Raw genomic sequence first — 72,089 nt, 5'->3', positions numbered from 1 at the left:
TTATCAGTGAAAGTGGGTAGGTGTGCACTGCTTGCATGTAAGAGGCCATTATCCCATAGCGTCTTGGTAGTTGTACTTCGCAGGACTGCGGGATCTGCACTTGGGCAACACCCGATAGTAAGCGGCAGGCGTGGCCGACATTAGTGGGCGGCCGCTGTGAGTGCAAGCCCCTGGCAGTTTTGCGGAGGTGGCCCAAATAGGTTGGGTGCAGCCTGCAAAACCCATCTTGTGTGCCCCGCTTACCCCCACAGCCTCACCCTCAGCTCCCCTCCTCCCCTTCTACAACCATATGTAAACACACCAAACAGCACACCCAGTTCTACCTAGGCCTGGGTGGTAAATTCCGTTCCGCTCGCGGAATTTGCGGAATTTCGATAATTTCGCGTTCCGCTGAGAACGCGAAATTGGCCAAAATTTGCTTTCCACAACTTCGCGACATTTTTTCCTGTTCGCTTTCTCAAAATGCGTGTTCGCGAGATATTTCTCCCCGAGCACGCAACAGCAACTGTGAACAGGAAAAAAGCATCGCGAACAAGCAATTCTGCGTGTTTGCGGAATTTCTGCATGTTCGCAGAGATTTTTTACCGTTTCGCGGAGATTTGCGTAACGCGATTACGCAAATTCCGCCCACCCCTAGTTCTACCAGTTTAACCCTCCTGGCAACAGCGCATCAGGCACAACAGCACACAGGTAAAGGGGAGCGGAAGGGTGACAATGGACCAGAGTTCAAGTGCCAAAGGGCTTAAAGGGAGTCAGGAAAAAAGACTAAAGAGGATAAGGGGTATATCCAAATAGGAATAAGGAAAAATAAAATATAGAAGAAACACAGAACCTTCCGGTAGCCCCTCCTTGCTCTTTGTCCAACCTCACCTTCAGCTCTGCCAGCCTTCCCAAGGGGTGCAGCAGTAACCAACGAGGCTGGTTCCAGGCAAGTTCCAGGCAAGGTTCCAGCAAGCATCCACGCTTCAAGCCGGACCCGGATTGGCCCAAAGCACACCCACCATGAGATCAGGTAATTCTGGAAATGTAAAAAAAAAAGCACAAGCAAGGCCCAAGAGGGAAAATGGGCGGGCCACAAGGCATGCAACTCACCAACAAATCACCTGGGTCAGAGTCTGTGACCCACCCAGACACAGATAAATCCAAGATGGCAAGCCATCTACAACCATTGTGCATTGTGTAAGCATGCAGGACTTAGAGTCGAAGATCACCCCATACACAGACATTGTCAAAGTCGAAGAAGGAGCCAAAGAAGGAGAGCTGACCACAATTTCTGCACGCTGCACAGGTGCCAAAGCCAGCAAGCAGGCACTGATCAAAGACTTTCTTAAAGTCTGCCACAGGCTTTTGCCCGAGAGCCATAAGGACCCCATGGACCACAAGGACGCTAATGGGCAACAACAATATTGACACTCAAAGTGAAGTAACCAAGGTTCCCTTCCACAGCAGTTGAAACAACAAATAAAAAGATATTCATCGCATGGAACAAAGGAACCTTCTCTTCCCCATCGGAGAAGACTCAAGCATGCAACTATCCAAGCAATACATTCCAATATATAAAGACTTAAATTCACTCACCGACTTTCAAGGGTGCCATCTTCAGCTCGTAGAGGCTCTAGTCCACACCCAGCCAGACTCAAGCTGGGATATACTAACCAGCCAAGTGACCCACTCAGTCCAATAGCAACCTCAACTTCAACCCGAAAAACCAAGGACAACTCAGTGCACTGGCAAGACAATATCTTAGGCCCATTTGCTCCATCCTATTTTCCCTTTTCACTGGCAGCCCCACAACCAATGGAACAACCGGGTTCTGCGACAGCCTTTGCACAAGATTGCGATACCATTGCCCTATCACGTAGACCATACAAAACTACACACCTAATAGACCGCTATGACATACCACATTGACAAGCTAGACACCCAAGTTGAGCTATTAAACATTCTAGCCATCCATGTTGAGGGGATAGAACAAAAGTTGCATGTTCTTAACACCATGATAGCGAAGGTACAACAAGATCGGGACACCACATATCATATGTGTCACTGTCCCCAAATAATAAACAAACTTGCAACTGTACCCAACTATAATGGCACAGCTGTTGGGGACAGTCAGGGAACCTCAAACTAAGTACGAACTGGTAAGAGTCCATGAATATGAGGAACTCAAGGGAGAAGGCCAGTTGAGTCACCAGGCCTCTTGGAGCCATACCCTAGGAGACAAGGAGACTCATAAGGCCCCTGAGTGGGTAAGCTCACCTACAGTTGATGCCATGAAGGAGCTTGAGCAACCATGTGATCAATCTCAATCAGGGGCACCAGAAGCGTAACCCAACCACTACTATTCACTATTGACAGCAGATGAAAGCTCCAGAGAACCAAACTTGACAACTTCCCTTACGAAGAGGGATGAAAATGCTTGAGGAAAGCATGGAAAAGCAAACCAAACAAACAAGGCTCAAACCCACCTTTGTTAGAAAATAAAATGTTCACCGAGAATAACCAAAAATTGAGAAAGATAAAATTGAACAAAGTATCAGGAACATTGTCTGCATATTGGCCCGCACTTCTTCCCCCATGAGAGAGGCTGCCACTTCAAGAAACCCCAAACCACAAAAAAGTGATAACCCACCAAGAAGGAAAATATACAGCATATTTAATCTTCTGGAGAGGTAGGAACCAAACAAAACAACCATCCATGTCACTCAAAAACAAATATAATTTTAACCCCTCAAGGAATAATGACGAAAGCTTGCAAACTCAGCCCACAGGAGGCCGATTTCAACCGGAAGGTTGTCTCAGAGGTGAGGTGTAATAACAAAGAGGTCAAGACAAGTGCATACCCCGGAGAGGCATGGAGGCCAAATCAGCCATGCACTCAAAGCATTCAACAAAACAGTGTACAACATCAATCCAACTTAGTCCTACAAAACGAAGAGTTCATCGAAGCAACGACAAAGATCTCAAGTGGCCGAGCCAAAATACAACAAACTGATCCGCTCAGCACATGTCACGAAAAGATAGAGCTGGCTCCACATTACATCTCGAGGGGTGCTCACGACATATTGAATAGGAGTGCAATACTAAGATTACTAGAAGCCCTCTCAGCCCTGAACCACTATCAAATCTAGTGATCTGGAAAGAATTGAGTTCAAATCCAATCCTAATCGAAACCAGCCCCTAAATCGCAGTTTTCTCTTGGATTAGAAGAAATGGTGATGAAGAGGAGGAGAGCAGCCCAGGGATTCAGCAGTACAGGTAAGTGGGTTTTAATTTATTTGTAAGTATTAAAATTCATTGTTAATAAATATGGGGTGTGGAGGCAGGTGGCGTAGCGAGGCTATGTGGAGGGCCACGCGGGCCACGGAGTTTGTTTGTACCTCTGTGGCCCTCCGCCCACTACACCCAGGGTTAGTCATTACATGCTGGCATAGAAACAGTCCCAACATTATTTTATTATTTCTACAAACAAGTTTATTGTAATTTTAACCTAGCATAATTGTTTGATATTCATGTATTCAGGTGGTTTGTCCCACCCTTTTATGATTTTAAAGAAATCGAATAAAAGTATCCTTACTCATGTACATTGAGAAATCCTAGTAACTAAGAGAGACACACATACCAACATACTTACTTACACATCCAATGACACACTCACGTAGGGACTAAGACACTCATGTAGATGTGTACTGACAAAGTGACACTTACAAGTCACTCATGGAGACAAACGGGTGTTTAAAGATTTTTGGGGTCTCCTACTGTAGAGACTTTGTATGCAGTTTCCCTGTTATGCCTACTTCACATTTAAGACATGTTGCTAAACCTTATACTCATCTTCTACTACATGTCACTGTAGGGCACACTGAAGGTAGGCAACAGGAAAGGGAGCTATGAGCGTATACGGTAACACATGTTGTTTCAAATTTGATTGGGTTACATGCGCAGTTGCAGACGAATAAGTCTAGTTATAGAGGCACTCTCCTCCCATATTGCAACTCCCATACCTATGTGTAAAGGATACAGCCAATAACGCACCCAGTCGGACAGTGACAGAGGCACTTAAACATTCACTCACACACACACATAGTGCTTTTAGGTATCCAGCACTGATGGAGGAAGTTGTACACAAAGTTAAGTACCCCAAAACTAACTCACACAGGCAGCAGCAATTGACACATCTCCTTACGTACAAAATAGGAGTCCAATAGAGTAAATTAGAGACCCGGACATAGATCAGCATACTTACTTACAGGACCAATGACACACTCATATAGGCACAGACACATTCATTTAGGTATGTACTGAAAAACGGACACTAGCAACTTACCCATCATTACAAGTATTGCTTTAAACATATCTTGGGCCTGCTACATTAGAGTGTATATATGCTGTTTTCCTGTTAGGCCTAGTTGACATTCAAAGCATGTTGCTAAGCTGTAAACCTCTCTTTGACTTCATATATCACTCCTGAGAGAGGTTGTTGGTAGGCTACAAGACACGGACCTATTAGCTTAAAAGATAAGAGATGCTGTTTTAAGCTTGATTGAGTTACATGAACACTTGCAGACTCATACCTCCAATTATAGCTCCTGTCTCCTAACCATACTAGTCTAGAACTCACATATCTCTATGGAAAAGGGTAAACAGAGGGACTTAAACATTCATTCATACACACAAACAGTTCTTATGTATCCAGCACTAATGGAGCTAGTTGTATACACAGCTAACTAGTCTAATACTAAGTAACACAGACAGTTATCTAGCCACACAGCCACTTGCATATAGGTTTAAATATCCATAGAGTTGGTAAGAGAGCTACCTTTACACTGATTTACTTAGACAAACACTCAGACAGTGTTAGATCTGGGGGTCTCTAGTTGGCAGGGTAGGTTCCACTGTCCAAGTAGGGACCCTTGCTTCTAGTCAGGGAAAGGGGGATACACTGTTAAGATAACCCCTGCTCACCCTCTAGGTAGCTTGGCCTGAGCAGTCTAGGCTATCAAAGGCAATGTGTAAAGTATTTGTACCAACACTCACAGTAACACAGTGAAAACACCACAGATTTACTCCACACCAGTTTTAGAAAAATAATGTATCTTTACTAAAAACTTCACAAGACCAAATACTACAGACAAACCAACATATACTTCAAAAGGTTACTTTAAAGATAGTTTTTACAAAAGGACGGTGCACCAAAGATAAGTCTTTTCAAAATGTTCCAATTGCTGTTCTTTTATTTTCATTCAATTCTTAGAAAGATCAAACTCAGCCAACGCGTTTCGTTCTTTACGAACTTCGTCAGGGCTGTGAACAAATATAAATACAAACACATATATGTATAAAACACCTTATATACAACATAAAAACACAACATACTACATCATTTCCAAAACACGAATTGACGTTACCATAAGTTTTCATACACATAATAAACAAAAAAATATATATATATATTTTTCTAAACAGAGGCAACATAGAACAAATAACATAAATATCACAACTATAATACAAATACATTACACAAATTATTCAAAAATTTCGACTAATTAGTCACATTCACATACATAACAAGAGTTAAGACTATCAAAAAAACACAAAAAAACACATGTTTATCCTGCCTAAGTGTAAAGGTAACTAAAAACCCTAGGTAGAGAATTTATTATAAAATTAATATATTAAAAGAACCTCATCTATAAAGGAACTATAGAATTTGTAATAGTCGAAAAACCTTTTATAAAACACACTTGATATCTACAGTTGGTATGATCAATACCCGTATTTGAGAAGATTTTTATATATTGTAACTCTTACCATAGATGGTTTTATTTATATATAAAGATGTCGACTTCAGCAATTTCAAAGGATGTTCGACTTTCAAATAATATGTTTATCCACAGGCAAAGTTGTATAACCTAATAAAAGTGAATTTTTTGTATAAAAATTATTAGCGCCTCTTTTGTAGCATGAGCAATTGTACTAAAAGGAAAAAGCACGGATAGCTAAATATTTTCTTAACATACGAGATTCATCTTACCTCTACAGGTAGCTGAACGGTGTATGTCAATGTAAATCACCGGATTTCTCAATTGGAGAAAGGACTCTTAATTTGGTCCATAGATTGCGTAAGTCAATTTGGATCAACAATGTTGTTGCATATTTAGAACCATCGTGTAGGCTCCATTTTTCTAGAAAAATAAGAACGAAGAATATCAAGAGCACCTATTCATAATCTCCTGTTGCTTTCCAAGAAAATACCCCCAATCCAGAAAACTGACTATAGTGTTCTGTCTTCCTGTTGGCCGGCTGAACATATAACGAAAGTAAGGTACTAGAAACTGTTTACATCCACCTGTATTTCCCACCCAATCTTTATCTTGTGCTTTAAAACCAAAAAGTTGTATGGCATATATGTTTATTCCAACCATCCAATATAAAAACCATGTTCCTAATATTCCTAGCGACACAGTAGAGACCGATATAATAATAGATATATGTCCTCCTATTCGTATTTTCTATTATTCACGGTTTTTTCGAAATTATGTTTAACAAGGGAAAAAGATCATCGGAAAATACTATTAAAAGTATTGTATTTAGGCAAGAATATCATTGGTACATAGTACGAGATTACGCCACCATATAAACTTTCAAAGAACTCCCCTTGTTCCCGCCAAGATGATCAAGAAAGATGTATAAATGTAGATGGTACTTATCGCCTAAATGTAGGGGACCCCAGCAAAAAATACTAAACAGCTATCTTAGCCGTTTAACATAGTCTCGAAAATATTACATCGGTTAATTGTTTTCTAAGCCGGCTTTCTCACCGACGTCTTACCTTCGAAATGGGCGCTTCCTTGAGTTAGCGGCGAAACCATTTCCCATTGGTCAGGTCTCTTAAATACGTCATCCCCTCATGTCACGTGGGGAAACCCGGAAGGAATTAAAGCTGTTTCGCATTGTTACAGCAGATTTTACGGACATATGGGCGCCATTTTTAAAAGGTATACTAATTTAATACACCAATGGAACTTTATGATACCAAAAATTATCGATAAAGGGACGAGATAACCCCTATGATCATTTGTCGAGGTTTATATAACATGAAATATTTCAAAAGAGAAAATATAAAGATATATGAAAATTTTTTTTTATAAATGGGCGCCTCGGAAATATTCGGTATAACGTTGTAATTTCAATATGGTATTTCCCAAACATAAGTATTCCATTTTATAATAATAAAATGTTGGAAAAGCCCATGCAAAACCCTAATAATCAAATCGACCTGTCGATTTATCCCTGCTGTAACCGAGATCCCTTTTTTGATAATAAACGGGATGTGCTCTGAACAATACGAAAACATTTTAAATTGATATTACCCTGCAGTAATCGAGATCCCTTCTTAGATAGTATACGGGGTGTACTCTGAACAGTTCGAAAATATTTTAAATTAATATTACAATAACAAGGAGGGGTTCCCAAATGTCTATATGCGCCACTTTGGAAAAATATAATATCATGAAACACCGAAAAACCTTATTCATGACCAAATCGGCATATCGTTACGTCCATTTTGAAGGTGGAGCCCATGTTGGTTAATTATAACATCAATGTCTCTCATGATGAATGAGTGACATTTGTAAACAAGAAACACCATATGGTAATTGATGGTGTCAGTATAATTTCATACCCCGTATAGACCGGCCATGGATTACGAGCTACAATTTCCTGGGAAGTGCTTATATATTCGATATGGAAATTCTTTATTTTTGAACAGATCTAAGGAAAATAGTATATATCGTATGTCTAAAAAGAAACATACCATACAAGAAACATTGCTGTCAAACCAAACAGTTGGCGCAAGGGAAGGTGTATGCTTCCATACATTTTCCTTATACAATCCGTGGAGGGACATTATTTGATAAAGGAGGAGGGGGGGGGGGGAAAAGGGAGGGGGGGGACAGGGGGAGAACGGAACACAGCCAAAGAAAGGGAGGGGGGGCAGATAAGTCTAATAATACAGACGAGGAAGGATGTGCAGAGATTTATGTTGGTCAACGTATAGTACACTATGGTACCAAAACCACATAGATAATATATATCGCGATGCCATAGATGTTCAATGCATTTTTGGCCAGGATGTTATACGTCCCAATAGAATTTTTTGGAACAAAGAATCTAAAAATTATTATTAGGGGAATCTAGTCTGTTATTCATTAGGAGAAACCCCAGGTATCATCACCTATAGAAAGTAGTGCATTTCCCCATCCGTGTTATGTCCCAGGCTAGTTGCTCTTAAACGACAGATCCATTTCGATTCTTTCTGTCTTAGCAACAGGTCCCTGTTGCCACCTCTTTTGGGTACTGGAACATGTTCGATAGCGTGAAACCAGAAACTTGTGTCCTCGGGGTGTTCCCTGACATAGTGATTGGTAATCGGGTATCTGGTGTCATTTGTTTTTATTGCCCTTTTATGTTCCTGGATTCTGAGTTTTAAGCTACGGATGGTACTGCCGACATAAATCATGTCACATCTACATCCCAGAACGTACACCACATAGGTCGTATTACAGTTTATGAAATTCTCAATGGTATACTGTCTCGAACTGTTAAAACAAAAAGCAAAAGTTTTACTCTTTCCCAACGGGCAGACATTGCACATTCCGCAGGTGAAAAATCCTTTAGGCTTGTTGGGTAACCAAGTTTGTGTTTTTTGAGGGGTAGTTACGTAGCTAGGACATAGTGTTCTTTTTAGAGAGGTACCCTTTCTATATGTAATAGATGGTTTCTTATCAATCACATCTCTCAGGCCTGGGACTCCCATCAAGAGGTGCCAAGGCTTCCTAAAGATGTTAAAAATGGTACTACTATGAGAGGTGTATTGAGTTATAAACCTGGCTTTAGTATTAATGTCAGGCCTTTTTTGTTTCTCCTGGAGTGTCATGTTCCTACACATCTTGTTGATCCTTACTTCAGCTTTATCCAAGGTAGTATGATCATAACCCCTTTTAAAGAATCTGTTCTTGGTATCACTTATGTGTGTGTGGAACGTATCTTCCTCGCTACAATTCCGCCTAACCCTTACCATTTCGCCAAAGGGAATATTGTTTTTAACGGAGTGGGGGTGGGCACTGGTTGCATGTAACACAGCGTTACATGCAGTCTCCTTCCTGTATAGTGTACTGTGTATCTGTCCTTGTTTTATGTAAAATTGTATGTCTAGAAAGTTGATGCGTTCTTTGTGATGCATCATGGTAAATTTAACATTGTACATGTTGGTATTAAGAAAAGATACATATTGTTCAAGCTGGTCAATGGACCCAGACCAGAGACAGATCACGTCATCAATATACCTCCCCCAGTACACAATGTAGTTGGTCCAGGGGGAGGCACCTCTGCTCCAGGCATGCTCCCTCTCGAACCAACCCATAAAAAGGCAGGCGTAAGAGGGAGCAAACCTGGAACGCATCGCTGTACCGTGTATCTGCTGGAACCATTGGCCGTCGAAAAGAAAGAAGTTGTTATCTAGGATAATGTTGATCATTGAGATAATCATCTCATTGTAGTCGTAGAAGCTTGCATCGTCTATATCCAGAAAAGATTGGATGGCCTTTATACCAAAGTTCTTATTGATACAGGTATAAAGACTTTCGACGTCTAAAGTTACAAACATCAAGTCCTCTGACCAGTCAAAGTCTTTAAATTTCATTAAGATGTCCTTACTGTCCTTTACATATGATGCTAAATTTGGGACATATTTTTGTAGCTTTAAGTCAACAAATTCCGACATTTTCTCCCTCGGTGAGCCCACCCAGGAGATGATTGGTCTACCCGGTGGGAATGGACCACCCTTATGCACCTTTGGCAATACATAAATGCAAGGAAAATTAGGGCAATTGACCCACATAAATCGACACTCATCTTCACTAAGGAGACCTGATTCCCTCCATTCCAATAGTTTGGCGTTGATCTTCATTGTACTGTGTGGAATAGGATTGTCACTGATCTTTTTATAGTGTACCTCATTTCTAAGTTGTCTATTTATTTCCTGCATATAGTCTTCACGATTCATAAGGACAATGTTCCCGCCTTTATCGGCTTCCCTTATAACAATACTTGTGTCCTTGTTTAACCTCGTAAGGGCTGATCTTTCTGCCACTGTGATGTTATGTTTTGACTTGGAATTAAATCTTTGAGGAGTCTCCATGTTATATAGCTCCTCTGTGACCTTATCGTGAAATTCATTGATATTTTGATGGTAGGAGTGTGTGGGTATAAATTTCGATTTAGGACGTAGTCCACTATCAATGCTTGCGTTATGACAGATGTCAAGATCTTCTAAGACCGTGGTGATATTTACTTCGTTCTCTGGGTTCAGAGAAAGGAGACAGTGTATATCACGCACCTCTCGGATGGTATGTGTACCACCACTCTGAATACCCATATCACTCCCTGATTCATGTGGTCTCGTTGCAAAGAAATCTTTAAGTTTGAGTGTCCTAGTGAATTTAAAAAGATCAATGTGAAGGTTTGCAAAATCACCACCCTGTGTGGGACAGAAATTAAGACCCTTACTCAATATGTTTTTTTCATCATTATCCAAGACTTTATTTGAAAGATTTATGATTTTCAAATCAGTATTCACATCTTGACAGGTCATGCAATCCCCTATAGTTTCAGGTCCATTCCTAGTTGCTTCTTCAGTTTGGGCACTGCACCTGATTTGTTTGTCAAACCTCCCCCTTTGGTTGTTCTTTGATCGCCTCCCTCCCCGCCTCTTTTTGTTTGATCTCTTTTTTGTTGGAGGCGGTTGCTTATTCTGAGGTTGGCCAGTTCTTTTTGGAAGGAAGAGGCCCCTTCTTCTAAAGGGACATCAGGTAATACATGGCTTGATGTGGAGCTGCCTAATGAGGATAGAGATAGGTTGCTGTTAGAACCTGTTTCCTCACTTATATCTCTATCATCCCTTGTTCTTTTCTTAGTCATATCCTCAGTTCCTTGTAACCCATCAAACTTTTTTGCAAAGGTATATATTCTGCCATTTTGGTAATCCTTATCGTCCCTTCTTATCTTACTTAATTTCTTGTTCTTCAGATATAATTGATGGTCATCCATTACTTGTTTTAATATCAAGTAATTTTTCTCTATCAGATCTTTCTCAGTCATATTGTTAATTTCCTTTTCCAGAATTTCAATCTCAGCCTGTAACTTCTCCCCTTTCTCTGCAGCGTGTCTCACCAATATTTTCATCATCGTTGTAGATGCACCCTCCAGATTACATTCCCATTCCTTAAGTAGATCCCCGCTTAGATCCTCAAAGGTTGGGAAGATTAGGATACGGAGTCCCCTTGGAATTTTACCGTTCTTCATGTATTGTTCCAAGGTGACTCCGTCCCACCATCTGCTTAACTCTTGCTTGCGCAATTTTTCTAGTTTCACAAACATAGCTTTAAGGCTTACAGTAGCTGTATTAGTTATAGTTGTTGTGTTTTTAGAGACACTAGTCCCAAAAAGATCCAGAGCTAACTCCTCTCGTCCATCCTGAAATCTAGGAATGGTATCTAAGGGTATAAAGCCCTCAACTTAAATTAGTATTAATGAAATCACAAACGGAAAAGAGTGCAGAACGGTCAAATAAAATATGAACAGAAGTAACCGTACGGCTGACCAATGTTGAGCACACCAAATTCCAAATCGATACACAAATAGGTAGTAGGTGCAAGAAACACGTCCAGAGCGAGCCGTACTTGTGCTCTACTGGAAACCAGATATACAAACTTTTACAAAAGGACGGTGCACCAAAGATAAGTCTTTTCAAAATGTTCCAATTGCTGTTCTTTTATTTTCATTCAATTCTTCGAAAGATCAAACTCAGCCATCGCGTTTCGTTATTTACGAACTTCGTCAGGGCTGTGAACAAATATAAATACAAACACATATATGTATAAAACACCTTATATACAACATAAAAACACAACATACTACATCATTTCCAAAACACAAATTGACGTTACCATAAGTTTTCATACACATAATAAACAAAAAAAAATATATATATATTTTTCTATACAGAGGCAACATAGAACAAATAACATAAATATCACAAATATAATACAAATACATTACACAAATTATTCAAAAATTTCGACTAATTAGTCACATTCACATACATAACAAGAGTTAAGACTATCAAAAAAACACAAAAAAACACATGTTTATCCTGCCTAAGTGTAAAGGTAACTAAAAACCCTAGGTAGAGAATTTATTATAAAATTAATATATTAAAAGAACCTCATCTATAAAGGAACTATAGAATTTGTAATAGTCGAAAAACCTTTTATAAAACACACTTGATATCTACAGTTGGTATGATCAATACCCGTATTTGAGAAGATTTTTATACATTGTAACTCTTACCATAGATGGTTTTATTTATATATAAAGATGTCGACTTCAGCAATTTCAAAGGATGTTCTACTTTCAAATAATATGTTTATCCACAGGCAAAGTTGTATAACCTAATAAAAGTGAATTTTTTGTATAAAAATTATTAGCGCCTCTTTTGTAGCATGAGCAATTGTACTAAAAGGAAAAAGCACGGATAGCTAAATATTTTCTTAACATACGAGATTCATCTTACCTCTACAGGTAGCTGAACGGTGTATGTCAATGTAAATCACCGGATTTCTCAATTGGAGAAAGGACTCTTAATTTGGTCCATAGATTGCGTAAGTCAATTTGGATCAACAATGTTGTTGCATATTTAGAACCATCGTGTAGGCTCCATTTTTCTAGAAAAATAAGAACGAAGAATATCAAGAGCACCTATTCATAATCTCCTGTTGCTTTCCAAGAAAATACCCCCAATCCAGAAAACTGACTATAGTGTTCTGTCTTCCTGTTGGCCGGCTGAACATATAACGAAAGTAAGGTACTAGAAACTGTTTACATCCACCTGTATTTCCCACCCAATCTTTATCTTGTGCTTTAAAACCAAAAAGTTGTATGGCATATATGTTTATTCCAACCATCCAATATAAAAACCATGTTCCTAATATTCCTAGCGACACAGTAGAGACCGATATAATAATAGATATATGTCCTCCTATTCGTATTTTCTATTATTCACGTTTTTTTCGAAATTATGTTTAACAAGGGAAAAAGATCATCGGAAAATACTATTAAAAGTATTGTATTTAGGCAAGAATATCATTGGTACATAGTACGAGATTACGCCACCATATAAACTTTCAAAGAACTCCCCTCGTTCCCGCCAAGATGATCAAGAAAGATGTATAAATGTAGATGGTACTTATCGCCTAAATGTAGGGGACCCCAGCAAAAAATACTAAACAGCTATCTTAGCCGTTTAACATAGTCTCGAAAATATTACATCGGTTAATTGTTTTCTAAGCCGGCTTTCTCACCGACGTCTTACCTTCGAAATGGGCGCTTCCTTGAGTTAGCGGCGAAACCATTTCCCATCGGTCAGGTCTCTTTAATACGTCATCCCCTCATGTCACGTGGGGGAACCCGGAAGGAATTAAAGCTGTTTCGCATTGTTACAGCAGATTTTACGGACATATGGGCGCCATTTTTAAAAGGTATACTAATTTAATACACCAATGGAACTTTATGATACCAAAAATTATCGATAAAGGGACGAGATAACCCCTATGATCATTTGTCGAGGTTTATATAACATGAAATATTTCAAAAGAGAAAATATAAAGATAAATGAAAACATTTTTTTATAAATGGGCGCCTCGGAAATATTCGGTATAACGTTGTAATTTCAATATGGTATTTCCCAAACATAAGTATTCCATTTTATAATAATAAAATGTTGGAAAAGCCCATGCAAAACCCTAATAATCAAATCGACCTGTCGATTTATCCCTGCTGTAACCGAGATCCCTTTTTTGATAATAAACGGGATGTGCTCTGAACAATACGAAAACATTTTAAATTGATATTACCCTGCAGTAATCGAGATCCCTTCTTAGATAGTATACGGGGTGTACTCTGAACAGTTCGAAAATATTTTAAATTAATATTACAATAACAAGGAGGGGTTCCCAAATGTCTATATGCGCCACTTTGGAAAAATATAATATCATGAAACACCGAAAAACCTTATTCATGACCAAATCGGCATATCGTTACGTCCATTTTGAAGGTGGAGCCCATGTTGGTTAATTATAACATCAATGTCTCTCATGATGAATGAGTGACATTTGTAAACAAGAAACACCATATGGTAATTGATGGTGTCAGTATAATTTCATACCCCGTATAGACCGGCCATGGATTACGAGCTACAATTTCCTGGGAAGTGCTTATATATTCGATATGGAAATTCTTTATTTTTGAACAGATCTAAGGAAAATAGTATATATCGTATGTCTAAAAAGAAACATACCATACAAGAAACATTGCTGTCAAACCAAACAGTTGGCGCAAGGGAAGGTGTATGCTTCCATACATTTTCCTTATACAATCCGTGGAGGGACATTATTTGATAAAGGAGGAGGGGGGGGGGAAGGGGGGGGGCAGGGGGAGAACGGAACACAGCCAAAGAAAGTGAGGTGGGGGCAGATAAGTCTAATAATACAGACGAGGAAGGATGTGCAGAGATTTATGTTGGTCAACGTATAGTACACTATGGTACCAAAACCACATAGATAATATATATCGCGATGCCATAGATGTTCAATGCATTTTTGGCCAGGATGTTATACGTCCCAATAGAATTTTTTGGAACAAAGAATCTAAAAATTATTATTAGGGGAATCTAGTCTGTTATTCATTAGGAGAAACCCCAGGTATCATCACCTATAGAAAGTAGTGCATTTCCCCATCCGTGTTATGTCCCAGGCTAGTTGCTCTTAAACGACAGATCCATTTCGATTCTTTCTGTCTTAGCAACAGGTCCCTGTTGCCACCTCTTTTGGGTACTGGAACATGTTCGATAGCGTGAAACCAGAAACTTGTGTCCTCGGGGTGTTCCCTGACATAGTGATTGGTAATCGGGTATCTGGTGTCATTTGTTTTTATTGCCCTTTTATGTTCCTGGATTCTGAGTTTTAAGCTACGGATGGTACTGCCGACATAAATCATGTCACATCTACATCCCAGAACCTACACCACATAGGTCGTATTACAGTTTATGAAATTCTCAATGGTATACTGTCTCGAACTGTTAAAACAAAAAGCAAAAGTTTTACTCTTTCCCAACGGGCAGACATTGCACATTCCGCAGGTGAAAAATCCTTTAGGCTTGTTGGGTAACCAAGTTTGTGTTTTTTGAGGGGTAGTTACGTAGCTAGGACATAGTGTTCTTTTTAGAGAGGTACCCTTTCTATATGTAATAGATGGTTTCTTATCAATCACATCTCTCAGGCCTGGGACTCCCATCAAGAGGTGCCAATGCTTCCTAAAGATGTTAAAAATGGTACTACTATGAGAGGAGTATTGAGTTATAAACCTGGCTTTAGTATTAATGTCAGGCCTTTTTTGTTTCTCCTGGAGTGTCATGTTCCTACACATCTTGTTGATCCTTACTTCAGCTTTATCCAAGGTAGTATGATCATAACCCCTTTTAAAGAATCTGTTCTTGGTATCACTTATGTGTGTGTGGAACGTATCTTCCTCGCTACAATTCCGCCTAACCCTTACCATTTCGCCAAAGGGAATATTGTTTTTAACGGAGTGGGGGTGGGCACTGGTTGCATGTAACACAGAGTTACATGCAGTCTCCTTCCTGTATAGTGTACTGTGTATCTGTCCTTGTTTTATGTAAAATTGTATGTCTAGAAAGTTGATGCGTTCTTTGTGATGCATCATGGTAAATTTAACATTGTACATGTTCCCCCCCCCCTCCTCCTTTATCAAATAATGTCCCTCCACGGATTGTATAAGGAAAATGTATGGAAGCATACACCTTCCCTTGCGCCAACTGTTTGGTTTGACAGCAATGTTTCTTGTATGGTATGTTTCTTTTTAGACATACGATATATACTATTTTCCTTAGATCTGTTCAAAAATAAAGAATTTCCATATCGAATATATAAGCACTTCCCAGGAAATTGTAGCTCGTAATCCATGGCCAGTCTATACGGGGTATGAAATTATACTGACACCATCAATTACCATATGGTGTTTCTTGTTTACAAATGTCACTCATTCATCATGAGAGACATTGATGTTATAATTAACCAACATGGGCTCCACCTTCAAAATGGACGTAACGATATGCCGATTTGGTCATGAATAAGGTTTTTCGGTGTTTCATGATATTATATTTTTCCAAAGTGGCGCATATAGACATTTGGGAACCCCTCCTTGTTATTGTAATATTAATTTAAAATATTTTCGAACTGTTCAGAGTACACCCCGTATACTATCTAAGAAGGGATCTCGATTACTGCAGGGTAATATCAATTTAAAATGTTTTCGTATTGTTCAGAGCACATCCCGTTTATTATCAAAAAAGGGATCTCGGTTACAGCAGGGATAAATCGACAGGTCGATTTGATTATTAGGGTTTTGCATGGGCTTTTCCAACATTTTATTATTATAAAATGGAATACTTATGTTTGGGAAATACCATATTGAAATTACAACGTTATACCGAATATTTCCGAGGCGCCCATTTATAAAAAATTTTTTTCATATATCTTTATATTTTCTCTTTTGAAATATTTCATCTTATATAAACCTCGACAAATGATCATAGGGGTTATCTCGTCCCTTTATCGATAATTTTTGGTATCATAAAGTTCCATTGGTGTATTAAATTAGTATACCTTTTAAAAATGGCGCCCATATGTCCGTAAAATCTGCTGTAACAATGCGAAACAGCTGCAATTCCTTCCGGGTTCCCCCACGTGACATGAGGGGATGACGTATTTAAGAGACCTGACCAATGGGAAATGGTTTTGCCGCTAACTCAAGGAAGCGCCCATTTCGAAGGTAAGACGTCGGTGAGAAAGCCAGCTTAGAAAACAATTAACCGATGTAATATTTTCGAGACTATGTTAAACGGCTAAGATAGCTGTTTAGTATTTTTTGCTGGGGTCCCCTACATTTAGGCGATAAGTACCATCTACATTTATACATCTTTCTTGATCATCTTGGCGGGAACGAGAGGAGTTCTTTGAAAGTTTATATGGTGGCGTAATCTCGTACTATGTACCAATGATATTCTTGCCTAAATACAATACTTTTAATAGTATTTTCCGATGATCTTTTTCCCTTGTTAAACATAATTTCGAAAAAACCGTGAATAATAGAAAATACGAATAGGAGGACATATATCTATTATTATATCGGTCTCTACTGTGTCGCTAGGAATATTAGGAACATGGTTTTTATATTGGATGGTTGGAATAAACATATATGCCATACAACTTTTTGGTTTTAAAGCACAAGATAAAGATTGGGTGGGAAATACAGGTGGATGTAAACAGTTTCTAGTACCTTACTTTCGTTATATGTTCAGCCGGCCAACAGGAAGACAGAACACTATAGTCAGTTTTCTGGATTGGGGGTATTTTCTTGGAAAGCAACAGGAGATTATGAATAGGTGCTCTTGATATTCTTCGTTCTTATTTTTCTAGAAAAATGGAGCCTACACGATGGTTCTAAATATGCAACAGCATTGTTGATCCAAAGTGACTTACGCAATCTATGGACCAAATTAAGAGTCCTTTCTCCAATTGAGAAATCCGGTGATTTACATTGACATACACCGTTCAGCTACCTGTAGAGGTAAGATGAATCTCGTATGTTAAGAAAATATTTAGCTATCCGTGCTTTTTCCTTTTAGTACAATTGCTCATGCTACAAAAGAGGCGCTAATAATTTTTATACAAAAAATTCACTTTTATTAGGTTATACAACTTTGCCTGTGGATAAACATATTATTTGAAAGTCGAACATCCTTTGAAATTGCTGAAGTCGACATCTTTATATATAAATAAAACCATCTATGGTAAGAGTTACAATATATAAAAATCTTCTCAAAAACGGGTATTGATCATACCAACTGTAGATATCAAGTGTGTTTTATAAAAGGTTTTTCGACTATTACAAATTCTATAGTTCCTTTATAGATGAGGTTCTTTTAATATATTAATTTTATAATAAATTCTCTACCTAGGGTTTTTAGTTACCTTTACACTTAGGCAGGATAAACATGTGTTTTTTTGTGTTTTTTTGATAGTCTTAACTCTTGTTATGTATGTGAATGTGACTAATTAGTCGAAATTTTTGAATAATTTGTGTAATGTATTTGTATTATATTTGTGATATTTATGTTATTTGTTCTATGTTGCCTCTGTTTAGAAAAATATATATATATATTTTTTTGTTTATTATGTGTATGAAAACTTATGGTAACGTCAATTTGTGTTTTCGAAATGATGTAGTATGTTGTGTTTTTATGTTGTATATAAGGTGTTTTATACATATATGTGTTTGTATTTATATTTGTTCACAGCCCTGACGAAGTTCGTAAAGAACGAAACGCGTTGGCTGAGTTTGATCTTTCGAAGAATTGAATGAAAATAAAAGAACAGCAATTGGAACATTTTGAAAAGACTTATCTTTGGTGCACCGTCCTTTTGTAAAAGTTTGTATATCTGGTTTCCAGTAGAGCACAAGTGCGGCTCGCTCTGGACGTGTTTCTTGCACCTACTACCTATTTGTGTATCGATTTGGAATTTGGTGTGCTCAACATTGGTCAGCCGTACGGTTACTTCTGTTCATATTTTATTTGACCGTTCTGCACTCTTTTCCGTTTGTGATTTCATTAATACTAATTTAAGTTGAGGGCTTTATACCCTTAGATACCATGCCTAGATTTCAGGATGGACGTGAGGAGTTAGCTCTGGATCTTTTTGGGACTAGTGTCTCTAAAAACACAACAACTATAACTAATACAGCTACTGTAAGCCTTAAAGCTATGTTTGTGAAACTAGAAAAATTGCGCAAGCAAGAGTTAAGCAGATGGTGGGACGGAGTCACCTTGGAACAATACATGAAGAACGGTAAAATTCCAAGGGGACTCCGTATCCTAATCTTCCCAACCTTTGAGGATCTAAGCGGGGATCTACTTAAGGAATGGGAATGTAATCTGGAGGGTGCATCTACAACGATGATGAAAATATTGGTGAGACACGCTGCAGAGAAAGGGGAGAAGTTACAGGCTGAGATTGAAATTCTGGAAAAGGAAATTAACAATATGACTGAGAAAGATCTGATAGAGAAAAATTACTTGATATTAAAACAAGTAATGGATGACCATCAATTATATCTGAAGAACAAGAAATTAAGTAAGATAAGAAGGGACGATAAGGATTACCAAAATGGCAGAATATATACCTTTGCAAAAAAGTTTGATGGGTTACAAGGAACTGAGGATATGACTAAGAAAAGAACAAGGGATGATAGAGATATAAGTGAGGAAACAGGTTCTAACAGCAACCTATCTCTATCCTCATTAGGCAGCTCCACATCAAGCCATGTATTACCTGATGTCCCTTTAGAAGAAGGGGCCTCTTCCTTCCAAAAAGAACTGGCCAACCTCAGAATAAGCAACCGCCTCCAACAAAAAAGAGATCAAACAAAAAGAGGCGGGGAGGGAGGCGATCAAAGAACAACCAAAGGGGGAGGTTTGACAAACAAATCAGGTGCAGTGCCCAAACTGAAGAAGCAACTAGGAATGGACCTGAAACTATAGGGGATTGCATGACCTGTCAAGATGTGAATACTGATTTGAAAATCATAAATCTTTCAAATAAAGTCTTGGATAATGATGAAAAAAACATATTGAGTAAGGGTCTTAATTTCTGTCCCACACAGGGTGGTGATTTTGCAAACCTTCACATTGATCTTTTTAAATTCACTAGGACACTCAAACTTAAAGATTTCTTTGCAACGAGACCACATGAATCAGGGAGTGATATGGGTATTCAGAGTGGTGGTACACATACCATCCGAGAGGTGCGTGATATACACTGTCTCCTTTCTCTGAACCCAGAGAACGAAGTAAATATCACCACGGTCTTAGAAGATCTTGACATCTGTCATAACGCAAGCATTGATAGTGGACTACGTCCTAAATCGAAATTTATACCCACACACTCCTACCATCAAAATATCAATGAATTTCACGATAAGGTCACAGAGGAGCTATATAACATGGAGACTCCTCAAAGATTTAATTCCAAGTCAAAACATAACATCACAGTGGCAGAAAGATCAGCCCTTACGAGGTTAAACAAGGACACAAGTATTGTTATAAGGGAAGCCGATAAAGGCGGGAACATTGTCCTTATGAATCGTGAAGACTATATGCAGGAAATAAATAGACAACTTAGAAATGAGGTACACTATAAAAAGATCAGTGACAATCCTATTCCACACAGTACAATGAAGATCAACGCCAAACTATTGGAATGGAGGGAATCAGGTCTCCTTAGTGAAGATGAGTGTCGATTTATGTGGGTCAATTGCCCTAATTTTCCTTGCATTTATGTATTGCCAAAGGTGCATAAGGGTGGTCCATTCCCACCGGGTAGACCAATCATCTCCGGGGTGGGCTCACCGACGGAGAAAATGTCGGAATTTGTTGACTTAAAGCTACAAAAATATGTCCCAAATTTAGCAACATATGTAAAGGACAGTAAGGACATCTTAATGAAATTTAAAGACTTTGACTGGTCAGAGGACTTGATATTTGTAACTTTAGACGTCGAAAGTCTTTATACCTGTATCAATAAGACCTTTGGTATAAAGGCCATCCAATCTTTTCTGGATATAGACGATGCAAGCTTCTACGACTACAATGAGATGATTATCTCAATGATCAACATTATCCTAGATAACAACTTCTTTCTTTTCGACGGCCAATGGTTCCAGCAGATACACGGTACAGCGATGGGTTCCAGGTTTGCTCCCTCTTACGCCTGCCTTTTTATGGGTTGGTTCGAGAGGGAGCATGCCTGGAGCAGAGGTGCCTCCCCCTGGACCAACTACATTGTGTACTGGGGGAGGTATATTGATGACGTGATCTGTCTCTGGTCTGGGTCCATTGACCAGCTTGAACAATATGTATCTTTTCTTAATACCAACATGTACAATGTTAAATTTACCATGATGCATCACAAAGAACGCATCAACTTTCTAGACATACAATTTTACATAAAACAAGGACAGATACACAGTACACTATACAGGAAGGAGACTGCATGTAACGCTGTGTTACATGCAACCAGTGCCCACCCCCACTCCGTTAAAAACAATATTCCCTTTGGCGAAATGGTAAGGGTTAGGCGGAATTGTAGCGAGGAAGATACGTTCCACACACACATAAGTGATACCAAGAACAGATTCTTTAAAAGGGGTTATGATCATACTACCTTGGATAAAGCTGAAGTAAGGATCAACAAGATGTGTAGGAACATGACACTCCAGGAGAAACAAAAAAGGCCTGACATTAATACTAAAGCCAGGTTTATAACTCAATACACCTCTCATAGTAGTACCATTTTTAACATCTTTAGGAAGCATTGGCACCTCTTGATGGGAGTCCCAGGCCTGAGAGATGTGATTGATAAGAAACCATCTATTACATATAGAAAGGGTACCTCTCTAAAAAGAACACTATGTCCTAGCTACGTAACTACCCCTCAAAAAACACAAACTTGGTTACCCAACAAGCCTAAAGGATTTTTCACCTGCGGAATGTGCAATGTCTGCCCGTTGGAAAAGAGTAAAACTTTTGCTTTTTGTTTTAACAGTTCGAGACAGTATACCATTGAGAATTTCATAAACTGTAATACGACCTATGTGGTGTACGTTCTGGGATGTAGATGTGACATGATTTATCTCTGCAGTACCATCCGTAGCTTAAAACTCAGAATCCAGGAACATAAAAGGGCAATAAAAACAAATGACACCAGATACACGATTACCAATCACTATGTCAGGGAACACCCCGAGGACACAAGTTTCTGGTTTCACGCTATCGAACATGTTCCAGTACCCAAAAGAGGTGGCAACAGGGACCTGTTGCTAAGACAGAAAGAATCGAAATGGATCTGTCGTTTAAGAGCAACTAGCCTGGGACATAACACGGATGGGGAAATGCACTACTTTCTATAGGTGATGATACCTGGGGTTTCTCCTAATGAATAACAGACTAGATTCCCCTAATAATAATTTTTAGATTCTTTGTTCCAAAAAATTCTATTGGGACGTATAACATCCTGGCCAAAAATGCATTGAACATCTATGGCATCGCGATATATATTATCTATGTGGTTTTGGTACCATAGTGTACTATACGTTGACCAACATAAATCTCTGCACATCCTTCCTCGTCTGTATTATTAGACTTATCTGCCCCCCCCTCCCTTTCTTTGGCTGTGTTCCGTTCTCCCCCTGTCCCCCCCCCCTTTTCCCCCCCCCCCTCCTCCTTTATCAAATAATGTCCCTCCACGGATTGTATAAGGAAAATGTATGGAAGCATACACCTTCCCTTGCGCCAACTGTTTGGTTTGACAGCAATGTTTCTTGTATGGTATGTTTCTTTTTAGACATACGATATATACTATTTTCCTTAGATCTGTTCAAAAATAAAGAATTTCCATATCGAATATATAAGCACTTCCCAGGAAATTGTAGCTCGTAATCCATGGCCGGTCTATACGGGGTATGAAATTATACTGACACCATCAATTACCATATGGTGTTTCTTGTTTACAAATGTCACTCATTCATCATGAGAGACATTGATGTTATAATTAACCAACATGGGCTCCACCTTCAAAATGGACGTAACGATATGCCGATTTGGTCATGAATAAGGTTTTTCGGTGTTTCATGATATTATATTTTTCCAAAGTGGCGCATATAGACATTTGGGAACCCCTCCTTGTTATTGTAATATTAATTTAAAATATTTTCGAACTGTTCAGAGTACACCCCGTATACTATCTAAGAAGGGATCTCGATTACTGCAGGGTAATATCAATTTAAAATGTTTTCGTATTGTTCAGAGCACATCCCGTTTATTATCAAAAAAGGGATCTCGGTTACAGCAGGGATAAATCGACAGGTCGATTTGATTATTAGGGTTTTGCATGGGCTTTTCCAACATTTTATTATTATAAAATGGAATACTTATGTTTGGGAAATACCATATTGAAATTACAACGTGATACCGAATATTTCCGAGGCGCCCATTTATAAAAAAAAATTTTCATATATCTTTATATTTTCTCTTTTGAAATATTTCATGTTATATAAACCTCGACAAATGATCATAGGGGTTATCTCGTCCCTTTATCGATAATTTTTGGTATCATAAAGTTCCATTGGTGTATTAAATTAGTATACCTTTTAAAAATGGCGCCCATATGTCCGTAAAATCTGCTGTAACAATGCGAAACAGCTTTAATTCCTTCCGGGTTCCCCCACGTGACATGAGGGGATGACGTATTTAAGAGACCTGACCAATGGGAAATGGTTTCGCCACTAACTCAAGGAAGCGCCCATTTCGAAGGTAAGACGTCGGTGAGAAAGCCGGCTTAGAAAACAATTAACCGATGTAATATTTTCGAGACTATGTTAAACGGCTAAGATAGCTGTTTAGTATTTTTTGCTGGGGTCCCCTACATTTAGGCGATAAGTACCATCTACATTTATACATCTTTCTTGATCATCTTGGCGGGAACGAGGGGAGTTCTTTGAAAGTTTATATGGTGGCGTAATCTCGTACTATGTACCAATGATATTCTTGCCTAAATACAATACTTTTAATAGTATTTTCCGATGATCTTTTTCCCTTGTTAAACATAATTTCGAAAAAACCGTGAATAATAGAAAATACGAATAGGAGGACATATATCTATTATTATATCGGTCTCTACTGTGTCGCTAGGAATATTAGGAACATGGTTTTTATATTGGATGGTTGGAATAAACATATATGCCATACAACTTTTTGGTTTTAAAGCACAAGATAAAGATTGGGTGGGAAATACAGGTGGATGTAAACAGTTTCTAGTACCTTACTTTCGTTATATGTTCAGCCGGCCAACAGGAAGTCAGAACACTATAGTCAGTTTTCTGGATTGGGGGTATTTTCTTGGAAAGCAACAGGAGATTATGAATAGGTGCTCTTGATATTCTTCGTTCTTATTTTTCTAGAAAAATGGAGCCTACACGATGGTTCTAAATATGCAACAACATTGTTGATCCAAATTGACTTACGCAATCTATGGACCAAATTAAGAGTCCTTTCTCCAATTGAGAAATCCGGTGATTTACATTGACATACACCGTTCAGCTACCTGTAGAGGTAAGATCAATCTCGTATGTTAAGAAAATATTTAGCTATCCGTGCTTTTTCCTTTTAGTACAATTGCTCATGCTACAAAAGAGGCGCTAATAATTTTTATACAAAAAATTCACTTTTATTAGGTTATACAACTTTGCCTGTGGATAAACATATTATTTGAAAGTCGAACATCCTTTGAAATTGCTGAAGTCGACATCTTTATATATAAATAAAACCATCTATGGTAAGAGTTACAATATATAAAAATCTTCTCAAATACGGGTATTGATCATACCAACTGTAGATATCAAGTGTGTTTTATAAAAGGTTTTTCGACTATTACAAATTCTATAGTTCCTTTATAGATGAGGTTCTTTTAATATATTAATTTTATAATAAATTCTCTACCTAGGGTTTTTAGTTACCTTTACACTTAGGCAGGATAAACATGTGTTTTTTTGTGTTTTTTTGATAGTCTTAACTCTTGTTATGTATGTGAATGTGACTAATTAGTCGAAATTTTTGAATAATTTGTGTAATGTATTTGTATTATATTTGTGATATTTATGTTATTTGTTCTATGTTGCCTCTGTTTAGAAAAATATATATATATATTTTTTTGTTTATTATGTGTATGAAAACTTATGGTAACGTCAATTTGTGTTTTGGAAATGATGTAGTATGTTGTGTTTTTATGTTGTATATAAGGTGTTTTATATATATATGTGTTTGTATTTATATTTGTTCACAGCCCTGACGAAGTTCGTAAAGAACGAAACGCGTTGGCTGAGTTTGATCTTTCTAAGAATTGAATGAAAATAAAAGAACAGCAATTGGAACATTTTGAAAAGACTTATCTTTGGTGCACCGTCCTTTTGTAAAAGTTTGTATATCTGGTTTCCAGTAGAGCACAAGTACGGCTCGCTCTGGACGTGTTTCTTGCACCTACTACCTATTTGTGTATCGATTTGGAATTTGGTGTGCTCAACATTGGTCAGCCGTACGGTTACTTCTGTTCATACTTTAAAGATAGTTCAAGAGTTTGCAGAAAGTACTCCAGGATGTCAAAATCAGTGTCCTGCACAGTGCGACTCTCAATGCACAAAATGCGACACTCTCGTGCCCAACAGTACCTGTAGTTGCGATAAGGTTCCCAAAAGCTATAACAAGGAAGATGGCAAAGGCGATGCGATGCTCCTGAGATCCTGGGGAGGCTTTGCAGCAGCCCTGCTTCACGCAGCAGAGGTGGATGCGCCGGCTCCGATCTGTAGGGGGAGGATGCGATACCTTTGGCCTTCGTTGCGTAGGTTTCTTAGGGGGAAGCTTCACGCACAGGTTCGATGCGACACTCTTCGATGTGGTGCGATGCGTGGCGCAGCGTTGCCTTCCGGCGCCGCAACTCTCGATGCGCCACGGAACGGGACTCTGCGTCGACGCACGCAGCGATTGGAGACTTTTCACGCACCGGCAGTGGTGCGGCCCGCAAACTGGTTCTGCGACAACCCTCGCAATGGCAGGAAGCTTCACGCTTCGGGACGATGCTCGACGCACTCGGCGATGCGGAGACCCTGTGTGTTGCGATGGTGCCGCGATGAAATTTTCCACGCACTCTCGTCTTGCGACACGCAATCGGATGATGCGTTGGGTACCAGTCACTCTTGTTCACGCTTCTGCTTCCCAGCTCCCAAACACAGCAAAACGACCTCCTGAGGCCCCAAGACTGGGCAAGCACTCCAAGGCAGGTCAGAACTCTCTCAGCAGAGTTCCAGGGGAGCTGGTGGTGAAGTCCTTTTGTTCCTGGGACTTCTTAACAGGGAGCCAGCTCTTCTCAGGCCCTTGGAGATCAGAATCAAAAGAAGGGGACACAGCAAAGTCCTTCCCCTCTCCTTGGCAGCAAAGCAAAACAGCAAGCAGGCAGTCTTCTCCTCTTCAGTTCTTTTCAGCTTTCTCCTTGGCAGAGGTTTCTTCTTAGTTCCAAAGTGATCTAAAGTTTTAGGTGTCTGGGGTCCTCTTCTTATACCCCTCCAAGTCTTTGTCTCTCTTTGTTCCAGTGGGGGGATTCCCCTGCTCAAACCGGTTCCTGGGTGTGCTCTGCTCTGGAGCACCTGGTTCCTTTCAGAGTGAGGGGCAGGGTCGTTAGACGCTCAGCAGGAGGTGGAGCCTTCTTTGTGCCAGCAGAGGCAGAGTCCTCAGCCTGGCCAGCAGGGGGTGGAGCCAGCTTTGTGTTTGGCAGGGACAGCCCTATTCAAACCCAGGGACTACTCCTCCCACCCATCTAAAGCAGATCTCCCTATTCACCCTGCTGCTGACTCATCCAGGCTCCTGGAGCCACCTGGCCCATCACATGACACCCTTCAGCCAACCAGCACACAGGCACACAGGAAGGTTAAACAGGAGAATAGCTACTTTCTAAAAAGTGCTTTTCCCACACAGTGAATTTAAAAACCATCTTGCTAAAAAGATGTATAATTAAATTCTGAACACAGAGATACCAAACTTGGATTTTCTATCTTGCCCTTATGGGAAGATAGGCATGTAAACAGCCTTCCCCATTCTATCCTATGGGCAAGATAGCCTCTCAGCAGTGAAAAACGAAAATGGCTGTAATTCACTACCAGGGCATGTTACACACCTCAGTACATGCCCTACCTTTCAGATACACTGCACCCAGCCCAGGGGGGTACCTAGGGCCACCATAGGGATGCCTTACATGTACAGAAAGGGAAGGATAAGGCCTGGTCAGTGGGTGCACTGGCCAGGTCGACATGGCAGTCCTGGACTGCACATAGGCACTGCAAGCAGGCCTAAGACATCATTTTAGCGCTACTCCTGTGGGTGGCACAATCAGTGCTGCAGCCCACTAGTAGCATTTGAATCACCAGCCCTGGCACACGCAGTGCACTTTACTAGGGGCTAACAGGTGAAACAAATATACCAATCATGGATAACCAATCAATACAGCAATTTACCAAGGGAGCACTTGCACTTTGACACTGATCAGCAGTGGCAAAGTGCCCAAAGCATCTAAACCAGCAAAATCGAAATCCAGCATAGCATCAAAAATACAGGAGGTAGAGGCAAAAAGTCAGGGGTAGCCACGCCAAAGATGCCAGGTCTAACACGTGTCCCCTCCAGCTGAAAGTGGGGAGAACTACCCACCCTCTTGGGAGTTCTCATCGCTAAGGCGGAAAAACCTGGACAGACCATCAGCGTTGGCGTGTTCTGTACCGGGGCGGTGTTCCACCGTAAAGTCCATCCCCTGTAGGGAAATGGACCACCTCAACAGCTTAGGATTCTCACCCCTCATCTGCATCAACCATCTGAGGGGCCTGTGGTCCGTCTGAACCCGGAAGTGAGTCCCAAACAAGTAGGGCCTCAGCTTCTTCAGCGCCCAGACCACAGCAAAAGCTTCCCTTTCAATCGCACTCCACCTCTGTTCCTGGGAAGTAGCCTCCTACTAATGAAAGCTACAGGTTGGTCCAAGTCCTCATCATTTAGTTGTGAGAGCACCGCTCCCACTCCATGCTCAGAAGCGTCTGTCTGCACTATGAACTCCTTGGAGAAGTCAGGCGCCTTGAGTACAGGTGCTGTACACATGGCCTCCTTCAGGGCCTCAAAAGCTTCTTGGCAGGCACTGGTCCAAATCACTTTCTTCGGTAACTTCTTGGAAGTTAGTTCTATCAAGGGAGCAACAATGGTGCCATACCCCTTGACAAAACGGCGATAGTACCCGGTGAGTCCTAAGAAGGCTCTCACCGCTGTCTGGGTTTTGGGGGGTTCCCAAGCATGGATGGTATCTATCTTGGCTTGTAGGGGCGCCACCTGGCCGCTTCCTACCTGGTGTCCCAAATACACCACCGAACCCTGCCCTATCTGGCACTTACTGGCCTTGATAGTGAGGCCTGCACTATGCAGAGCCTTCAACACTGCGCAGAGGTGTTGCAAGTGTTCTTCCCAAGTGGAGCTGAACACAGCAATGTCATCCAGATATGCGGCGCTGAATTGCTCCAGCCCGGACAGTACCTGGTTGACCAGTCTCTGGAATGTGGCAGGGGCGTTCTTCAACCCAAAGGGCATGACACGGAACTGGAAGTGCCCCTCTGGAGTTGAAAACGCAGACCTCTCCTTGGCCCCATCAGTTAAGGCAATCTGCCAGTACCCAGAAGTTAAGTCAAACGTACTGAGGTAGTTGGCAGCTCCCAACCGATCCACGAGCTCATCAGCTCTGGGGATGGGGTGTGCGTCAGTCTTCGTGACTGCATTGAGCCCACGGTAGTCCACACAAAACCTAAGTTCTGGAGTGGCACCTGGCGCAGCAGCTTTCGGTACAAGTACCACTGGGCTAGCCCAGGGGCTGCTGGAGGGCTCAATCACCCCTAGCTCCAACATCTTAGAAACCTCCTTCTTGATGCTGGCCCTGACCTTGTCAGCCACCCGGTAAAACTTCTGTTTCACAGGCATGCTATCTCCCGTGTCCACGTCATGGACACACCAGTTGGTGATACCGGGGGTCAGGGAGAACAGAGATGCAAACTGACCCAGCACATGGCGACAGTCCCTCTGCTGTTCTGGGGTCAGGGTGGGCGAGAGGACCACTCCATCCACTGACCCATCTTGCTCCTTAGCTGCCAGGAGGTCAGGAAGAGGATCGCTATCCTCCTCCATCCCTGCATCTGTAGCCAGTAGCATTGTTATTTCAGACCTCTCAAAATGGGGTTTGAGGCGGTTCACGTGTAGGACCATTATGGGGTTCCTGGGAGATCGCAAGTTGACCAGGTAGGTCACCTCACTCTTGCGCTCCACCACCTCATATGGCCCAGTCCACTTGTCCTGGAGCGCGCAAGGCTCCACTGGCGCCATCACCCACACCATCTGCCCAGGTTGAAATTCCATCAGAGTGGTATGCTGGTCATACCACCTCTTCATCTCATCCTGGCTGGCTTCCAGGTTCGCCTGAGCGAGGGCCCGGAAGCGCTGTGTCTGGTTGCGGTTGGCCAGCACATAGCTGAACACATCCTGAGGGGTTTTCCCCGGGGATTTCTCCCAACCCTCCTTCACCAGACTGAGAGGTCCTCTAACAGGGTGCCCGTACAAAAGCTCAAAGGGACTGAACCCTAGAGACTTTTGTGGTACCTCCCTGTAGGCAAATAATAGGCATGGCAAAAAGACGTCCCACTTCCGTCTCATGGGCTCTGTCAGCCCCATGATCATGCCTTTCAGGGTCCGGTTGAACCTTTCAACCAACCCATTTCCTTGAGGGTGGTAAGGAGTGGTGAACTTATAAGTTACCCCACACTCCTCCCACAGAGACTTCATATACCTGGAGATGAAGTTGGTACCCCGGTCAGATACCACCTCTTTGGGGAAACCCACACGGGAAAAGATCCCCATCAACGCACGGCCCACCACCGGGGCTGTGGTTGTCCTGAGAGGGATAGCCTCCGGGTACCGGGTGGCATGATCCACCAGGACCAGGATGAACCTGTTGCCTAAGGCGGTCCTGGGGTCCAGTGGCCCCACAATATCTATTCCCACCCGCTCGAAAGGGGTGCTCACTACCGGAAAAGGCTGGAGAGGGCCTTTGCATTTTCCTCCAGCCTTGACACTTGCCTGGCAAGTCTGGCATGATTTACAAAAGGAAGCGACGTCCGTCTTCATCCCGGGCCAGTAAAAGTGGGTGGCAAGCCTTTGTCGGGTCTTGTCCTGCCCGAGATGTCCTGCAAGCGGCACGTCGTGAGCCAGACCCAGTAGGAAGTCTCTGAACCCTGCGGGTACCACCAGGGTACGTGATCCACTGGGCTCAGCAAACCTAGGCTCACTGTACAACAAGTCATTCTCCCAGTAGAGAAAAAAGTTCTTCGGATCAGCACCTGCTGCCTGGTCTGCAGCCTGGTGCCGCAGACCTTCAAGAGTAGGGCATGTCTTCTGCGCACGGCAGAACTCCTCTCTGGAGGGACCACCCTCTTGCTGCCAATGGGTCAGCTCAGGTATGTCTCCCAGCTCAGCGACCTGTTCCCCTGTAGGCTCCAGGGCATCCCCCGTAGGTTCTGCTCCTTCCTGGACCGTGGGAACAGCGGGGGTGGACGCACCACGCCCCTTGCCCTTCCTCTTTCTGGCAGGGACCTGGGCCACTGTTTCAGGCTCCAGGTCTGCTTCACAACCCTGTCTGTTTGCCATGGACCGGGTGGTCACACAGACCCACTCAGGCAAACCCAACATCTCCAAATGAGCCTGGCGTTCCACCTCCTTCCACGGGGAACTCTCCAGGTCATTACCTAGCAGACAGTCTACTGGCATGGATGAACTCACACCAACTTTGAGAGGACCTGAGACCCCCCCCCACTCAAAGGGAACATGTGCTACCTTGCAAAGGCGCACAGAGTTGTCAGCTGACACTACTGGGTGAAGTACGTCTGGAATGATCAGCTCCTCAGGGACCCACTGACACCTGACCGTAGTCACACTGGCTCCAGTGTCCCTGAGAGCCTCCACCCTCCTCCCATTGATGGTCACCCACTGCCTGTACTTCTTAGTGTTATCAGGGACAGGGGTTTCCTGGACCATCTCTGTGTCTCCTAAAGAGACAAGGGACATAACTGCTAAACCCTCCAAATCACTAGAAATTAAATCCCCCCCAAAAGCTACACTAGCTATACCCGGTGTTGGAGCACCAGTGGGTGCCTGGGATTTCTTGGGACACACAGGAGACTTGTGACCCAATTCCTGACAGTGATAACACTTAATGGGACCCTTGTTATCCGACCTGCCCTTAGGGGGCCAGGTTGGTTTGGGTTTTGACTTGGGGGGCTGGGACTGGTTACCCTGGGAACTATTTTGGGGCCCTTGTGAGAACTCCTTTTGGTTACCCTTGTCCCCCCCACTCTTCTGCTGGGGACCCTGCCCACCTTTGGCAATGGTACCCACAATTCCTCTGTGGACCCTGGTACTGGTCCAGCGGTCCGCCTCCTTAGCAAGCTCAATGGGGTCCGTCAACTTGCTATCTAAAAGATGCTGGCGCAGCTCTGGAACACATAGACTACTCAAGTGCTCCCAACTAATTAAATGTAACAACCCCTTATAATCAGTTACCTTGCTGCCCTTCATCCAACCTTCCAGTGCCCGCGAGTACAGATTCACACACTCCATCCAAGTCTCAGACTCTTTCTTCTTGGAATTCCTAAACTGCAGTCTATACTGCTCTGGAGTAAGTCCATACCTGAGACATAGGGCCTCCTTCATATTGGGATAGGTCATGGTACCTGCTAATTCTAAGGGCTCTAGAGCACTCCTCCCAGAAGCCTCAAAATGTTTCCACAGGCCCGCCCCCCAATGCTGTTCAGGCACACCATTCATCCTCAATGCAATTTCATATGATGTGAACCAGGCATAGATATCCTCACTCCTGTTATAATTCTGCACTAAATCTTTGGGGATATATACTTTACCCCCCTGCACTGGCTGTGCGCTGCCACCATTTGAACCGGACTCCACCTGCTTGGCCTTGATGTCCAGTTCTCTCATGCTCACTTCATGAGCCAGAAGCAATTTCTTCTCCTCCAAGGCACGGGCATTCTTGCTCTCCTCCGCCGCCTTGTCTACTTCTGATTGCTTCATTTTCATTTTCATAATTTCCAATTCATGGTTTCTCACCCTTTGATTCTCCTCCAACTCCTCTGGAGTGAGCCCCCTACTGGAATGGGAGCTGCCAGCCCTTGAGACTGGTCTGCCCACAGGCAGATCTTGGGGAACAAAACCATCCTCTTCATTTGCATCACTTTCCTCTTGGGCCTCCCACCAGGCCTTCAGGACTCTTTGTAGCACATCCTTTCTAGCTCCGCTTTTAAAAGAGCAACCACGGTCTTTGCAGAATTGCTTGAGATCTTCAACTTTGTATGAATATAAATCCGCAATGGAAAACTCCAATTCTGCCCTCTCACTTGTTGCCACCTGAGACATGATGCTCTTGAAGAGTTACTCAAAAATAGAATCAAAAATAATACAGTATGTGGTTGTCTATTGGTCTGCACTCCTAGTGATGTACACAAATTACTGTGGGTCAAGTACAAATACAAGTTCAATCCTCACCGCTGACCACCAATGTTAGATCTGGGGATCTCTAGTTGGCAGGGTAGGTTCCACTGTCCAAGTAGGGACCCTTGCTTCTAGTCAGGGAAAGGGGGATACACTGTTAAGATAACCCCTGCTCACCCTCTAGGTAGCTTGGCCTGAGCAGTCTAGGCTATCAAAGGCAATGTGTAAAGTATTTGTACCAACACTCACAGTAACACAGTGAAAACACCACAGATTTACTCCACACCAGTTTTAGAAAAATAATGTATCTTTACTAAAAACTTCACAAGACCAAATACTACAGAAAAACCAACATATACTTCAAAAGGTTACTTTAAAGATAGTTCAAGAGTTTGCAGAAAGTACTCCAGGATGTCAAAATCAGTGTCCTGCACAGTGCGACTCTCAATGCACAAAATGCGACACTCTCGTGCCCAACAGTACCTGTAGTTGCGATAAGGTTCCCAAAAGCTATAACAAGGAAGATGGCAAAGGCGATGCGATGCTCCTGAGATCCTGGGGAGGCTTTGCAGCAGCCCTGCTTCACGCAGCAGAGGTGGATGCGCCGGCTCCGATCTGTAGGGGGAGGATGCGATACCTTTGGCCTTCGTTGCGTAGGTTTCTTAGGGGGAAGCTTCACGCACAGGTTCGATGCGACACTCTTCGATGTGGTGCGATGCGTGGCGCAGCGTTGCCTTCCGGCGCCGCAACTCTCGATGCGCCACGGAACGGGACTCTGCGTCGACGCACGCAGCGATTGGAGACTTTTCATGCACCGGCAGTGGTGCGGCCCGCAAACTGGTTCTGCGACAACCCTCGCAATGGCAGGAAGCTTCACGCTTCGGGACGATGCTCGACGCACTCGGCGATGCGGAGACCCTGCGTGTTGCGATGGTGCCGCGATGAAATTTTCCACGCACTCTCGTCTTGCGACACGCAATCGGATGATGCGTTGGGTACCAGTCACTCTTGTTCACGCTTCTGCTTCCCAGCTCCCAAACACAGCAAAACGACCTCCTGAGGCCCCAAGACTGGGCAAGCACTCCAAGGCAGGTCAGAACTCTCTCAGCAGAGTTCCAGGGGAGCTGGTGGTGAAGTCCTTTTGTTCCTGGGACTTCTTAACAGGGAGCCAGCTCTTCTCAGGCCCTTGGAGATCAGAATCAAAAGAAGGGGACACAGCAAAGTCCTTCCCCTCTCCTTGGCAGCAAAGCAAAACAGCAAGCAGGCAGTCTTCTCCTCTTCAGTTCTTTTCAGCTTTCTCCTTGGCAGAGGTTTCTTCTTAGTTCCAAAGTGATCTAAAGTTTTAGGTGTCTGGGGTCCTCTTCTTATACCCCTCCAAGTCTTTGTCTCTCTTTGTTCCAGTGGGGGGATTCCCCTGCTCAAACCGGTTCCTGGGTGTGCTCTGCTCTGGAGCACCTGGTTCCTTTCAGAGTGAGGGGCAGGGTCGTTAGACGCTCAGCAGGAGGTGGAGCCTTCTTTGTGCCAGCAGAGGCAGAGTCCTCAGCCTGGCCAGCAGGGGGTGGAGCCAGCTTTGTGTTTGGCAGGGACAGCCCTATTCAAACCCAGGGACTACTCCTCCCACCCATCTAAAGCAGATCTCCCTATTCACCCTGCTGCTGACTCATCCAGGCTCCTGGAGCCACCTGGCCCATCACATGACACCCTTCAGCCAACCAGCACACAGGCACACAGGAAGGTTAAACAGGAGAATAGCTACTTTCTAAAAAGTGCTTTTCCCACACAGTGAATTTAAAAACCATCTTGCTAAAAAGATGTATAATTAAATTCTGAACACAGAGATACCAAACTTGGATTTTCTATCTTGCCCTTATGGGAAGATAGGCATGTAAACAGCCTTCCCCATTCTATCCTATGGGCAAGATAGCCTCTCAGCAGTGAAAAACGAAAATGGCTGTAATTCACTACCAGGGCATGTTACACACCTCAGTACATGCCCTACCTTTCAGATACACTGCACCCAGCCCAGGGGGGTACCTAGGGCCACCATAGGGATGCCTTACATGTACAGAAAGGGAAGGATAAGGCCTGGTCAGTGGGTGCACTGGCCAGGTCGACATGGCAGTCCTGGACTGCACATAGGCACTGCAAGCAGGCCTAAGACATCATTTTAGCGCTACTCCTGTGGGTGGCACAATCAGTGCTGCAGCCCACTAGTAGCATTTGAATCACCAGCCCTGGCACACGCAGTGCACTTTACTAGGGGCTAACAGGTGAAACAAATATACCAATCATGGATAACCAATCAATACAGCAATTTACCAAGGGAGCACTTGCACTTTGACACTGATCAGCAGTGGCAAAGTGCCCAAAGCATCTAAACCAGCAAAATCGAAATCCAGCATAGCATCAAAAATACAGGAGGTAGAGGCAAAAAGTCAGGGGTAGCCACGCCAAAGATGCCAGGTCTAACAGACAGCCATACAGGGACTGATACAGTGGCAGGTTTGTCTTTCATACCACAGTATGTGACATGTATAGTCCCAAGAGGAGGTGGTGAAAAGGGCTTGAGACAACAAGTTTTATGGTTTTAAACTTATAGATGTGGGAAGTACTATCAACGAAAATACAGATACAAAGGAATATTTTGAACAAGATGTCGATTTGGATTCCCACGTCTGTGTCAACGGCTTTATGTCTGCAGTCAGACAAACTTTGACACGAAAATTACAGAAAAGCACATACAACCTGAGAAGAACAGAGGCCTCCAAATATGTAAATTACTACAACCTTATGATTCTGAAGATGTGGAAAGCAAATATTGATCTACAATTTGTTGCAGACAACTCCATTGATGTTGCTTCATACATTACTATATTAGAGAAGACAGAGATGAAGTCGATGTGGGAGGAGATTTCTGCAGAGAAGAGCTCATCTAAGAGGTTTAACAGCTTCAACTTGAAGACAAATTTGTTGGATACGTATTATATAAGAAGAAGTCCACATCTAGAAGATATGTTCCTCGATGAAGTACTTCAACACTACAGATATAAATGAAATATCACAGGGAAACATAGACAAAGGAAAATATGTGGTAAAAGCCTGTGGGTGCCAAGGGAAATCCAAGCGCTACCAACAAGAGTACACAGTTAATAACAATGCACAAATATAATAACTACGGTGCTTTCAACCTGAGGTTAAACACCCAAAACCCCAAATACAATCATAGATTGATTTCAATATTTTCTTATGTTGAAGCACACGCAAAATTAAATAATTACAGTATCCTGGTAATAACAATAGCGAACAAATTGTGTGGGCTTCTCTTCTTCTTTATTTTAGGTAGGTCTTCAAATTTCTCAATTTTCAAACATTCTTCCACTCCCCAACGCGTTTCATCGATAAGGGATTAACCCATATGACTTCCTCAGGGCTGGAAGTAACAAAATAATATAATTGGAGTACAAACACTATTGTTCCATTTATATAAGCCCACAATTATTCCACGTGCAAAAGGAAATGGTCATGCTCCAAAACATAAGACAGTCTGTGTCCCGTGTTTAACATGTTAATACCTTCTCATTGCCAAAATTCCACATATAAAGTTCACACCTACCTATCCAAATGGTAAAGTGTTTTCATTAAATACACCCTACGTTGACTTCCGTCTCCATTAGTGAAGCGCATGCTAATCAAATAGGACCCTGAATGAAAATTCTGTACCTTGCTGCTTGTATTTATAACCTAAAAAAATAAAACCAGGTAGGACATTATTTTTTTCTGCGGAGCACGTGAGGCATAGGTTAATCTTATTAACAGAAAATTACCACCACACTTACGTACCTTGTCGCCTATAATGACATCCTCAGTGCTAACTGCTATCCAAATCCCACAATACGAGATTGATGACGCTAACCTAAAAAGAAATTCAAAAGTGTGTGTAAACTTACTCCACTACACCTAACCTCGTAGTTCTGAATACTCATCCTTTCTAATTGTTACTCAACATAGATTTGTCTTACCTCAGTTCTTTCTATTTGGCTCAGTCTACGATTTCCGCCTTTGCTCCGTTTTTATATTTGTAAGCTACAATCCTAATGTCCACGTTATATGTGTCGACAAGTCTCGAACAACAACCATATATTTTCACCACAAATCCCTGTAGTACGGGGATCTAAAATAAAATACCAAAAACAAATCCTCAGTAACCAAGACTAGTGTCCTTACAAACCATACTATGCGTAACTTCTAAGACTCCTTTCCCGCTTACCTTTAAAACGCTCTGGCCCCCGAATACAGGAACGCCAATCGACGAAACGCGTTGGGGAGTGGAAGAATGTTTGAAAATTGAGAAATTTGAAGACCCTACCTAAAATAAAGAAGAGAAGCCCACACAATTTGTTCGCTATTGTTATTACCAGGATACTGTAATTATTTAATTTTGCGTGTGCCAATAGCGAAGGTTCAGTAACAAGGAGAGTACTCCGAGAAATATCCAAGGTCCAGTACAAGCAAGTACTTGTACTCACTCATGCACCCTCTCACTCACACATCCATCCAATCACACAACTACTTACTCACCCATAGAGTTACTCACTCACTAATGCACAGTCATGTATCCACTCACTCACCCATAGAGCCACTCATTTCCTCTCTCACTCACTCATACATCACCTCACACATCTACTCACTCACAAATACAGATACTCAAAAACTAGCCACTCACCCATAGAGACACTCATGCCCCCTCTCACTCACTAATATTGACACACACACAGCCATTATCTCAACCATAAAGCTACTGATACATTCTCTCACCCATCCATACAGCCACACACTTACTCACTCATTCACCCAATCAACCAGTCATCTACCTTCTCACTCATATAGTTACTGATATATCCCCTGGTATTTGTTGTAGTACAGGGAGGCGTCCTGGTAGCCATGCACTAAAACTGTAGAATACAATAGAATGAGTGAGCAGGTCTGTGATTTTTTGTATGGGTGAGTGAGTGGGTGTGTCAGTGGCTGCATCAGTAATTGAGTGATTGTGCAAGTGACTCTATGAGTGAATGGATGGCTGTGTGGGTGGCTGTAAATGGTGAATGAGAGGGACAATGAGTGGCTGTATGAGTGAGAGAGTGGATGTGTGAGTATCTGTAAATAATAAATGACAGGGTATTTGAGTGGCTGCATGGGTGAGTGAGCAGGTGCATGAGTGCCTGTATGGATGACTGAGAGGGTATGTGAGTGACTGTATGGGTGCATTAATGGGTGTCTAAGGGGCTGTATGGGTGAGTAAGCGAATGTAGGAGAGGCTCTATGTGAGACTATACGGTTCTCCCAGTGATTGGTTAGGTGACTGAGTATATGTGTTAGTATTTGTATGAGTGAGTGGGTGTGTGCATATTTGTGTGGGTCAGTGAGTGGTTGTCTGGTAGCTGTATGAGGGAGTGAATGGATATGAGTGGCTCTATGCATGAGTGAGTGTGTATGAGTACTTGTATGGCTCTGTGAATGCGTATGTGAGTGGTTGTGTTTGTGTGTTACTGGGTGTATGAAACATTATGGGGTGTGAGTGGGTGTGTGAATGCTTTTGTGGATGATGTCATCAGTGATGTCATTTGAGATAATACCACAAAAGCAACTGTTATTCTCGACTTTCGCCAGTTGTCAAATCGATTACTGGGAATAATTCCAGAGTTTATTCCCCATATATCCTATTTGACAAGTGTTGTCCTACCTCATAACCAATACGTATGTTTAGAGTATCCAAAGATATTGGAGAAGACGCCTCACTCACTAGATAGTGACATGCTTCATCATGGGCGTCTTTCCACACCCAGGTAAGACGGTACTACCTGGGCGGACTCAACCAAAAGATGTTATGGGAGTTCTTATATAAATTTTTTCAGGTTATGCAGGGAACCAGTTCGAAAGATTTAAAAATACCTACAGGTGTCCCCAATGTTTAACTTTATTTGTGGGGTATCTGGGGTATCAGATAAAAATGTATTTGATAGGGTTATTTTGAATTTTTTTGATTTAAAATATACCCACTTATGACTGCCAACATGTTTCGGCCCACACTATGAGTCCTAAACGGATCTGGGACCTTCTTCAGGTCTATACTATCTGTTCAATTGTTTCCCTGACTATAGTGTTGCATCTAAACTTTTAGCTGGACTGAGGCCTATTGCACTCACCTATCCATTCAGCTTTCCAGTAGATTTTCTGCAAGAAAGGACTAATAATATATACGTATTATTTATGAGGGACTCCACATCATTTGTTTCAATAGTCCACGGTACATATACTCTAATTAGTACAATTCTCTCCAAGGTTAATTGTGCTTAATTATTAAACCTCACCCTGGTGTATTTCTGTATTTTGCTGAACTCCTAATTAATCTCTATGAGCTGCTTCCAAGCATCACAACAAATCCTAGACAAATTGAAAATCCAATTTATACTAGTGATGGTTAATTCTCGCGAACATGCATCCATCACCTCTTAGATAGTGGGTTTTAATTGCATACGTGTGCATTTGTAGGCACCTAAATATTAAATTACACCTCACCCTCAGCTCTTCAAACTTTAGTGTTTAAAAAATTGAACACAGATAAGCTCACTAGGATCCACTCATCTCACCTACTGGTTGGTGCAATTTTTGCACCATGCGGGTCTCGTGACTTAAGGTGTTGTCTTGTAGTCACACACTGTGGAGCGAAAGGACAACACTTGAATTGTCGGTGCTATCAAATCTTAACTCTCTAAATGTGTTTATTTTAGATGGTCATTTGACACTTCGTCTCCTATTATATCCATTCATGTGATATAATAACCACTTCAACCCATATAACGCACTCTTTATTTGTTATTTGTCTCATTTGCTTTGTTTGTGCGGTGATGTAAATTCATTGTTGCATACCTTTCACACAATCAAACCTCATAATAACAATGACTCGGGTTATAAGACATGTATATACTCAAATCACGAACCAATCGCTCATCGGACCTGCTCTTCGATTCGCCGCAGGCATAGTCGGCACCGAGGTTCCCAGGGCCTAAAGGGCTTAATTAGGATCCAGGAGGGGTCACATAGTCCCCCTTGCCTTAAAAAAACATAAGGCCCTGTGGCCAACTCCCTGCCATGAATGGCCTTTGGACATGTGTGGAGGGAATTGGCTATAGTAGTAAAGTATTACTTTGCATTATATATGATAAACAAAAGTTCACTGAAAAAGACAGAGGTTAAAGTAAGATTATAGTTCGGTGTAATAAAAAGATCTGTTTTTATGTATTTTTTTTAACTCAGAAATTCACTAAAAATTCAAAGGTTAAAGTAACGTTATAGTTAGATGAATATGTTAGTGACAACATTAAAGTTTTGCCCACCCCATTCCCCGTGTTGAGACTAATTATCTAATTTAGATGTGTCAGTAATGTTATCAATGATGTCATAGAACGTCATGACTGATGTAATATGTGAGGTAATTAGCAGTGCGTGGCGAGGATGCCAGTTAAAGTGACTTTAGGACACACAGTATAGTTACTTGAGATGACTATAGTTGGGAAATTTTGGTGGTTTTGTTAGTTTGAAAATTCATGTTTTGACTGCCATTTCCCCCTAACTATAATGCTCCATCAACCTTTGGCTTTTTCAGTGAATTTCTAAGGTTTTATTTTTAATGTATGCTAAGATAGTTTACAGTTGCTAACTATAACATCATTTTAACCTTTGGATTTTTCATAGAATCTCTATGTTTTTTTAAAATGTAAAGTAAGATCTATCATAATGCGTACTGTAGGATTTTGCCCTGTGGCTGTGCCCACCCCCCCACAGGTGTCCAGCCCCCCATCATGCATGTCCTTTGGCCATGGCTGTGCCCTGCACCCAACCCCCACAGGCAGCCAATTCCCCAGAGTTGGGCTCAGGGATTCACCTGGGACCAGAACATGCACCCAATCCCTCGTTACCACACATTGCTAACTAATCATTTAAAATATGCAAATTGTTTCATTTTAAGAAAGGCAGACCTGCAGGCTGTAAAAGACACACAATTGATGGACAGAATGCAGAATAAATCAAAACATTCACTCCCCAGTCAAGAGGTCTGGGTTAAATCCATCATTCGTTTGCTCACCATGCCACCCCAGTTTAGACCTGGCCATATGCAAATCAGTCTTGACCCTGTGCCTCATGGCTGTGTCAAAGGGTCAGAAAACCAAAATATAAAAAGCAGGCCTGTTGGCTCCATCAAGGGGTCACACATAAACATATATTAAGCAGACCTACATCCTTTTTCAAAACGTCACCAATAACCATAATAAAATGTATAGTTCTTTCATAAATTCACACTTTCCCATTCTTATTAAAAGTACTCGTCACAGCGTATTTTCTTTAAAAAATACTTGTGTCGTAATTTTAAAAATTTCCAGGCACAAAGTGCAGTCATAAAAGCAACCACAAGGGTTCCCTCCCTTCCAGCTGAAGAGCCTACAGCTGAAGCTTGGAGTGCTGTGAAATTTATGTTAAGCTCCCCTGGGTTTATGGATTTGATGGTCAGGGAGACTTACTGCTATTTACTTTTTGTGTTGTTAAGAGGGGCTGCTGTCCTTTCTGCAGGCCCCCACACAATTTAAAAAAGCTTGGTGTAGCCCCAGCAGCTTCTAAGCTCACCAAAAACGATTTCTTATATATAGCCCTTGCAGGACATTATGGGGCACTGCCCAGCTAGAACATTGAATGTGAAATGAGCTCCTCCTCCGCTCATTTTACATTCACTGCTTTCTATTTCCTTCTTTACTTGGGGAGAGGGACATGCACATCCCCTCCCCAAGCTGTTTTTATGGCCCCAGAGACCCATTTCCCAGGGCCAATAATTTTAATTTAATGAGGACGGGGATATGCAGCCCCCTTCCCCCAGTCTTTTCAAGTCCCTGTGGACCCTATCAGCCAGGGCTGATGTTTTTTCATTTAATTTTGAATCCCTGCCTGAGGAATGCAATAACCCTGGGGACTCCATACCGGATGGCTAAATTATTTTTTGTATGGAGAGTGGCCCTCTTTCCCTAGCCATTTAGTGTACCCAGGCACCTTCATATCCCTGTCCAAGCTCCTGAGGACAGGGAACACTGGTTTGCTTCTGACCAGTGGGAGAAGATAAAAGCTGCTGTAGCTGGGCAAGAGCAAACAAATTCATCCAGCCCCCTTCACATATAGGATTGCTGCAGGCTGGAGAGAGTATTGGGACAGCATGGGCCCTGGGATCCCCTCACAGCACCAAGGGCTGCAATTGCTGTGGGTGTTCCAGTGGGACAGGGGCACCCACAGTAATTAAAAGTCATTTTGGCCATGGTGGATGGGGTTCCTGGGGCCTCAAAATGGAGGCCCAATGCGCCCCTCCATTAAATATATTGGCCCCATAGGATGTGGTCCCTGGGTTCTTAAAAATCTCAGGAGGGGTGCATGCCGAACTTCCTTGCTGCCACTCAGTTTTTTGTTTGACTGTCTTAAGCGCTGTGGCGGGCTGGAGGAGCTGAGTGTGCCAGGTACTACAAGTAGTACACAATAATTGTGAGGTTCTAGAAAGCAAAATGCTGCAGTCACGTAAATATCCAGAGTAGGGATCAATTTATTTGCATTCCTGAGTTGTTCTTTGAAAGTGCCATATCCACAAACAAATAATATGTGATTGGTGATGTAAATGGTGCATGAAGAACAATGCAAGGGGATCTTTTCAAGCTTGCTACTAAGACATGTTTTATTGTAAGAGGTCTGGACAGTTAGAAGTCAATGAGAAGCAAATATGAATCCAATATAACCATGTCGAATTTCAATTTAGATCCTGAATGGTATGCATCGTTAGTCTATGTGTTTATTATCTGGTTTTGCATACATTTACATATAGTTTTTCGGTCACTTGATGTGCGCAGTGAACATAATAGTTTGAGCATTTTTGTGTAAAAGTGGGACTCTTTTCTCTTTCCAAATTTGTCTTCATTTAAATGTTTTCTATTCACAAAAAAGAAGAATTCACATACCCAGCACACGTACGCAGCTCTACATACAAGTAACAATAACGAGTAGGGTAAACAAGGACAATCAGTCAGGCCAAGCACATTGCATAGTGTGTTACATGCTGTGTGGGATATGCTAGACTAGACCAAATGTCGGTGAGTGAGCTATGGGCCCTCAACCCTAGTCGGGCAGCATTTAAATCTGGAATCAAAAAATGTGTGAGATTGAGTTCTCTAATAAGGGATAAAGCACTTTTTACCAAACGCAGTCATGCTTGGGCCCTTGTAAATTCATATAGACGTGTAGCCCCTGCAACTTACTTGACCTGTACATACTCATTATATTTAAAACGCAGTTTTATGGCAATTAGAATGGGTGACTGGCATTTCCTGCAAGATCTGCCCCCCTGGCGACGCGCGACAGAAAATACAATCTGCAGAGGGTGTGGCAAGACAGCTGAAACTCTGTTACATGTGGCTTGTCTCTGCCCAGCTTTCAATCTCCAACGTAGGTGTAAACTCAAAGCTGAGTGGAACAGGCTGGGCGTTCGGACTTGGAGGCAAGCCATCATCGCGACCCTGAATCCCGAAAATACAGCCCTAAATCTGGGCTTAACTAATTTTATTCAGCGCGCATACCGTACTCTATGCAAAAAAGAGTCTAGCTAACAAAAATTTTAGGGATGATGTATAGGAATGATTATTATGCTCTGTACTTGGATATGCCAATACACTAAACTCTATTTTTTAGGATACTGCTCAGTTTTTAATACGCATGCTGTATTTTTATAACTAGTGCATCAAAAATGTCTGAACAGTTTTTTAAACGTTTGTTATTAAGTCTTGAATTATTGATCAAAGATGTGGAAAATTTCTACTTCAAACATGGTAATTGAGCTGCTGCTCGTCTTCTTCTTTTCTCTTTGTATTTTAAAACAGCTGTTTTCTTTTTTCTTTTAATATTGATTTTGTAATCTCTTTTAAAGATATCTGTGTTATATCTAAATAAAGATTATATACTGACTAGAGCATAACAGAAGGGAATATCTCTCACCATAGTAAAGGCGATCACACAGCCAAGCCAGCAGTGGGGTGGGTACCAGGAAGAATCGGCGTTACAGGACACTTTGGGATACATCTGTGCACTGCTAGCCGCTGACATAGGCAGAGTGCGAGCAAAGTCGTGTGATGGGACGGTCTTATGCTCACGTTCAAAAGTCTCTACAGCTTTAGGTCCAGGAAACCCACAGACGTACTTGTATGAACGTCGTATTGTCTTATCACATTCCCATTGCAACTGCTATAACACCAACTGTGGCTCAACCAATCATAATATGAAAGCAAATAGAACAATTCCAAAGGCTTATGTTTGGGTAAACAGGTGCACACTGCAATAGAAACAAAATAAGCATATACAAATGATTCCAATGTAGAAGAAGGCGTGCTATCATGTTGGGATGCCACTTTGATTTGTTCGCTCTTTTTCAAACTGATTTACCGTTTACAAGTGCGGATTGCCTGCAAGGAAGCCATGTACATCGATACACATGCATTTCATACTTTGTCGCATTTTATGTTCACCTGCTAAAAACACGCTTCGCCTCATTCCTGGTGATCTGCTGATGCCGCACTCTGTGGGAGCCACTGCAGGGGCCTTGCAATTTAAGTTATATGATTGCAAGGGCTGCCCATGAATCAGTCACGCAGCCCTGCTAGGTTAGACTTGAGCTGCAATCAATCCCGAATTTTGTTTTCAAGAACTGCCTATAATCACAACTTGGTATACTAACATAATCAATTACCCACTCCGTGTTCTGTCGCTCTGCTCCTCACCTTTCCTGCCCAATGACTTATGTATAAATCAAGCCCATATTCCTCTTGTCATTTCAGTTCATGCATGACAGGCATCCATTATTTATCTCGCCAGACATGAATAAACACATTTGCATAATGAGAGTCTCAACCGCTGCAATCTGTCTGCGGTCCAAAATGCTCAAAGACCCGGAAGCACGGTTTAAGGCATGCTTCTTGCCGGCTCAGCATTCTCTCCACCCTTTGCGGGGAAATCTCATGACTGCAATTATATATTATTAACTGAAAAATATTCTTTGGATGGATTCACTTATGAGAAACCATCGCTAATTTGATCTCTGATCTGTTAACTACTGTTGTATTTGAATAATTGGATAATCACATTTCCATAGTTTAAATTACTTTATGAAGAATACTTAGAGCGGGGATGCTGGAGAGTTCATGGGATTGGCGTTAAAACTTTTTTAAGTGCACTGGTACACTGCATAGAGGAGACAAAGGTAGAAAGTAAAAAAGGACATAGGAAGCTTGAGTCACAAAAATACATAAATATGGCATCACAGATCATTTAGGCATCGCACTGTAACTTTATTATTATTATTATTATTATGTGTTCTTATATAGCGCTCAACTTACCCTTGGGCATCTTGGCGCTTGCATTGGGAACCCGTCCTGGTTTTTCCCTGTGAGATAACCCGTACTGGGCATCCCCAAGGTGAAAGCCAGGCATCCCCGCCGCGGGGGGGGGGGCCGTTGTGGAGATTAAGCAAGCTTGTTGCCCAGAGCTGCATAGTGTGAACTCGTGCTTAGAGTGGGCACCGAAGTGAGAATTATCGAGTCCGAGGACAATTGGGCTCCGGACCCTGCCGCGTCGGGAATTGAACCCTGGTCCCGGGTCTGACCTCTGCTTCAGGGTATGCCTCCTCTAACCAGTGAGCTACACTTCTCCACTTTATGCATTTTAGACATTTACAACCAATCCTGGGGTGTGCATACGAATCTATGTAAATCGATATTTCTATGCAATCTTTGGCAGCCTTAAAATTACTAATGAAGATTGTCTACAGTACACACAATTTGAAGGAGTAACTGTCCAAGGAATGCACACATTTTAACTGTTGGGATTTTATCTCTTTCCCTGTGTTGTATTTCCAGGTATAGAAATCATCACTCTTTCAATGCCCCTTTCATGGGGACACCCATGTTTCCACAACTAAACCTAAAAGTATTGACTAAGATAAATCCTAACTCTGATCCGATTTTCCTCACTTGTAACTTTCCTCTATGTATCTGCCCACACATCCTGATCCTGAAACACTATTGGACAGACACATTTAAACATAGAACACAAAAATGTGAAAAATCCGCACAAGCAACATTTTAGCCTCACAAGAATGCATACTTCCGACTTTTAAGACTTACCCGGGACATTTTTAATAGGTGTTCATGCTGTACAGCTGAAATCTTTTGAGGATTCCATTTAGGATTGTTATCAAATATAGAGGTACATTTTTGCATGTTTATCCATTTTTTTGCACAGGAAATATACTCCTGACTGTATCAGGAGTATATCTCCTACCTTGTCCATGGTAGGAAAGGGATGGAGGCCAATTTGTGAATGCACGCAAACCTGAAGGTTTGTGGGTTTTCACGACCTCACAGAGCATTCCTACCTTTTAACACCCAGTACAGCTCGTGTTCATAGGTATGCTTTCAAAAATGTCCATTTGAGTAAACCATTTCCAAGTTCAGTACCCACTGTTCTGAATATAAATGAAATCAGGCTTTTTGCACATTAAGGTTTGATTTACATATATAAATTGCTTTGAGAATTGGGCATGACATTTTGGTGCATTTAAGCAGAATTAGACATGGAAAGGATTTATTGATTTAAGCTAATAGAGAACAACAATAAAGTTATAGGTTAAAGAGAGTTTGTTCGTCAGGTAAATCACTGGACTGATGCCTCCTCTTCTCACTGAACCTGTATCTGAAATCTTCAGAGATTTGAATTATCATGTGTCTTCTCGGCCCCTTATCCTTCTGTGTTTCTTAAAATGAGCAAGTTTGAGTTTGGCAACGATATACAACGTGTGCATTACAAGTATATTCTTCTGTTAAAAGAGAGAGAGAGAAAAGCGAAAAGGAAGAGATGGGCTTGAAAGAGTGCGATGAATTTGGGAAAAAGGTTCGCAAGTAACTATTAATGATGTTGTATTGGCAAACATGGAAAGTTAATTTTAAAAACATTTTGGGAAAAAAATAACCACTTTTTACATGCTGAGGCAATGTATAGTGTATTTCATTAAAGGAAAAGGTGGCATTTGCTTTTTGCCCATGAAGAATGAACAGAACAGAAATGATCCGAATAAACCGTGTTTCAAAAACACTAGACTAAATTATAACATGAAAAACAAACGGATATTTATTGGGTACAAGGATTAAATGGCAGCTATAATTAACAACTACAGTGACTTAGCTGTATTTTGAACCTCAATGGGATACTTCAATGCAGTCGATGTTGAATCACACCAAACATAATTGGATCTCATGTTACTTCACCCATCTCTTCTACAAACCATTCCCCAAGGATTAGTTCTGGAGCCACTACATTTCTCACTGTACTTTGTAGTTGCGTAGTTAAATCTCAAGTTCACTCACACCAATATTGGACAGAATTTCTGAACATTCCTCATGCCCAACTCATCAAAGATTGGAGTTGTTTCAATGCTTGGTTTCCCTGCCTGGAGCTCCATGACATACATGGTGGTCTCAGCAGGGAAGTATTGCGGGGGTCACTGGTCCCTAATTATAGAGGTAACTGTCTCTGTGAGCCAGTGGCTATGAGGGACACAGTTTGCTAAGTCAAGGGTTTCTACTTTTCCACAGTTGGAGCCAGTTGACTGAGTGTGATGAAAATCCTGCAGTTTCAATACCACTGAATGAGGAAGGCTATGACCAATTCATGGCGATTCAACCACTTCACCAAACTCTAAATGAACCCTCACTCATTTGTCCTATGTTAAACTGTTGCTTGTAGGTAAGGGTGTTTTCATAAGTCGTTCTAGCTACAGAGCTTATTCAAACACTGTTTTCATTATTTATAAAAATCTAGTTCAGTTGGTAAACACATAGGGGGATATTCTCAAGAACGTGCGATATTCACTGCCAACCTAGGCTAATGCAATTTTACATAACGCCGTCTATCGCGGGAAACTAACGCCCTGTTAATGGCGTATTCTCAACACTCCGGCAACAGGTGATCGTTCTCCGATAACTCATCAAATGTCTGTGTTAAAATTACCGGGACGTCGATAAAAAAGGAAACCTGAAAGTGAAAAAAGTTGCGATGGTTCTAACAGCAATAAAAATATCAGCGATAATCAGCGCCAGGCTTGCTATTCCCACGTCAGGCGGGAAAATCCACCATAAAAGCTGCCAAAAAAAAACAAAAAACAAAGAACTGAGCAGCACCGTGGAGGAAGCTGGAGCAACTACAAAGGCTAACCAGAACCCCACAAACCTGACGGAATATCAGCCAGTGTCCTCGGGAAAGGAGAAGAGTAAGGAGAAGAAGAGGAACCCGCGATTCAATCCGCAGGAAAACAAGATCCTGATTATGGAGGTGATAGAATACCACCAACGACTGTTCATCACCTCCACTGTGTCACTGGCAACTAAAAATGCAATATGGCAGGCTGTCTTGGCCAAGGTGAATGCAGTCGGAGTGAAGAGAAGGGAAGTGGACGACTGCAAGAAGCTCTGGAATGATGTGAAGCGCAAAACCAAGCTGAAACTCGCTAACAACCGGAAAGCCGCAATGCAGACTGGAGGTGGGAGTCCAGCGCCACAGCAGGAGCTGGATGAGATGGAGGAAATGGTGTCCACAGTCATCAGTGGGGAGACGGTGGCAGGAGTTGGGAGACCGGACACTGCTCAACATGACCTGACCCAACAGTAACAGGGTGAGTAATGACCAGGGACTGAGGGGACGGGGGAGATGGGCACAATGGCACACATGCGCAATTAAGTATAGCACAGTGCACACCCACAATGACTCTTGATCATGTCCCTGATCTCCTTGGCATGCTGCAGCACACATACAAACAGCAAGTAGGCCCCTGTCAGCAATGTGCCCAGAGGGGGCCCTCCCCACACATCACCAATCTCACAACAAACCCATGCACATGTGATGAACCCAGCACAGCTGCGGGTCCATGACCCATACTGACAATGCTAGTGACACTGCATGACGATTAGCATGGCTGCAGTCCAATTATCATGATATGGTGCACGCTATGACACTGAGGTGGCTGAGTATGGACCACATCCGTAAAGGAGCAGGTCACACCCTGACACATCCACGTGCACAAAGAACCTCTGACATCAACAAAACATCTGCGGACAAACCATGCCCAAGAGTCCTAACTCCCACCAAGAGCCCAATTTACCCAAGTCTGCAACATCTCAGTACTGTATGAGCACAGAAGTGAAAGGCACACCGCCTGAAAGGGATAAGGGCCAGCAAAATCAGGGCTGCAGGGGCGACACTTCCACGATGCAGCAAACACACATAAGAATCAGAGCGCATCAACATTAACAACAATGTGTTACAAACTGCAACACTTTCATAACAGACAGAGGACACAACTGCTGCCGCTTGTGTGTAGAAACTGGCCAATCACATTTGGCAAAGCAGGAAACTGTGAGATGATAATGTACAAGTACAACCTCACATCCCTGATGGTATAGAAATGTCCACTGTCCCGCATCAAATAGGCATCTCCTCCCAAACAGTCACAATGTACATTCTCATGCAGTCTGTCTGTAAACTTGTCCAATGTGTGAACATACATGGAATACACTGTGAAACTGCATCTCCCCTTTATATTACAGAAGGAGAATCAACACCTCCTGCAGAGCAGACCATACATCTCTTCACTGATGATGAAGAGGACCTCCACATCATTGACTCCGACACTCTCCATCAGCTCATGGACACCCTCAGCATCCCACCGCCAGGAGCAGGGCAGCCCAGCTGCATCGAGGAGACCCCACCCCCTGCACAGACCACACAGCAGAAAGCACCCACCACCACACCCATCTCCCAGAACCCCCACAACCAATACATGGTATTCCAATGCCCTGTGTTAGATGGCCAGAATGAGATGTCTGATCAGGTGCGGGTGGGGTTCGACCTCATGGCAGCCAAACTAGATGCCATAGGTGTGTGTCTAAGTCCCATCAGGGACCACTTACAGTCCCTAACGGACACCCATAGTCCGCTCCATGCTCTCCAACAATCCATGGCTGACATCGCTGTAGTCATGACCCTGAGACAAGAACAGCTGTCTAGTCAGAGTGGCCATTACAAAGATGGGGTAACCCAGTAGCTAAGGACCTGGGTGTAATCTTGATACAAAAAACAGTGGTCCTGAACCAATTATTGATACACCAGAGCAAGAGGCTCTCACTTAGTTATATCATTTACTTAATCACAAGCTAAATGAGAAAGGTTTTTTTAAAGTAGCTCACAATATTAAATATAACATTCCAACATAAAAAGGCAACATCCAAAATCTAAATCACCAAACATTTATTTTCATTTGAGGCAATTTAAATTTTCAATTTCTGTAATATACGACAACAGGTTGCTCCAGAGGGAACGTGCATAAAGCAAGAGTGCTAAAGAGTGAGTGGGTAAGAGAGAGAATTAGAGAACATAGTAATACAAAGATTTGTTGATTCACAAAAGGGGGATTGGTCGTAATTCACCGTCCAAAAACAGAGCCTGGTCACATTCACAAGTTACAAAATTACATTTATGTAATTAGAAAACCGAAAACAATTAATGGTCTAGCACAAAAGGAAGTTGCCTGTCCCAGGTGATTGAGTGGGGAAGGCGTCGACGTTTCGACCCGTCTAGGTGGCTTTAGGGGAGGTTTGAACCTTGGCCGTGCGGGTCTTCATCAGGACCAGAAGGGCAACCTGAGTGACTCCTAGACGTAATCGTGTGCCTAAAAAATTAAACAAAACAAGGGGGTTGATAAGGATGTTGACCTAAATTCGATAATGAGAACGAAAAAGCCTGATAGGCGGCTTACCTAATATAATTCAGGAGCAAAATTTATTTGGTGGAAGCGCACAATGGGGGTGGGTGCTAATTCCAGACGCCCTTCATGGTGTAAGGATTAATGTCTGAAAAATTATATGAGACATCACTCCATTAAAATAAGCCTGCCATACCAAATTGTAAAACTTAAGCGGAGGTATCACCGTGTTTACCTGGAGTCGTGACGAACCGTATATGTGTCTCTTATGATGCTGGATTAAATGCCAAGCTGTCAATAAATGAAAAGGGCGTTAGAATGAGGAATTACTTCCAAGGCTCAGAAGTATTCTAAATTCAGGCCCCCAGATATACGGGAATTTACGTTAAACCAAACTAATCGGTCGTGGAATCGTCTCCCCGAGCTGGTAGCTGTGTACACGCTCAACCTCGAGGACGTTAATTACCGGGGCAACCATCAGCGTGATGATTACAGTGCGCGAAAGAAAAAAAGAGTTGAAAGACTACGGCGCGGTGAAGCCATCCGGTGGCAATATGTGTTTGAAAATGGGAAACACTTGGTGTAGTCAGAGTGGCTCCAACAATGTCACCTGGGATTTGGTGCACATGCGGAGGATCATGAAGAACATGGAGCAGATGTAGGTGGAAAGAGAGGCTGCCACGCCTGCACACCTGTGAGCTGTAGCTGGGATCTTCCATGCCCTGCTGATCCTCATCATGGCATTGCTGCCACAAGGCCTGGCGCAGTTGAATGCTGCTGCTTCTACTCCATCCACATCTCCGTCCCCTGATGTGTCAGTGCCTCACAGTGTGGCAGACATTCCAGCTCCGGCCCCTGATGTGGCACTGCCACACAGTGCAGCAGACATTCCACCTCCGGCCCCTGATGTGTCAGTGCCACACAGTGCTGCAGAGAAAACACCACCACCCACATGTGAGGAACATCACGCATCAGAGGACGATGATGTGGATGATTCTGCCATTCAGGTAAGAAGGAAGCAGTAGCATTCATCTCTGTCATATGGCCTGTTTCAGCTTGGTTCTGCCTTCTGCATCATGCCCTGGAATAACACCTTCCACTGTCCCCCGATACACTCTGCGACACTTACCTTGGCCTTCGACATGGACAGCCACATTTGGTTTGGTTACCAATGGCACAGCAATCAGACTGCAGACTGAACTCTTCCTCTTCCGATTGAACTTGTCAATCCCTAAAGGACTCTGGCTGGCCCCCCATGGGGCAACAATGTAAAGTGGGGTTTGCACGGCCATGTACTGGGCCAGCTTCAACACTCCACCGAATGTGATTAAAACATTCTCATTCACACAGATGTGTCATGTCTATGATCAAGCAAGTATGTGATTGAGGCTAGGCCTTTGGCTTATGCTGCGGCAATAAAGATACACACACAACAGTTGGCATGTATGAGCCAAGACCCCGAGTGGTCTTGCGCTCCTTTATTATTCCATTTGGGCGAGCCCGCCCTCCAGGTACATGCTACATTGCAACATTGTCAATTAAGGTCCGGGTGGCACCGAGACTACAACAGAGACACACGCCATAGTTACTTTTGTGGCCAGCCCAGAACTGGACCACGCCCAGAGCCCTGGCCCATTTCTTCACACTCCTCACACGCCTACGCGTGGGCCACCTCCGCAGTACTGGGATGTCGCACACTTCAGAGAACGCCTCCAGATGTTCCAGCCAGGTTTTTGAGCGGCCTGCCTGGGACAGGGGTGGCCCCGTGACTGTGAAGGGCTCCAGTGGCATTATCGAGAACATGCTGTTGGCTGCTGGAGGCGGACTTGTGGGGTAGCCCCACGGGACGATGGCTTGCAGTGCACTGAGTTAGTCCAACCTGAAGAGCTGAGCGGGTGTGCAGCCTGCGATGATGCAGTGGCCTGGAGGCTGGACAGTGACTTGTGGTGCACTGAGTTAGGCCCACCTGAAGAGCTGAGCGGGTGTGCAGCCTGCGATGATACAGTGGCCTAGACGCTGGACAGTGATTTGTGGTGCACTGAGTTAGGCCCACCTGAAGAGCTGAGCAGGTGTGCAGCCTGCAATGATGCAGTGGCCTGGAGGCTGGACGGTGACTTGTGGTGCACTGAGTTAGGCCCTCCTGAAGAGCTGAGCGAGTGTGCAGCCAGTGATGATGCAGTAGGCCTGTTGGGCTGGACTGGAATGGATTTGACTGAGACCTGCTCAACCGCAGTGTAGGCCGAAGTGCGGAGTCAGCACACACAGAACTGCGCGGTGCGGTGAAGCAGGGTGCACTGGGGGCCTGTTGTGCGGAAGCCCGCGATCGGCTGAGGAGGGTGCCAGGCTCGCGGGCCTTGGACTTGAAGATTGCTCGGCACGTGGTGGGCCCTCTTGGAGACACGCCGGTGGTGGCAGGTGAGCAGTGAGGCCTGGGTGTGTAGGGGAGGGCAATCACCGCTAGGCGCCGAATGGGTCTGGGGACCAGCAAGCTGGGGTGCAGCAGGTGCACAGGATTGCGCAGGCACCACCGGTCATGGCGGGGGCCTCGTGGCAGGGTGAGAGGTGCTGCCCTAGCAGATACACCCCTGCAGGCGATGATGAGATGTGCGCCGGGTGGCGTGTGATGTAGCCACCTCGTCGCCAGTGTAAATTTGGACGTTGAAAGTGGTCGGCCACATGTGTGTAGGCCTATGGTCAGGATGTGGCGGACACAGAGATACACGCTGAAGGTCCACTGTCTTGTTCTGCGCTGCCTCGGTGGTAGTCCGGGGGATGGTGGTCCGGGGGATGGGGGTGTCCTGGAGGTGGTGTCAGTGGGTGTTGTGGCTCTCCAAGCTGCATGATTAGTAGATCCATGGAATCTGCTGGTTTTCAGATGTGACTCTGGGCTGGGCTCCCTTTCTACTGCAGGTTTTCGTCCTATTTAAGACCAGAAAAAAGCAGGTCTGAAGGCCCTGCTGCGAATGTGTCTTATTGCCTGCTTTTGGACCGCATCGCTGATCTGGCTGGTCATTGAGAATATCGCGAAGTGGTGTTATCGTGAGTTGTTGGACGGGAACGCTTACTCTGAATATGAGTAGCGTTAGTTGTCGCTGTCAGCCTTGGAGATGTTTTTAGCTGCAGCTATCACAGGTAAACTGACAATGTCGGCTGTTAGCGCAGGCTTGTGAATAGGGGGATAAATCTATCACCACTTTTGTGGCGAAAAAGTGCCGCTAAATCGGTGATGTGTCCGTGAGAATATGCCCCATAGTTTTGTTCAGCATATTCCACAGGTGCATTTATAACAAATTATTTATCTCTACCTGAAAAACAAGACTTTAATTAATTCTGCAAAGACATGTTAGGAAAGTAATTACAAGCTACTTGTCTTAGAATATGGAAGTTTCGAAGAACCAAAGTTAAACTGTCAGAATTTAACCAGGAATTTTTAACTTTCTTTTTTTGTTAACTTTTCTCCTTATTATTAAGTGGATTTCTAGATTGTATGTGTTAGTTTTCTTTTTTAATATTATGTAGTGCTGCATACATCTTTAGGCCCTTATTATGATGTCGGTTGGAGTTGTCTCCGACCAACACAGCTGCAAATTGGGAACCTCAGGTCGGCTGTTCCGAATGCATTATTTGGATGCATCTGCACATGGTGGAGTCACAAACTCCCATTTCTCAATAGAAGCTTGTGCAGTTGGCGGAAACCACCTGCAGCACCAGGTCCTATTGTGAAACATGAGTTTGTGAACATCCCTGCATCATGTGGCAAGCAGCCACACAATGCAGGCATATTTTGTGCCCCCCCAAGCAAAGATGCAAAGGGCCAGGGTGGAAGAGGGCGCTGGTGGGGGCCCAAATGTCACATTCCATCAGCCTTTCCATGTCAGAAAGGCCGACATGAAAAGGTTGTCGGAAACCGACATCATAATCTCGATGGCAGAAATGCCATCCTTAAGGGATGATGAGGACTTTCTGACTGACTGAGAGACTCCATGAGCCCATCAGATTGCGTCAGTCATTCCCTCAAACTGCTGCCTCCTACCACACGCATCGTGATGATCACAGCAGAAGATGTGGTTCAGACCGCCACTGACAAGCCGAAATTTACGGTCTGAACCGATTCGTAATGAGGCCCTTGATACTCATCTATTTTTCTTCATTTTGCCATTTTTAGCCAGCTGTGTTAGGCCCAGGTTTTTTCACTGACAATGTCTTTGACCTAGCATGATACTAGATCATTAATTTGGAAGACAATTAACAAATGTATAATTAATCTTTTTACAGATCCAGATAAACATCTCCCACACCTCCCATTCAACTGTGCTGTGTCTTTCATTATCTCTTCTTGAGCTAACTTAATACTCTTCGCATCTTTCTTGAAAAATACACCTTTCTTCCCTCAACAAAGTCATCAAATTTGTCATTCCCATGGACTCAGCTATAGCCCAGCGGAGTCAGAAACCTATAAAATGCTTCTCTCAAAATACAAGGCGGATATCCTGGTGAGGAAGTCAGCCTTCTATGAGAATAGAATTAGAGGGGCCACGAACAAACAAAGGGAGACCTTTGCGATCCTAAGGGAGTTGACGCAGTTGGATGGGAAGATTCCTGCTAGTGACCAACCGGACTGTGACACCTTTCAGAGGTTCTTTCTTCAGAAAGTACAGGACATTATTAGGGACATCACGGAGATCCCAGCTGAACCTCTGCTGTCATCTTGCCCTGCTAGTCAGGAGACGATAGGGACGTTGAACAGTTTCCCATGTATTGACGAGGAGAGCTTGGCTGAGCTTGTTGGCCAAGTCAAGTCAGGCTCCAGCACGGATCCATGCCCCCCGAGAATCTTTCAAATGGCCCTGCCTGGTATTCAAACTCAGCTGTTGAGCCTACTGAATGATTCATTAGAGGCGGGCTATCTCCCAGTCCAGCTGAAGGAAGCTAGGGTTTCTCCACTCTTAAAGAAAGCAGGAGCAGACACCAAGGCTTTAAAGAACTATAGGCCCATCTCGCAACTGCCATTCCTGGGCAAAATCCTGGAAAAACATGTTCTGAACACACTGGCTAGCTACCTGGAAGAACATGGTTTACTCCATACCAGGCAGGCGGGCTTTCGGCCCCAACACAGCACAGAACTAGTAATGGCCACTGTCACTGATGAGCTGAGAATCAGGGCGGACAATAAACAGCCTTGTGCCCAGATTCTATTGGACTTGTCAGCGGCATTCGATACCGTCAGCCATACCATCCTGCTGGACCGTATCGCAAAGCTGGGAATAACAGGACAAGTGCTCAAGTGGCTTGAATCTTTTCTAACGGGTCGAACCCAGAGGGTGCAGCTGAGAGACCAGTTATCTGAGGCAAGTGATGTGACCTGGGGCGTACCCCAGGGGTCCGCACTTTCTCCCTTGCTCTTTAACATTTACCTAAAACCCTTGGTGGAGGAGTTAATGCATAGGAATTGTCAAACCTTTAACTATGCTGACGATACCCAGCTATTGGTCCAGCTGGAAGATACAAGGGAAGCACAGGAATCGGTAAGGAATTTGCTCCGATTCACTGTAAATTGGATGACCAATAACCTTCTGAAAGTGAACGCTGAAAAAACAGAGGTGCTGGTCATCACAAACCGAGTCAATCCCTGGTGCGATCTGTTCTGGCCCCCAGAACTAGGTACAACACCTATTCCTGGTAGGGTGGTCAAAAGCCTGGGGCTAAAGGTTGATGTAGACCTTTCCATGGCCCCTCAAGTCTCGGCGGTGGTGGGGTCTTGCACGGGGGTGCTGAGGCAACTGCGAAAGTTAGCACCTATTCTATCAGCCCCCACTCTGCAGTCCATCGTGTCCGCCACAGTCATCTCGAAGCTGGATTATGGAAATGCTTTATATCTTGGCCTGCCGCAGAAGTTGTTGAGGAAACTGCAGGTATTTGTATTTGTATTTGTAGGGGAATTTATATAGCGCATGTATACCGACAGGTCTCTTAGCGCTGACAGAAGGAGATTTGCAAAAATGGCCCGGCAAAGACAGTCCTGGTGACAGGGATCTTAAGAAGTGTCTCTAAAAAGCAGCGTTTTCAGTAGCTTTCGAAATGGGAGTAAGCCTGGTTCTTTCCGTAAGGCATCCGGCAGTTGGTTCCAAAGACGTGGCAAGATAACAGAGAAAGCTCGCCCGCCCTTGGAGGCCAGATTGCTTCGGGGGCAGACCAGCTGGAAAGCATCTGTAGATCGGAGTAGGCGTCCTGGAACATACTTAGCCAGGCGATCCCTAACGAGCTGGGGGCGTGACCATAGAGGGACTTATGGGCGATACATAGGCCCTTGAATTTTGCGCGTTGTCTAACGGGCAACCAGTGTAGCTTAAGAAGCAGAGGTGAGGCATGAGACCTCCTAGGAAGGCTGAAAACCAGCCTAGCGGTGTCATTCTGTACCACCTGGAGCCGGTTAGTGAGTTTCTGAGGAAGGCCCAGGTACAACGCATTCTCATAGTCAAGGCGTGATAAAATAGTAGCCGAGACTATGGATTTCATGGAGGAAGTTGATAGAATGGGAACCAGCTTCCTCAGTTGCCTCAGGATACCAGAGCAGGTGCCCACCACTGAGGAGACTTGATGACTTAGCGAAAGTTCTGCATCAATCTTGATTCCCAAGCTTTTCACGACTGGGGATGGACAGGGAGGAGTCCAAAGTTCTTTGGGCCAGAACAGGCCACCCCAGGAGTTATTAATGGTTGGGACGACGAGAACCTCCGTTTTATCGGGGTTGATTTTTAAAGAATTAGCTGTCATCCAGTTAGTTGTGAATCTTAAAATATTTTGAACCGTCTCCTGGGCATGGGCTGAATTGTCAATCCTCAGAATAAGCTGAGTGTCGTCAGCATAATTAAAGACACAACAGTCCAGATTGGATAAGGCGGTCACTAAGGGTTGCAAATAGATATTAAAAAGCAAAGGGGACAGCGCAGAGCCCTGGGGTACGCCGCATGGGATGACACCTCTCTTAGAGGAACAATCACCAAGCTGCACCCTTTGCGAGCGGCCAGAGAGAAAGGATTTTAGCCAGTTAAGGGCCGAGCCCCTGAGTCCCAGATCCATCAGACGGATCAGCAAGATGGAGTGGCTGACCGTATCGAATGCTGCAGAGAGGTCCAAGAGCACAAGTGCGCTCGGCTCTCTCTTGTCAGCATTCAATCTAAGGTCGTCAAGGACAGACAACATGACTAGCTCCGTGCTATGATAGGCTCTGAAACCAGCCTGACGTGGATGTAGAAGCTTAAATGTGTCCAGGAAGTCGGATAGGCTTTTTAGGACATGTTGCTCCATAACTTTAGCCAAAAAGGGGAGTTGTGAAATAGGCCTATAGTTTTTCAGTTCAGCCTTGTCAGCTCCTGGCTTTTTCAGTAAGGGGATAACTCTGACCTCCTTCAGGTTAGTTGGCACCTGACCAGTGGCCAGGGAGTTGTTGAGGAGCGAGAGGATCTGACATTCCAAGATTGGGCGAGCCAGCTGAAAAATCCTGGGAGGACAAGGATCAGCCGGTGAGCCGGATTTAACTTTATTTATCAAGAAGGCCAAAGCTTCTGAGTCCAGCGGAGGAAATTGGGCAAGAAATTGGGCTGGTAAAATTTGAGGTGACGCCAGTCCCTGACTGGCAGCAATCGCAGGAGATCTATTAATCTCAAGCAAAATATCCATCACTTTCTGCAGGAAAGAAGACTGCAAGGTGTCAACGTCGAAAGGTATTAAAGTTGACGGCACATCGACCTTTCTGCTAAGTTCTTTTAGGATCTTGAAGGTTTCCTTTTGTTTGTTAGGGGCATCAATAATCCGAGCCTCATAATATTCTGCTTTCCTGGAAGTGATAGCTTTCTTATAAAGGACCAGAGCAGCTTTATAGAGGATCAGGTCGGAGGCCTTATATGCTCTCCTCCACTGTCTTTCAACTTTACGCAGGCTCTGTCTGTGTATCCGTAAGGCCTCGTTGAACCAGGGGGCCCCTTTATTTTTGGGCTTAATTCTTTCCCTGCGTTCTGGTGCTAGATGGTCAATGGCCGAGAGGAGAGTATCACTAAGAGATTGACTGGCTAAGTCGATATTTTTATAGCCCTCCTCAGGCCTGTGCGGGGGTAGTCTCTGAAGAAAATCGGTGAGATTATCCGACTTGATCTTATGCCAACTTCGCACTCTCCTCCAATCTGGAGGTAAACAGGTGGAAGGGCAGTCCAAGGGGACCCAGCAAGAGATAAGGAAGTGATCCGACCAGACACATGGGAGACAATTTAACAGTCTATCTTGCTGGCTAGTTGACCAAACCAGATCAAGGGTGTGTCCCTTAAGGTGAGTGGGGCCATTTACTAACTGATGGAATCCTAAGTTAGACATAGTCGTGTCAAGTTGACTGGCCTGAGACTCACGGGGACTGCTTTCCCAGTGGAAATTAAAGTCACCCACAACCAAAGGCTTTTGATAGCGTGTACTAAGGTCCAATATAGTTTCGCTGAAGTAATTGCAGAAACCAGGTAAGGCGTCCGGGGGGCGATAGACTGTCAGAAGTACAAAGCAAGAGGAGTCAAAAATAAACTTGACTCCTAGGATCTCAGAATTGTCCGAGCTTTCTGATAGTATCATGGTGGCCTTGAGACTAGATTTAAAGAAAGTCGCCACCCCCCCACCTCTTCTATTATCTTGCCTATTGTGCCAGAAGGCATCAAAATTCCCTGGCAGGGAAGAGATGAGGTCGGGGACTGATGCATCCCCCATCCATGTTTCTGTCAATGACAGAATGTCAATATCACCATCCTGAAGGAGGGTAAAGATTTCAAGGCGATGTTTGTGCAAAGATCTTGTGTTCAGGAGGGCCACTGTCAGGCCCGGAGGTTTCACTGGTCTGGGTGAAGGATGGACTAGGGGAGCAACAAAGTGGACTGGGGTTACAGCGGGAGTCCTAAGAAGGTTTTCAGTTTCCAATATTGACAGGGTAGAGGGTTTGAGAGGGTAGATAAATGTGGTGAAGGACAACAGCTCAATAGATGAGTATTTTAGCGTTGGGCCAGGGTTTATGGCCCCTGGTCCCGGCAGGGCGCGGATGGGCGCAGACGGGCTTGCCTTAGGCGCGCGAGCTGAAATGTCGTCCCCTACCGCCCTCCAACCAATCAGCTCTGCTGTGCAGCAGCTGCTAACTCCCTCCCTCTCAGCACTAGACCGCGTTCAAAGCGGAAGTGGTGGTTCAGGTCAGTGATTTGAACAGGACCAACAGGAAGTGAGTCAAATGTTGAAATTTTTAAAAACACAAGCGTGACTTTGAGCAAATTAAAAATGACAATTTACATCAGAGACAAATATTCGAGCGCTGCTTTACCAAGACACACATGAAGCAGGACTGCCAGAGAGCTATTGGCGTGTCTCTCGCTTCATCCGCTGCGCGTCGGCTCCAGCACGCTGAAATGTCGTCCCCTACCGCCCTCCAACCAATCAGCTCTGCTGTGCAGCAGCTGCTAACTCCCTCCCTCTCAGCACTAGACCGCGTTCAAAGCGGAAGTGGTGGTTCAGGTCAGTGATTTGAACAGGACCAACAGGAAGTGAGTCAAATGTTTAAATTTTTAAAAACACAAGCGTGACTTTGAGCAAATTAAAAATGACAATTTACATCAGAGACAAATATTCGAGCGCTGCTTTACCAAGACACACATGAAGAAGGACTGCCAGAGAGCTATTGGCGCGTCTCTCGCTTCGTCCGCTGCGCGTCGGCTCCAGCGCGCTGAAATGTCGTCCCCTACCGCCCTCCAACCAATCAGCTCTGCTGTGCAGCAGCTGCTAACTCCCTCCCTCTCAGCACTAGACCGCGTTCAAAGCGGAAGTGGTGGTTCAGGTCAGTGATTTGAACAGGACCAACAGGAAGTGAGTCAAATGTTTAAATTTTTAAAAACACAAGCGTGTCTTTGAGCAAATGAGAATGCAGGTGGTGCAGAATGATGCGGCCAGGCTGATCTATTCCCTACCTAGGAATTCGCATGCAACCCCACTTCTCCGGATGCTGCACTGGCTGCCTGTTAAGTTTAGAGTGCAGTTTAAGTGTCTTTGCATGGCTCACAAGGCAATTTTCGGCAAAGCCCCAGAATACATTAAACAGCACCTGAGGAAGTACATTACGGGCAGAACCTTGCGTTCGGGTAAGGCCTCCAATCTGATCCAACCACTTCTCCCGCAATTGTGGAATGAGCTACCGGCCAGCCTGAAGGAAGACTCGCAGCTACTGTCCTTCAGGAAGAACTTGAAGACTCATCTGTTTAAAAAGTCAACATCTTCGCCCTAACTGGGGCGGACGGCGGAGTGATCTAGGAGACAGCAGGTTATGTTCCTTTTCTCTGTGAGCGCTGAGAGACCGGCGGTGATAGGCGCTATACAAAAACACTATAACATAACATAACATAACATAACTTCAATATCTCCATTAGATTCAGTCCATTTTCTTCCATTAATGTCAAGCTGGCTTTAGTTACACAATCTCAAAGCACTGTATGAATTTCTCTCATGTAGCTGCTCGTTACATGTCTGAACCTCTCCTGCCACTCATGCTGCTAATCCCTGAATTCTGCTAATTGTCATGTTAGTGTGCACCTCAAACCACCTGTACAAAATATAATTTTTTGTCAGCCCACCTCAATGCCTCACTCCAATACAATGCTGTAAGAAACTGAATTATTATTTGGGCTGGGAGGCTGCACACTCAAGGAATATTCACACACTTATCAGGGTGACCCCTCTAAGTCACTAACCTAAACTGAGCACAGAGCAGACAGACTTAACTTAGAGAAATGTGTAAAGTATGTATGCAGTAGAAAAACAGTAATAAAGTCAAAATGCAAAACAAGCTAAAAATCTGTAAAATATTTAAAGAAAAGGAACATTACATAAAAATTACAAAACACCAATAAGGGGAATCAGAGATATGAATTGATATACAATTTTAGTAGCAATAGCACCAAGAAGCACAAATTATAATCAATGGTCGCAGTAGACCTGCACCTAGATGCAATTTGAGGCTGACTTCGATGGAATACTGGTCGAATACACCAACCAGGTACATCCTTGTTGAATGTTACCTTTGGATTTTGACATTTATGCTCAAATCAACCACAGGAGAAAACCTCTAAAGCCCCAAAGCCTTCAGGTGAAGCACTTAGAGACTCACAATATGTCAGTCAGCGGTCAACAGCAGGGTTCAGTCCAGGTCCAGTTTCTGCTGGTCAGCTGGTTGCATCAGAAGCCTCTTGCAGCTTGTGCAGCTTGTCTCCCTGTAGCTGAAGGTTAGTCAACTAACCCTTGGATTTCTTTGCCCTGGGTGCAAGAGGGAGCAGGACCAGTTTTGTTGAGCACATTTCAGGTAGTAAACAGCAAGTCCAGTCCTCTTATGAGGTTCCACAGGCCAAGAAAGTGTTCTAAAGTGAGTGCTTGGAGATTCCAAATGCATTCCAGGCACACGCTAGAGGGTGACTCCTGGCCTCTCCCTAATCAATGGGGTAAAAGTTCCCAAGCCCTGACCTACCTGCTTTTACACTAGTCCCTGTTTGCCATACTGCAAACAGGCCCACAATGCAATGTCTCAGGTCAAATCCAAGATGGAAAAGGTCTTAATCCACACTCAACTTGGGTTTAAAGATTGGGTGCATGTGGGGGGAGTGTCTCACCATAATCTGTTCTGAGGCACACAATATATCCATAACAATCCCAGTGACAGAAGCCTGGTAGGACAAAAGCAGGGCCCTTTAGCAATCAAACAGAGGAGTAACAAGAATCATCTTGGCATCCTGTTCTCTCCCTTTCAAGTATGCCCCAAGTGTTACAAGTGGCTCAACAGACCTATCAAACAGTATTTGACACTGTGGTGGAAACAGAATGCTTTATGCTCCCACCTTGCATATTCTATTTCAGAGAAGGCATCTATGCCCATTCAGGTTAACATATTATTTGCTCCAGGAAGGCATTTAACACAATTTTTACTTGTATTCATGGCAGAGCACAGGTTGAGAGCTGGTAGAGGCTTATGATAATTAGCCGTTTGATAGTTCAGGCAGTTAAAAAGGTGTCTTTCTGAAATAACATTTTCCTTATTATTTTGTTAAAAATGTGACTTCATCATTGAATTGAATTTTTAATAACTTAAAACTAGTAGTTTCAGAGATACAGCATTAGTATTTTAATCTGTACTCTACTTTCCTACATAGGACAGCTGGACTTGTGAGGAGGACATGCCATTGTAAAAGCAGACATTTTCACCTTCTCACTGTCAAGACATGTCAACATTAATGTTTTATATGTCCCACTTCTAAGTACCATGCACCCTACCATGTGGGTTACAATGTTTACATAGAGGTGACTTACTGATATTGAAAATGGAGCTTTTTATCTGTAAATATGTCTGTTTTAAGAGGTTGCACTGCAACAGTCGGGCTACCCAGGGTAGGCCTGATGCAATGTTTGCTTTGACACTGAAGTGGATGGAATAATAGGTGCTTCAGGCCACTAGTGATACTTAACGCCCAGGACCTGCATATACTATGTACACCATGTAAGTCAAGTTGAAGATACCAATTAGGAAGAAGCCAATTCATTAATGTTTAAAGGGGGAGCACAAGCGATTTACTGCTTGTTAGCAAAGGCATAGAGCACAGATTTCTGAGCCAACAGAACCGAAAAAGGGTCCAGCAACAGCAGAAAAGTTTTTCTGACCAAGCAAAAAAGACAGATTTCATACAAATGTTATTCCACTCCAACATGGGGTCATTAATTCTCTATTACCATGGAAAGGTGCTCTAAAGAATCTGCTCCCCAACAATGGGCCAGACTAACTTCTCAAATATGATCTGTCCACCATTTCCCCATTACACCCCCATGTTCCTCTACTCACATTAATATTTTCCAACACGTGAATGTAGATTGTACAATATATAGGAGCACATGGATTTTGACTGGAAGAAATAAACACAATTGAACTGAGTTTAATCAATAACAGAATGCAAACTCAAAAAAAGGCAGATTGGTGGCAGCAGAGAGGATGCCATAGTACAAAAGACAGTAGTGGATTTACACTAACTGAGAGACATATTTTGAGAACCCTAGACAGGTAAGAGTAGCTTGGGCATGGGTAGGAACCCCAGACTTCCAATACTCCTGAAATATATGTCAAAGTTCCACACCAAGAATACAATAATCCTATATTTTAAAGCCATTACATTTGCTTTTCGGATTTACAGTGCAACAGGTACACTTTATCAACATCTAGAAACCTCTCATAGTATAAGTAAACACAAATAATTAGAGGACATCCCATACTCCTGACAAAATGCCAGCTATGCATGTAAATTCTGTCTGAAATGTGTAATATAATGTTCAAGATTACCTGTTCCTGCATGTAATTTCCTATTTCAGCTACAAAACCCAGAATTGCCCAGTGGAGGGGTGGGAACAATATGCATTGATTCAAAGACCCCTTCCACCAATATTGGCATGTACTTGAACACTTGTCATTAGCTATAAATAGGACACAGGATACAACAATTCAGATATGCTCACTCAGGGCATTGACTACATCAAGTGGATCAGCATCTTCCTCCCATGACAATTGTGATGACCATCTTACCATCACCTGATCATTACTTTATTACAATGTTATGCTCGCTTTCCAAAATGTATCACTTATGTCATAAACAGATGTGTGTGTGCCCCTATCCTTCCTGCTGTCCAGCTGACTATAAGAAGGTTCACAACAAGGAATCTGGATTGCTAATCTTCCCTTTACTGCCAAGCAGGATTCAAAGTCTGGTGCAGGATCCAAAGTTAAGAAGTTGGAAAGCAAGTATTGAAATATCAGTGTGTAAACGTGCAGCCCAACTTGCTTACACTACATTCAGTGCTAAGAGCTGAGACTGGCATGGGTAAAAGGCTCACTGAAAGGCCCACAAGGGCATAATCCAACATGTACATATTTTCAGTAACCTAAGTTCTGATTAAATCTATTCTTGTTTCTGCTTAGACAGCTGGGCTCACACTTTATATCCTGAATGATAATTATACATTTTAGTGTGAAAAACAATATGCAGTATATACATAGGTGCTTCAGACATTTGCATGAGAACGTTTGTTAAACTTTATTTGTTCACTGCATCATATACCAATCACTGCCCATCTGTTAAAGAGTATGGTAACAGTGAGCTCTATAATGTTTGCAGTTCAAGATTTCAGAATATCACTGTAAGCCACATTCAAGGTAGAATTATCTGCCTTTGTTTTTGATTCCATCTCCCCTCAAAACCTAAGATGAAGGTCATAATTAGGAGTCTCACTGTAAAAGTGCAGAAAGATTTGCACATTTTAATGAATAGCAATACTAAGAAAATATGGTGTCATTATGACTATTTACCACACCCCGCGATACCATCTTGTAACATGTGTGGAAATAATTTATTTGTGTTAAATATCAGACCCAATGTACAGCAAATGAATATTATCTTCCTGGTGCGATATATACCACATGTTATAAATAGTGAATGTGATACCTTGCTCGCATGCACTATATAACAGTAAGTTGTCATTTTATGAGCATTGGTGCTCTAGGACCGTTACCTATATTATTATTCTTTTCTAAAAAATTTAAATCTTTGAATTTGAGCTTCAATCAAACCATCAATCAAACAGGATTTACAAAGTGTGGCTAATCACCCACAAGGGTATCCAGGCACTGAGATCAAACCTGCTCAGGGGCATCAGTTGAATAACCAGGTATTGAGTCCTCTTCTGTACTCCTGAAGAGAGGGTGAAATCCGGGTATGGAGGGAGAGGCTGTTCCAGGAATTTGCAGCAATGTAGGAGAAAGAGCATCTTCCACTGTTGCTTTGGTGGATGCGGGGGTGTGAGCAAGGGAAAGGGAGGCGGATCGCTATTTAGTTTCTGTTAAACAGCCTGAAATAACAGCTCAACAGAACAGTACACTGGAGGAAGGAAGGAATGAGGTAGAGTTAGAAAAAATTGTGGTGAGACTCAACCCGCTTGAAGACATTATTTAATTACAGTTTGTGAAAGTGGCGGTAACAGATACAAATGTGGAATGTTGTCGACCACATCTAAGAATTGAAAAGGAGGTAAGAGTCATGTCTGAGCATGAACCTCCAGAAAGGCCTACGTCAACACAAATCACAGAAGCATTAGGGAGGTGATGGGGAATGTACCATCTGTCAGGGTGGCAGAGGACATTATGTCCACTAAACTGACTGACTACCACCTGCCAAATTTAGAGATCACTGCTGGCCCAGTGTTGATATCTGTACCTTGACAGAAACCACCATCGTGGCAGATCCTGTCAAAGAACAAAACATTTTATGGTTGTCCACCCAACATTTTCAACTTTTTGTTTTTTTGTTCCTTCATTACGATGGGTAATTATTTGTTTTTGTCTTCTCCTCACCATCATGGACAGAAGAAAAAGAAAATCCACCATCCAGTCTAAATAGAGCTGGCGGTTTAATACCTTTCCTCCTACAGTGTTCCAGGGGTTCTATTAAGAGGAAACTGACATCCTTCCAGACTCTAAATAGGGTGAGTGGGCCATCAGTTTGCAATGGAATATCCTGTCTGCCAAACTCCATATAAATTTGTTTATGAAAAAGTAGAGCTAGGACAACCACAGGAACAGGATTCATTTAATAAGCAGGTAGAGTCAAATTCAGCTATTCGGATATTTGAGACTCAAGACACCCTGAGGGAAAAGCTGCAGCATATGAAACAGTCACTTATTTCACAGAGACGTTTATTAAAATCCAATACCCATGGGAGCAATTACCATGACAAGTGCAATCCTTCTCTTAACTGTTAGAGAATGGAAGAACATCCATCTACTGGTTCAGCCTTAAATACCATGGGATAACAGCTCAAAGCACAGGAGATGACTTTTTCCCAAATGGCAAAGCAATTTCAGGGAAAACACTACTCCATCTGCAACCAAAACCGCCCCCATCTTGTAATCCTAACAATCATCTCCACAGAGAGGCATAGACGATCAGCATGTACTGCACTACCTCTTAGCCCTCCAGGGGAGCCTGCACTAAAATTAATATATTGGACACGCTTAATTTATTATAGTTTTCTGTTTAACAATATAAATGTTTGAAGTTACATATATGAAAAAACATTTCCTCATACAAAATGATTTTAAAAAATGTGGGGGAGTTTATTATTATGAAAAACATTTCATGTATTCATGTTAGTTTGTGTGAATTGACATGGGCATGTACTACCATGGCACAGCGCCCGCCCACAAAACCAAATAAGTTGTAGTGACTCAAGTTGACAAGTTTGTGAAAACATACATACTATTGCTAAATCCAATAAGATGGGCTCTACCACATCTGGATAGGGCACAGTTGCAGCTTTCCTGGACACCCCCTACAAATGAAAAAGGTCTATATCACCACATATTTCAGTGAAATCAACGAACCCTATCAGAATTGCTGTGCACTTTTTTTTATTCCGAAAGTGCCATGCAGGTGGGCACAACGCATTTCGACCCAGAAAGGGGCTTGATCACATGATCATGCTAGTGTTTGAGGTCTGTTTACATGTCTTTCTTTTGGCCTTCGCTATAAAAATAGACTATACCATGTATCCCAGTTAAAAAATATAATATAACAAATGGTTTTATAATTCATTAATGTTCATGTTTGACATGGGATCTCATATTTGTTACACAGCTGTTATGCATAGTGCAAAAATGTATATTTGTTACATTTTCACCAAGAATCGACATAAACAAGATCCTACATCGTCGACATAAATTAATTACGAAAACCCAAATGAAACCATATCATAATAATGACTTACTATGCTGGACAAAGAAAATTAATCAAAATAAGTGCCTGAGCATTGTCAACTCTGGCATTTCATACATGTAGGTTTTTAGATGGAGCTCCATTTTTCCAGAGATTTCTTTCAGAGTATGAAGGAGTTCAATTCAGAGCTACGAAATGAAGTGCAAGTAAAAAACAAAGAGGGATATATATTCTCAAGGACCGGCGATACCTACCACAACACCAGTTAGCGGCAGTTTTTTATATCACTGCCTATACCTGAAAACTATTGCCATGTTAGCGATGTTTTACCAAGCCGTCGCTACATGGCGATAGTATCAGGGAACGTCGGTGAAAACTGGTGCTAACATCTACACGATGGCGATAGGAAATCCGGCGTTGCGGGCGATAACTACTGATAGGCCCATTAGCAGCTAAGAAACTCACGCTAGTCAGCCCAAAGTGAGATTTTTTTGTCTCTAATGCAAAAAAACAGCCTATCAGTCAACCTCCATTATAAAACAGGCACAAAAACCAATACACTGCAGAATGGAGCAGCCAGGGCTAAGTGCAGCACACATCAACAACCCCTGCAAGCAAGCCAACATCCAGGATGACAGCCTTGATGCCTCTCTGGACCTTCACCTGGAGCTTGGATGCCTTGCTGGACCTGTGCCTAGAGCCTGGATGCCTCGCTGGATCTGCGATTGGAGCCTGGATGCCTTGCTGGACCTGCGCCTGGAGCTTGGATGCCTCGCTGGACCTGCGCCTGGAGCCTGAATGCCTCGCTGGAACTGCATCTGGAGCCTGGATGCCTCGCTTGACCTGCATCTGGAGCCTGGAGTGGGATGCGGAAGAGCTGTGGAGTCTATGAGGCGAGGCAGTAGACTTTGAGGCGCGATGATCACCCGTACCAGGTGGTGAAGTCTGGTAGGTCACATGGTGACACGTTGCTGACCTGTGTGAGAAGAACACCTTGCGCACCTCGGAGCTGTCAATAGTAGAGGCGCTCCTGCGGCCCAACATAGGGAGGTCTGCATCACACACTACGATCCACCACTACACAGGGATGCACTGAGGGGATTACCAATGGTGGGTGCCGCCTCTCTGCATCACAGGCCAAATGATGTTGGGCTGGCCGGACACTGTGGAGGGTGAGGCCGATGAGCTGCCCCAAACTTGTGTGGCGTGAGAGCTGCAACTTCACGCCTAAGGGGGCCCTGCTGCATCAACTGCATCAAGAGGTTCACCAGCAGACTTGGCGGTGACTGCTGTACCCAGGCTTGTGAAATCCCTCCTGGCTGAGGCTCCTGCTGGCTGAGTCACAGATTTGGAGAGAGTGCAGCGGATTGCGCCACTGTGTCAATATCCAGGTAAGTAGAAGGTGGGATGCATAGCGCAGGACACCTGGGGGTCGAGCCCCCCAGGCCTAGCACATGTCGATGACGCACCCCCAGTGTTGACTCATCCGCTATGGTGGAAGACTGTTGCCCCACTGCTTTCAAGCAGTGCAGAGGAGGAACAATCATCACATGATGATAACTTACTGATGTAACCGTGCTATGTTTCCCTTGCGGGTGGGAGGGTGGATAGGACTGCTCGAAGCATGGGGCAAGGCATGGGCGGATTGGATGCCCACTCAAGTGCGCAATGACTGCTTGGTCGGCTCACTCAGGTCGCCCAAAGTAGTCATGTGCACTTCCCTGTTCGTAATGCAGGCTGCATTACTGCCTGCATGGAGAACATGCCCACCCCTCCATCCCCTGGCTGCATGCCTTGTCCCGTTGTCAATTACCAATCCCACCGCCGCATCGCGGTGTTGTGATTGGCTCATGGGAGGGAGCCTGGCTGCCTACTTCCTGTTCCTGGAAGCAGACACAGGAGAGCAGGAGCAACGAAGACGCGGGACCCGGCTCTGAGGTGAGACTTCCCTTATTAAATTTTTTACAACACCTGCTCACACACACATCTCAGTGTTCACGCCCCATCCAGTGTTCTTTCCAGTGTTTACCACCTCACAGTTGTCCAGCCCCCCCAGCACTTCTCAATGGCAGCCGCTGTTTGCCCATGCACAGCAGGCGTACCACCCGTGTGCCAAAGGCACATACGTGGTTGCGACGCAAGCCATAACATCGCATACCATTCCCATGCACACTACTACTAGGCACATTGCAACAGTAGAGTAGATGTTGCATAGCGGAGACATTAATATCATTATTCCCACATCAGAGAGTGCAACCCAAAAACTAACCTTTGCACCCCAAACCCAACCGTGAACCCTGGAATTCCTTTTTGAGCCCCCATAACACACCCAAAAATCAAATTTAACCCAAATGCTCACCCCAATTAACATATTATATCCCAAAACACCCCCCAAATTCCATATTTTACCCCAAAACACACCCTAAATTCCATATTTTACCCCAAAACAACCCCCAAATTTCAGATTTTAAATCCAAAACCAATACCCTCCTGAAAAACTTTAAATTGCCCCATTACTGACCTCACAATGCGTTGTAATCATATGCGATGTAAAGGCACCTGCGTTGTTGGAGTTGCGTTGTTGACGATGTACTGCCTGCATTGTAATGGTTATCTCCTTTGCCAAAGGCAATCCATAGGCTTAAAACTCAGTACATTTGTATCCTTATCATGTAGAAGCTCCTCTGAGTTCCTACTAGAGTGATAAGTTCACAAGTCCAATTATTCCATCAGCTGGTCTTCATAACTGAATAAGACGGATGGAAGCAAAAGAGTTTCAAAATAAGTACCAACTTTCTTGTAAGCCTATTCCAGACTTATCCGTAAAAAGCTTAAGGGGCACCGTATATCCAAACTTAAGTGATCAGTGCCTTTGACTAATAATTTTAAGGCAGTTCTATATCAGTTCATCTGATCAATTAAAAGCATTGTCCATACGTCATTTAAAAACTCCTTCCATTCAGGAATTGTTCTTATCCCTCTCTTCTGCCTCCCTGCTATGACTTAGGTGCTCCAGCTTACTCACTATGTGCCATAAAGTAAGTATAAAGAAGCATGAAACTAGCAGGAGTTCGGTGCAAGTTACCCCTATTTTAAGAGTATGGAAGATAAAAGATGCATTCCATACATCCGTAGTGAAAGCACCATTATTGGCACTCAGCCTGTTCTAGAGGGATGACATCAGAAAAAAGCAAGGGAAATTATTGATTGCTAAAAATACATGTGTAAAGAGTCAGATAACCAATATCTTAGCTAAATAAATTTTCCTAGCAACTAGGCAAATGCGGTATCACAGCAAATAACTTGGGGCCTGACTTAAATTTTGGTGGACTGGGTTACGCCATCACAAACCTGACTGATATCCTGTCCGTCATATTACAACTCAATTATATCCTATGGCACTTGCAATACAGCTGACGGGATATCCGTCACGTTTGTGATGGAGTAACCCATCCGCCAAGCTATAAACCAGGCTCTAAATTAAAAAAGAAAAATATAGATCTGAGAGCAAAGTTGACCTTTAGGTAGTCTACCTTGTTAGTCTCCATTCAGCATACAGATATTCAGCAACCAGCCAGTAAAAGGACTTGCTATCCGCCTGTAGACAAAATGACAAGGCTACTTTACAGTGCCTTATATCATGCTTAATGAATAGCAGTCTAAAATGTTCATTCCTTGCAGACAGTGATTTGTTGCAAAGCAACATGAAATGGACCAGGGTTTCTTCCAATCCTTGTTTTCAATGACACAAAGTAGAGTCTGCCTCATATCTTAGCAATGTTTTGGTAAATGTTTTGACCAGTATAATTCCTAAGTGATATTCAATATAAAGCGATCTTTTCATAGCTGGAAACAAATTATCCATATAAGGTACGAATAACTCAGTAGGTGTGATTGTTCGAAATTCATCTAGTAGATGACCACCTGCTACTGAGCTGGTATATGCCCAATACTTGTCTTTAAGAAGCTGCACCATTGCAGGAGTCATTGCCACCGGATTTGTTCCAACAGTATTTACACCTTACCGTAAAAAAGTATCAGAGATCTGTTTATACCAGGGTAGGCAATCTACTGTGTCGCATCTCCAACTTTCATGAGCAGCTTTTCGATGATTGCCAGGTCAGCCTTTGTCAAGATTCATACCCAGTATAAGATTGTTTTCAAAAACAGGAGTGACTTGATTAACTTCTTGCCCAGTTCTAGCCTAAGACCATCCATTGGAGTCCCACACCCCAGGAAGAGAAGGCGGCGTAAGAATCTATTTTCCACTTTGTCGAGCTTTTCCATCACCAAATTTCGGCGCCAAACAAGCTAGCTGCCACAGCTTTCATTTCGTAGGCATAGAGTGGTGGAGATTGCATTTAAAGCAGAATCTATGTGTTGCATTACTATAATGATGAAGGGTCCCTTCACTTTTAGATATCTGTGCCGCCCAGGATAACTTATCATCAAATCTGATCCCCAAGCAATCAAAAAAATGGACCCTGGTCAAGCAGCGCCCATATATTTTGAAGGTGGTTCTCAGTGGCTTTCTTTAGTTCACTATCCTGCACTTCGCTTTCATTGTGTTTGTCACAATCTTTTTCTTGGTGCAGTAGGTGTAGGAGCAGTCCAGTCATTTATGCATTGCCAGTTCAGTGCAGGAGAGAAGGGCTGTGTTGTCTGTGTAGAGTAGTATTGGGATTTTGTCGCCCCCAATCTGGGGAACATCCACTTTTAGGCTTTGATGTACACTGCCCACACCGTTAAGCAAAAGATTAATTCATGAGGGCCGAGGGACAGAGTTTTGCCTTATCCAGCTTTCTATGGAAAGTTGGGCGTCTGTTCTTCTTTTTCACCATACTTGACTGCAGCTGTGTTATTTTGGTGCAGCTTTTGTACGGCAGTCACAAGATCACATGGAAGATTTATATCATGGAGAGACTGCCACAAAGTAGCTCTATTGACCGAGTCAAATGCTGGGCTTTTTTTAAGCCAGCCTGGAAAGGTGATAGTAACGTATTATCCTCAGCCCAGGTTAATGTTCTGG

Source organism: Triturus cristatus, chromosome 8 (assembly GCF_964204655.1).
Source record: "Triturus cristatus chromosome 8, aTriCri1.1, whole genome shotgun sequence".
Taxonomy (NCBI): domain Eukaryota; kingdom Metazoa; phylum Chordata; class Amphibia; order Caudata; family Salamandridae; genus Triturus; species Triturus cristatus.
Note: the sequence above shows the minus strand (reverse complement) of the source record.